This window comes from Castor canadensis, chromosome 17 (genome assembly GCF_047511655.1).
Source record: "Castor canadensis chromosome 17, mCasCan1.hap1v2, whole genome shotgun sequence".
NCBI classification, from domain to species: domain Eukaryota; kingdom Metazoa; phylum Chordata; class Mammalia; order Rodentia; family Castoridae; genus Castor; species Castor canadensis.
In genome coordinates this window covers 15,474,568-15,546,656 of record NC_133402.1, presented here as the reverse complement: position 1 = coordinate 15,546,656, position 72,089 = coordinate 15,474,568, and the positions used below count along the sequence as shown (strand labels likewise).

The window sequence follows — 72,089 nt, the reverse complement described above, 5'->3', positions numbered from 1 at the left end:
TAGTCATATGTATTTAAAAACTAGGCCTCCCAAGCCAGGAGATGCTAGGGTGATTACTCACTGAGCAAAAGAAGGAGAATGGGGAGATTATGAAATGCCCAATGAACTTTCTAGGCTAACATTTTTGGTTGGAAGGATTGAGGCCAGGTGTGAACCCAGCTTTATCACCTGGAATCTTGGGTGCGTGGTTACTATCTAGCAAGGCATTCCCAGGGACAGTGTGCTAAAGAGTGTGGTGGGTCTGTGTGCAGCTTTCCACATAGTCTCAGCAGGCAGGTGGGTAGAATATCAGTAGACCTTGGGGAAGAGCGCCTCCCCAAGTCAGTATTGTGCAGAGTGGAATAGCTCAGACCCCAGGAGCAGCCAAAGTGGAAGCCTCGTCCAGTTCTTGACACACTGCTTCAGACATGTTCAAAAAGCCTGTAGCTTTTCAGAGAGCATACCAAAGCTGACACAAGATTGACCATGAGAGGTGACAAAGGACATCCAATCAAATTTAGTCCCCTGTAAAAAGCTACAGACTCCTGCAATGTGTCTACAGGTTTGGGTACGGTTTTGTGTATGTGTTTGTGCAAAATTTATCTTGGCAATTTTCACTTCACTCTAGGGCAAATCTTTTTGCCTTTTGCTACTGCTTGTGTATTTGATCTTTGTCTCATTATTCCCCATGCAGATTGGTAGTGAATCAGCCTCCTTGCTGGATGAGCCCTATATAGAGCAGACCCAAAAAGCAGGCACCCTGAAGAATTTAGTGGCTGAAGTCTTGAATTCTGTGCTGTGTGGGGACACCATCTCTGTTCACAACTTCTTAGGAAGCCACAGATCCTTCACTACTTCTAGCAGGTGCTGAACATGCTATTCTCATGGTGAGCACTACTTCAATACCAGAGGACGCCCAACTCCTGGCTGTGACTTGCTATTGCCCTACCTTGCTCTTGTCCCAGTTTGAGGTACCTGGGAAGGAGTCAGGTGGGCTCATTCCTTGCAAAAGTATACATGAGAGGCCTACTGTGTGGGTTATGCTTACAGGATTTCACAGAATTCAGCCAAATCACTGAAGTCCTAACTCCATTCCCTTGGAAAGTCATCTACAAACAATAGGTGTCAAGCACTTACAAAAGAATTGTCAATTTCTGCACCCCTCTAGGTATGACTCCAATGAGGATGACAGACGAGTGGATGAGCTCAGAAGGTAAGCAGCTGTTGGATAAAGAGGATGGGCACTTGTCTCAACAGTAGGGACATTTGAGTGCTGGATTTGGTAGGGGTTGCAAACACTCAATCCTGATAATTGTGATTCCACCTAGTGGGCTGAAGTCTAGGGATTCACATTGATCCACAAGGAACCCAAGAGAACCATGAGCGTGGTCCTGAGCACCTGAGGGTCCGACTGGCTCCTACGCCATCTGAGAAGGACCCTGAGAGTCTCCATCATCCACAGCACAGCCTATGCCTGCCAGGCTTCCCACACTGTTGCCCCTCAGGGCCACAGGAAAGGTTTCAGGTCCTCAAACCTCAGTCGTGGGAACTCAGCTGATCCCTAGTGGCCCAGTGAATGCTCACAATGTAGGTTTTCTGCATCAGAAGAGAAGTGTTATGGGCATCCAGACCACACAAACAGTGCTCATGGAAGTGAGGCAGCTAGAACCACACTCTGAACCTGCCAGTGCTCTATGATTGCCAGGGAGGAGGACATGCCAAAGAGGAGGTGACATTTCAGAGGAAAGGTGCCCAGGGAACACAGTAGGCAGTGTGTGGAGAGTCCTTGGACAAGGAAAATGTCTTCAAACCATTAAGCTTGGGCTTTCTCCCTTGGAGGATCCCTGCAGTTCCTTCTGTTTATCTTGCCTCCCACTGCTGGACAGAAAAAGGGCTTGGTCTGTGTTGTGCAGTTTTCTGGATACACAGGGTCAGGCACAGAAACCCAGCACAGGCCAGGCCTGTGATTCTTCTACCCTTTCTCCTGCCTTTAGTGCCCTCTCTTCGATCCTTGACACCTGGCTGGAACAATATTCAGAGGATTTTTGTCAACCACCTTTCTTTCCCTGCCTCAAGCTACTACTAAGTTACCTGGTGGTCTACATGCCCGGGTCAGAATATGAGCACAGAGTGCTCTTTCTCCTGGACCAGTGGCAGCACCTGGAGCCACGTGTTACAGATGGAAAATGTGAGGAGACTGGGGAGTGTGGGGAGGGTTAACATAGAGTAGGAGAGGAGGGGAATATGCACAGTCCAACCTTGTAGACATTCTTACTCTAGCTGGGGCAGGAGTAAGGAACAGCCTTGACCCTCCACGGGGGTGGTGCTACAATCAGGGAAGGTATCTTGCGTGTTTAGGGCTGTGACCTCTCAGGCAGGCTGAGAGTGGTCATCCCTGAATTTCCAAAGGGTCAGGACAAGGCAGTCATGTGGGACTCTTGCCTCTGCTGGCAGCTCTTTCAACAGCTCGAGTGCTGGCCCTAGAACCACATTCAGAGCCTGAGCCAGCTCCCTCTGAGGCCCCATTGTTTGAAACAGCTCCTAAGCCACATTCTTCACTTTTTGCCAAGTTCTCGACTTTTGAAAGCATCAGGGCAAGGTGGTCATGTGGGTGTCTTGTCTCCACCTGCAGCTCTGTCAACAGGTTAAGTGCTGCCCTATGTCCAAAAACAGAGCATGAGCAAGCTCTGGACACAGCATTGGCACATCCTGCAGAACTGCACAGCTGTAGCCGCCTCCTGCAGAGCTGCAGAGCAGAGGCCCCAGCATTCGAGATTTCTCCTACGCCAAGTCCAGTGGAGTTGCCTTTCTGGTCTTCATCTGTGGACAAGTAGAAAGAACTGATTAAGGAGAAGCCTCACCTCCTTTATTCTTTGTTTTATCATTTTTAATTTTCTTTTTGTGGTTTTTTAATACAAAATGTGATTCCGTTATAAATTACTTCCCTACCCCTCATGTTTACTTAATAATACATTGTTATAATTGCATTAAATAAAATAGTTACATAGTTTTTGGGATTAAATAACAAAAATTGGCATAAAGATTCATAATTGACTTTCCTCTTTCATTGACTTTCGAAGCCTTAACACATGGCATTCCTTCTAGACCTGGTAGCATCACACTTCACTGTTTCGGGTTCTGTGTGTGGCTATGTAGTGCAGGGCAGTTTTGTGGTAGGTTTATTCCTGACCTTTTCTGCCCGGACCTGAGGAGCCCCCCTTAAGTCAGCCCTTGTTATTCTCCTAGGGGAGAAAAAGTTAACATGTGTGTCCTGGGGACCACTCAGCAACTCCTCTTCTGGCAGACCTACAAAGTGTCATAGCACAGGGCAACCTACCTATGGCTATCTGTGACTACTATCCTCCAGCATGAGACTCTCACCCAAGACACGGTGCTGACATTGGAATTTCACCTTCCACCCTTACTCTGCCTTAGGGCTGTCACCTTCTTGGTGAAGGCAACAGCGTTGGTCACCCACAGAGGGCAAACTCAAGCATCCCATCTGCAAGCGCAGCTTCCTGGTCTGAATGCAGGCTCTGGACCATTCTGCTGCTGCTTGCAGTTCATGCTTCTATGTGGCTCTGGAAACATGAATGTCCCTCCCCCGAGCTAAAGTCCACTCTCCATTGTAGATCTGTGTTTGTAATTTTATTTGGATGGGGGCAAATAGATGGCTGTCCTTTGTGGAATTAGCCATCATGAGTGCTCTCGAAACTCTTTTAGGATTCTTTGAGCAAGGGAGAGATTTATCAGAGTAGGAAATGCTCTATGTGTGAATCTGGGACCAAAAGATGACAGCAAGCGCTCCTTGTATTAACTGTGTAAATCTGAAGCTGGAGATCAACAGCCCTTTTCAGTAGCAAGATTTATTTCTGCCAGTGCTTCAAACTTTCCATTCCTTGCCTCATCACATATTACCAAGAGAAAGTCATAAGCTATGGTCTTTGTCTCCACTTCCCCCGTGGAGAGATGCTTTTGACTCTACATGGGTTCATAAGCATCCAAAAGCCAAAAGGCAAGTCCACGATGGTGGAAGCAGTAAGTTTACTCAAATTCTGTTTTAATATTTCTTTGCTGTGTATAAGGAAGTCATGCAACTACTATGATACATCTTCAATGTATTGTTGAATTGCTTTACATCTTTCCCTTCATTGTTTTACAGTGCTGTAGGTTTGAACCCAGGGCTACACCCCAGCTAATGTTACATATTTCTAAACATCCAACCATCCCTTAATGCACGTCATGCATAGAGTATTATTCTTTCATTTTGTAATCACTTTCTTAGGGATTTAATTTAGTTCTTTATGATACACCTGTGTTGATCTATCATAACCATGGAATTCTCCCCCATATCTTTAGGTCCTGTTGAATTTCTTATACCACCATTTTAAGTTTTTCCACATATTGATCTTTTGCAGAATTTCTTACATTTATATGTGGATTTTCATATTTTTAAAGTGATTGTTAATAGCATTATGTTTTTCATTTTAGTTTCTACATATTTGTTATTAATAGTAGCCATATGGTTAATGTTTGTGTATTGATCTTAGATCTTACAAAACCTTCTTCAGTGTTTTTTTTTCACTCTAGAACTTTTCTGGAGATTCATCAGGATTTTCTAGATAGACAATCATGTTCTCCATCATTTTGTGGGCAAAACTCACATGAGGAGAGTTTTGGTAGGAGAAACCTGGTTGGGTGGAATAATTTCTTTCTGCTTTGAGAGCACTTTGTTCTAGTCAATTGGCTGGGCTCAATGACTGCCAAGGTTGAGTTGATTGTTTTTCTCATTCTTTCAAATTCTGTGTGAGGGGATGAGAGGTCTGCTTTATAACACACTAGGCCAAGTGTCCCACCTTTGGGTGTGAATTGGGCTTTGGCTCTTTCTTCATCTACAGAGATCATTCTGTGAAATTCAATTCTTCAAGACCTTCTTGCAATGGTGGGAATATTATGTTCTCATGTATGGAAATGGAAAAATGAGACCTGTTGAAACTTCTAAGAATTGGGGGAGGAGGAGTTGAAGAAAAAGATGGAGGAGGGGAAATTAACTAAGATTTATTGCAAGCACTTTTGTAAATGTGACGATGAACCTTCAATACAACAATCATATGACAAAAATGAAGTTTAAAAAAGAAATAAATGCTGAACAAAGAAAAAGTAAAATGCAAACAAAAAGGAAATGAATGAAAATTATTTAATATTTTTCCTTATTGTGGTATTAGCACTTGAGTTAAGGTCTATCATGTCTTGTTACAACATAATATTAAATGGCAGTTTGATCTCCTTCTACTCTTTCTATTAGAGCTACCCTATCAATTCATTTGGTTTCAAATGCTCTATTGGGACACATGACTCCCTTTTATTGTAAATGAGGCTTGAAATGTATTATTATTGTTAGCATTAACTATTATTTACTTTACCATTCTCAGGAAAACTAAGTTCTTGTCAGTAAGAAGGGACCAATATGTCCTAGGCAGTTACTATCCATGTGTAAGATGTTCTTGTTACTTCACAATGTCTACTGTTGTCCTATTTCTGGAGGGCTTCAATATCCATGGAGTAGAGACTTCACTCTACTTCACTGAATTTCTTTCCTCCAATGATCATCTTCTATTCCATCTCAACTACTAAATTTAAAAGAAGAATGCTTAATAATAGCCATTACCAATGACTGATCCATAATTTGAATCTCAGTCATCCTTATCTCTGTCCACCATCCCCTAGGTTTCCTACTGACTCTGTCAAATATTATGACTCCAGAAATTCTTTGATTTCTTTTGGAACCTACAATCCATTGTTTCTACAGTCAAATCCTCCTTTTATGTTCTCACCCAACCTAGATTGTGTGGTCCACTGCTGTTTCTATCCCTCCATTGCAATTGTACTTAACTCTCTTTACCTGCCTTGTCTCTTTTATTGTTCTCACTTGGTTATACTGATAACCTGGTGAAAACAATCTTCATCTTTATCTGTTTTTGTACGTCCTGAAATGTGATTGGAAATGCTTTATATTGCACTTAGTAACTCTAGTCCATTCATTTCCTCTCTCCTAGATGATTATTTTAGTTTTTTCCCTGTTAGTATGATGAGTATGTTGTTCAGAGAACATCGTCTTTGTGGAGAACTACTCTACGAGAATCTTAACTGGATATAAGCATTTAAGGTTTGTTAATCATGGATCAATTCCTTTATTTAGAAATCACTATTGTAGCAGAAATGATTTACACATCCATTGAGATGAGTTCATCTATGACTACTTATTTTTCCTCAGCTTCCTATTGTGCAGTTTGTGAGTATGAGACACTACACCTTTTGGCAAGTATACTGATATTCAAAAGTTGTAGTTCACATTCGTTTCTTCCTTTCTTTTTTGTTACACTGGATATTGACCCAGGTCCTCAAGCATGTAGGAGATTTTGCTACATTCACAATCTTACATTCACTATCTGACACAAAGTTTTAACTATCCACACAGTGTATATATAGTGTATAATGTGTGTACAAGGACTTCTCACTGGATAGAAGTCATTAGCAGAACACCCCAAAGATTGTTCTTTTTTCCACATTTTCTTTCTGGCAGAATTTGCTAGCAAGACTATTCTGTTTTCCACATATTCTTTTTGGCAGAATTTGCTAGCAAGCATTTGACATGTGACTTTTTACCTTACATGTTGAAAGTGCATACATGACACAAAAAGTTGAAATTCTATAACAAAGTAGTTAAATATGCCAAGAAATAGACCAAAATACAAATGGGTTCTGAAATATAAGAAACTGGTTTTTTTATTCTTTTTGAGAGGTTTGGGATGATATAATATATGTATATGCCAAAGATGCACTAAGTTATTATGAAATAGCCAACTACTTGATTTCTGTCAACTTTTCTAAAATTACCACCATCAGTCTCCATTTACATAGACTCAACCTCTTTCTTCCTCTATCATTCTCATGTGTCAAAACATCTATGTTGTCTTTTATATTATTTTTTCTTATTTTCTGGTCAAACACTTCTATGTGGTTTTCACTCATTTTTGTGTTATGGACATTACTTTGTTTTCCAGTTTTTATTCTCTAGTAATTCAAAAATATAAATTTTTAAAAAAATCATTATTTTAAATGTGAACTACTCACTATACTAAAAGGAAACACTACAAAAATGTATAAGAAAAATGAAAGTCCCTTTCTTTCCTTACTCTTTCTCTCCCAAGTCATTTTTGCTCAGTTGGCATTATTAATAATGGAGTATGTGACCTGTTAGTGAGTGTTCTGTGCATATCAAAATTCCATGTATATACAACTTTTTCTTCACCCATTTCATATGTCCATGGAGATTTGGGTTCTTTCACCTCCTGGATATTGTGAATAGCATTGGGATGAACATGGCTATGAAAATATTTCTTAAATATCCTGCTTTGAAGAGGTGGTGAATTTGATCAAAGTAAACCATATATATGTTTGAAAATATCACAATGAAACCCTAAGATCAATTAATACATATAATAATCAAAGAAAAATTCCTTCCAAGATCTTTTAGGTATACACTCAGATGTAGGATTGCTGAATCATTTGCTAATTTCAAGATCCTGCATAATGACTACATCATTTTTGCATTCCTGTCAACAGTGCTCCTAGGTCCAAATGATTCCACATCCACATTCTCAATGACACTTGTCTTTTTTGTTGTATTGAGAGAAGCAATTTTGATGAACAGAAGGTGATGTCTCATGATGCATTTGCTCTTAATTTCCCTCATGAAGAGCTATATTGAACATCTTTCCTATGCTTATTGGCCATTTGTATGTCTTACTTAGAGAAAGGTACATTCAATAGTTTTGTTCATTTTTAAATATTTTGCTATTACTATATTGAAATTCCTTGTATATTTTGCATATCAACCCCTCACCAGATGTAGGAATAGCAATTATTTCTCCCATTCTGTAAATTTCCTTTTCTCTCTCAGTTGTTTCTTTTGACTTTCAGAGATTTTAATTATGATGCAGTTACATTTGTCTGTTTCTGTCTGTTCTTTGGGGTCACATCCAAGAAGCCATTGCTAAATTAAATGTCCTGAACATTTTGAGTTACCTTTTCTTCTAGATGTTTAATACATTTAGGTCTTGTGTTTAGGTTTTTGGCCTTTTGCATGTGCATTTCCAGTCTTCCCATCTCCATTGTTGGGGAGACTTTCCTTGTGTCACCAATCTTGGCTGCCTGTCAAAGTCGCTTGGCCATATAGGTTGGTGTTTATTTCTCAGCTCTTCATTCTGATCCACTGGCCTATCGATCTGCCTTTATTCCAATATCACACCACGATAATTACTGTTGTTTGGCAGCATGCTTTGAGTCCAAAAGTGTAGGGTCTCCAACGTGCTGCTCTGGTTATTTTTGAGATAAGGTCTTGGTTTTTTTCCCAAGCTGCTTGAACTTCCTATTTATATTTCCCATGCTAGCTGGGATGATAGGCACATGCCACCACATCCAGGAGATGGGGACAATCAACTTTTTTCTTCCTGTAGGTCCTAGAATCACAAACTTCCACATGTCAGCTTCATGAGTAGCTGGAGATGACAGTCTTGCCCCACTGTGCCCAACAATTGGTTAAGATAAAATCTTGTGAACTTTTTCCCAGGGCTGGCTTCCAACTGTGATCCTCCCCATCTCAGTCTCCCAGGTATTAGCCACTGGTGCAAGCTGCCATTGCTATTTTGTTAGAAATTGCAATGAATCTATACATAATTTTACATGGCGTGATATTTTACCAATATTATGATTCCTAATCCATAAGCATGAAGTGTCTTTACCTTCACTTAGATCAATGATTTTTGATCATTTCCTTTGCACAAGACTCACTTCTTTGATAAATTTTATTCCTAAGTTTTTTTAATTTTATTAATGCTATACGGTAAATAGTAATCTCTTTTAAATTTTCTTCTCAGACTTGGCTATTACTGTATAAAATGCAACTGATTGTGATTGCTGATTTTGTATCTTCCAATTTTACTGAACTCTTTTATAATTTCTAACAGTTTTTATGTGAATACAATGTTCTCTACATATAAGGTATAACAGAAATTATTTTACTGGTTTTTTAATTTATATGCCTACATGTCTTTTTCTTACCTAATTGTTCTAGGTAGTACTTTCAGTACTAGTAGTTTTAAGAGGGTTCATTCTTACCTTATTCTTGAGCTTAGAGTCAAAATTATCCATTGTATCTATCAAAAGTTTGTCAATCTTTTAATATATATTGATTTTTAGCTAGAGAAATATTTAATTAATTTTACACTGTAAAGAAATTCACTTGTGATGTCTTTTCATATTTCTGTATTTCCTATTCTCATATTTGGGATACTCATGCATAAAGAGCTTTGCCTTGTCTTTGATGTGATGTATGGATCTCATTTCCCTTATTCCAAATGGCTTTCCTGCTCTTCCAACACTATTTGCTTCAAAGACAGTTTGCCCCAGTGATTCCATCATTATCATGATCTGGAGTTCTATATTCCTCTGGGTCTATTCCAGGCATCGCAAAAAGAATAAACTACAATCATGAGTGAATGAATAGCACTGTCACATGTTAAATCCATGCTTGTGACACAAAAGTACACACTGTAGAGATCCAAGTCAGTGTTGTAGAAATCACCAGAACTACAGACGAAAAATGAGTACAGACCCAGAGCCATCCAGTCTGACTCAGAAAATGTCAGAAAATTCCAAGTTCCCTATGCCCATGTCCTCACCCAAAAGAGTAGGCCTAGATTTATAATTACCAATATGTTCAAGGATGCCATGTTGGTAAAAACTGAGTCTGAGAATGTGACTGTGACACCTCATAATCCATTACTGCCATCTTAGGTCTCAATTCTGGGATCTTCCATAGGCCAATTAGGAAACCCATTTAGGATCACAGTTGTCATGGTAACACCCAATGTCTCCGGATCCCCAAGTCAAAAGGTAACCATGATATCTTAGCCATCTCAGAGATTTGGGGCTGGAATTAGTGAAGAAAATTGGGGAATTACTGTTCCTTTTTATTCCTCAGATACAGCCAATACTGTGGGCTGTTGAGAAGCTTCAGTGGAATATGAGAGGAGAGGGGCACACCATCCCATTACCTCAGGACACCCAGCCATAGATGTTTCCATGGTCCTCAGTAGTAACTGCACCAGGAAAGTCACAATCATAGGACTGAATTCACTCACTATCCTCCGACTGGCACACACATTTCCCCAGAAATAGTGGATAACCCCAATCTCTCATGGGGAGAATATGGAGGAGGAGTAGCATGGAGAACAGAAACTCACCTCTTCAATTACCCACCACCCCCAAACCAAGGCTATTGTATTCACTGAAAAGTGAATTTCAAACAGATTCATGAGTGACACACACAAGGTAAAGTTCAAATAAAGACGTTTTAATAATGCAGACACAATCTTCTTCCAAGCTGGAAAATTATAAATATATCACAACTAAGAAAGTGTGTCTTTCCTTCGTTGAACAATGAAAGAATACTTATGGTTAAGGCATGTATTGTCAGAGTTCTACTCTATCTGTGACTTTAACAATTACTTTTCTTAACTTGTTAAGCACAGGTTCCATCTCATCTTCATCCTTCAGTTCTATAATCATAGAATTTTAGTAGAAAAGGTAAATCGTACTGACTGCTTAGATGACTGAGAAATAATCAACCAAAGCTATGGTCAATTTTTTCATGCCTGAAACATGATGTGCCTTCCTAAATATTTGTGGAAGTAGTCAAGCTGACCAGGCAGCAGATAATGTCTTTTTAAGATTCACTATCATTCCAGAGCCATTTATATTCCAAAAAGGCTTTGACATTGACACAAGCAAAGCAGATAGGAATGGACATCATGAAATGATTTAATATATTATTTATCATGCTCCAAATGTGAAAGCAGTCTACCCCAAAATTAAAATGTTAATAAAATTGCACCATATTCTCATTAGCTTAGTAGAAATGTGAATTGTTGAAGAAAGCAATAGGATACATGCTGAGTGCTAAAAAGGAAAGGTTCTGATTTCAGGCTAGGGTTCTGGATGTTACTGCACTTGGCTTTTCACAATGAGATTTAAAACTCTAGTAGGAAATGGCCATTTAAAATTATTTTCAGGGTTCTAAAAAAATTAACTTGTATTCTAAATACAAGGATGCCCACTATCTCCACTCCTATTCAACATAGTACTGGAATTCCTAGCCAGAACAATTAGGCAAGAAGAAGGAATAAAAGGAATACAAATAGGTAAAGAAACTGTCAAAATATCCCTATTTGCAGACGATATGATCCTAGTAAAAATGTCTATACTCCCAAAAGTAATTTACATGTTTAACGCAATTCCCACCAAAATTCCAATGAAATTCAAAAATCTACTGTTAAATTTATATGGAAACACAAGAGGCCACAAATAGCCAAGATAATACTCAAAAGAACAATGCTGGATGTACCACAATACCTGACTTCAAACTATATTACAAAGCAATAACAGAAAAACAGCATGGTACTGGCACAAAAACAGACATGAAGACCATTGGAACAGAATAGAGGACTCAGATATGAAGCCACACAACTATAACCAACTTATCTTTGACAAAGGCACTAAAAATATACGGTGGAGAAAAGACAGCCTCTTCAACAAAAACTGCTGAGAAAACTGGTTAGCAGTCTGCAAAAAACTGAAACTAGATCCATGTATATCACCTTATACCAATATTAACTCAAAATGGACCAAGGATTTTAATATCAGACCACAAACTCAAAAGTTGGTACAGGAAAGAGTAGGAAATATTCTGGAATGAATAGGAATAGGCAAGAACTTTCTCAATGGAACCCCAGCAGCACAGCAACTAAGAGATAGCATAGATAAATGGGACCTCATAAAACTAAAAACTTCTGCTCAACAAAAGAAATAGTCTCTAAACTGAAGAGAACACCCACAGTGTGGGAGAAAATATTTGCCAGCTACACATCAGACAAAGGACTGATAACCAGAACATATAGGGAACTTAAAAACTAAATTCTCCCAATATTAAAGAACCAATAAAGAAATGGGCAAGTGAACTAAACAGAACTTTCTCAAAAGAAGAAATTCAAATGGCCAAAAAACACATGAAAATATACTCACATCTCTAGCAATAAAGGAAATGCAAATTAAAACCACACTAAGATTCCACCTCACTCCTGTTAGAATAGCCATCATTAACAACACCACTAACAACAGGTGTTGTTGAGGATGCAGGGAAAAGGAACCCTCTTACACTGTTGGTGGGAATGTAGACTAGTACAAGCACTCTGGAAAAAAATGTGGAGGCTACTTAAAAAGCTAAACATTGATCTACCATATGATCCAGCAATACCACTCTTGGGGATATACCCAAAAGAATGTGACACAGGGTACTCCGGATGCAACTTCACATCCATGTTTATTGCAACACTATTCACAATAGCCAAGTTATGGAAACAACCAAGATACCCCACTACTGAAAAATGGACTAAGAAAATGTGGTATTTATACACAATGGAATTTTATGCAACCATGAAGAAGAACGAAATGTTATCATTCACAGGTAAATGGATGCAACTGGAGAATTTCATTCTGAGTGAGGTTAGCCTGACTAAAAAGACCAAAAGTCATATGTTCTCCCTCATATGTGGACATTAGATCAAGGGCAAACACAACAAGGGGATTGGACTTTGATCACATGATAACATGAGAGCACACAAGGGAGGTATGAGGATAGGTAAGACACCTAAAAAACTAGGTAGCATTGTTGCCCTCAACATAGATAAACTAAAGCAGCTACTTTAAAGCAACTGAGGCCAATAGGAGAAGGGGACCAGCTCAATTCTTCTAGCTCAATTCTTCTAGCTCAAGAAGAATTAACTTAGAAGGTAACACACATGCACAGGAAATCAATGCGTCTCAACTCCCTGTATAGCTATCCTTATCTCAACTAGCAAAACCCTTGGTACTTCCTATTATTGCTTATACTCTCCCTTCAACAAAATTAGAGATAAGGGCAAAATAATTTCTGCTGAGTAGCTAGATGTGGGGGAGAAGGAGGGGTATAGGGGCATAAGGTAGGGGGTGGAGGAAGGGTGGAGAAATGACCCAAACATTGTATGTACATATTAATAAAATAAAAAAATTTTTTTTAAATACGGAAAGATCTCAAATCAATGACATAATGATACATCTCAAACTCCTAGAAAAACAAGAATAAGCAAATAAAAAGAAATAATAAAGATAAGAGCTGAAATCAATGAAATAGAAACCAAAAAAAACATACAAAGAATTAATGAAACAAAAAATTGGTTCTTTGAAAAAATAAGCAAGATCAATAGACCACTGGCAAACCTAACTAAAATGAAGAGAGAAAAAACCCAAATTAGTAGAATCAGGAATGCAAAAGGGGAGATAACCACAAACACCATGGAAGTCCAGGAAATCATCAGAGACTACTTTGAGAACCTATATTCAAATAAATTTGAAAATCTTAAAGAAATAGACAGATTTCTAGATACATATGACCATCCAAAACTGAACCAAGAGGAAATTAATCACCTGAATAGATCTATAACACAAAATGAAATTGAAGCAGCAATCAAGAGTCTCCCCAAAAAGAAAAGTCCAGGACCTGATGGATTCTCTGCTGAATTCTATCAGACCTTTAAAGAAGAACTGATACCAACCCTCCTTAAACTGTTCCACGAAATAGAAAGGGAAGGAAAACTGCCAAACACATTTTATGAAGCCAGTATTACACTTATCCCAAAACCAGGCAAAGACACCTCCAAAAAGGAGAACTACAGGCCAATCTCCTTAATGAACATTGACGCAAAAATCCTCAACAAAATAATGGCAAACCAAATTCCACAACACATCAAAAAGATTATTCACCATGACCAAGTAGGCTTCATCCCAGGGATGCTGGGGTGGTTCAACATATGAAAATCAATAAACATAATAAACCACATTAACAGAAGCAAAGACAAAAACCACTTGATCATCTCAATAGATGCAGAAAAAGCCTTTGATAAGATCCAACACCATTTCATGATAAAAGCTCTAAGAAAACTAGGAATAGAAGGAAAGTACCTCAACATTATAAAAGCTATATATGACAAACCTACAGCCAGCATTATACTTAACTGAGAAAAATTGAAACATTCCCTCTAAAATCAGGAACCAGACAAGGATGCCCACTATCTCCACTCCTATTCAACATAGTACTGGAATTCCTAGCCGGAGCAATTAGGCAAGAAAAAGGAATAAAAGGAATACAAATAGGTAAAGAAACTGTCAAAATATCCCTATTTGCAGACGATATGATCCTATACCTTAAAGACCAAAAAAAACTACTCAAAAGCTTCTACACACCATAGTAGCTATAGCAAGGTAGCAGGATATAAAAATCAATATAAAAAAATCACTAGCATTTCTATACACTAACAATGAGCAAACTGAAAAAGAATGTGTGCAAACAATTCCATTTACAATAGCTTCAAAAAAATCAAATACCTAGGTGTAAACCTAACAAAGGATGTGAGTGACCTCTACAAGGAAACTATAAACTTCTGAAGAAAGAGACTGAGAAGACTGTAGAAAGTGGAGAGGTCTCCCATGCTCATGGATTGGTAGAATCAACATAGTAAAAATGGCTATACTCCCAAAAGTAATTTACATGTTTAATGCAATTCCCATCAAAATTCCAATGACATTCATTAAAGAGATTGAAAAATCTACTGTTAAATTTATATGGAAACACAAGAGGCCACAAATTCCCAAAGCAAGACTCAGTCAAAAGAACAATGCTGGAGGTACCACGATACCTGACTTCAAACTATATTACAAAGCAATAACAATAAAAGCAGCATGGTACTGGCACAAATACAGACATGAAGACCAGTGGAACAGAATAGAGGACCCAGATATGAAGCCACATAACTATAACCAACTTGTCTTTGACAAAGGAGCTAAAAATATACGATGGAGAAATAGCAGCCTCTTCAACAAAAACTGCTGGGAAAACTGGTTAGCAGTCTGCAAAAAACTGAAACTAGATCCATGTATATCACCCTATACCAATACTAACTCAAAATGGATCAAGGATCTTAATATCAGACCACAAACTCTAAAGTTGATACAGGAAAGAGTATGAAATACTCTGGAGTTAGTAGGTATAGGTAAGAACTTTCTCAATGGAACCCCAGCAGCACAGCAACTAAGAGATAGCATAGATAAATGGGACCTCAAAAAACTAAAAAGCTTCTGTTCATCAAAAGAAATGGTCTCTAAACTGAAGAGAACACCCACAGAGTGGGAGAAAATATTTGCCAGCTACACATCAGACAAAGGACTGATAACCAGAATATATAGGGAACTTAAAAAACTAAATTCTCCCAATATTAATGAAACAATAAAGAAATGGGCAAGTGAACTAAACAGAACTTTCTCAAAAGAAGAAATTCAAATGGCCAAAAAAACACATGAAAATGCTCACATCTCTAGCAATAAAGGAAATGCAAATTAAAACCACACTAAGATTCCACCTCACCCCTGTTAGAATAGCCATCATTAGCAACACCACTAACAACAGGTGTTGGCGAGGAGGTAGGGAAAAAGGAACCCTCTTATACTGTTGGTGGGAATGTAAACTAGTACAACCACTCTGGAAAAATATGTGGAGGCTACTTAAAAAGCTAGACATTGATCTACCATTTGATCCAGCAATACCACTCTTGGGGATATACCCAAAAGACTGTGACACAGGTTACTCCAGAGGCACCTGCACACCCATGTTTATTGCAGAACTATTCACAATAGCCAAGTTATGGAAACAGCCAAGATGACCCACTACTGACGAATGAATTAAGAAAATGTGGTATTTATACACAATGGAATTTTATGCAGCCATGAAGAAGAACAAAATGTTATCATTCGCTGGTAAATGGATGGAATTGGAGAACATCATTCTGAGTGAGGTTAGCCTGGCCCAAAAGACCAAAAATCATATGTTCTCCCTCATATGTGGACATTAGATCAAGGGCAAACACACAACAAGGGGATTGGACTTTGAACACATGATAAAGCAAGAGCACACAAGGGAGGTATGAGGATAGGTAAGACAACTAAAAAACTAGATAGCATTTGTTGCCCTCAATGCAGAGAAAATAAGCAGCTACTTTAAAGCAACTGAGGCCAATAGGAGAAGGGGACCAGGAACTAGAGAAAATGTTAGTTCAAGAAGAATTAACTTAGAAGGTAACACACATGCACAGGAAATCAATGCATCTCAACTCCCTGTATAGCTATCCTTATCTCAGCTAGCAAAACCCTTGGTCCTTCCTATTATTGCTTATACTCTCTCTTCAACAAAATTAGAGATAAGGGCAAAAGAGTTTCTGCTGGGTAGCGAGGGGTTAGAGGGGGAGAGGAAGGGGGCGGGGGTAAAGGATGGAGTAGGGGAAGGGGGAAGAAATGACCCAAACATTGTATGCACATATGAATAAAATGAAATTTTTTTAAAAAAAAGAGCCCCACTGTAACCTCAGCATCAGCTTCTGCCTTTCATTAGTTCCTGGGATCCACACACATGATCTCATTTGCCTCCTGTGCCAGGATCTCAGAATCAAAGTGATGCATGAGTTGGCTGACCACAGTCTTTCGTAAGTGGGACAAGGAGGATTCTGACCAGGGATTTTTGTAGAGAGTTTGGAGAAGGATACAGGTATTCCCAGGCAAAGGAGGCTGAGACTATGACCAGTAACTGGGAAGCTCCCTTAGAGGGAAAGGAGGAGTTGGTGTCACCTTGGGGAGGCCCTGAAGTCAGCAGGAATATGTGAGCATGTGGTTTTGCTTCAGTGTGCATTTGTGTGTGAGCATAATCACACATTTGTGCATGAACTTGTGTGACTGTATGTGTACTTAAATGCATCTGCATGCATATATGTAAGTCTCTGTGTACACATTAATTTGTGTGTTAATATAAGCCCTTGTGTGTATGTATTTGTCTCCATGTACACATTTGTGATTTTCTCTAATTACAGCTGTGGAACTCAAGTTTAGGTTGAGTTGTGGTTCTCTGGTTTTGTTTTGAGTCAGTGTATGGCTATGTAGCCCAGCCTAGTTGTGAAATTTGATCCTCTGGCCTCATCCTCCCTGGTTTTGAAATTACAGTTGTGCAACACCACCTCAAATCTATATTACATTCTTACTGCTTCCCTTTAAATTTCCCATCACTCAGTTAGTGCATTAGCCACATGAGGCAAGTGCTAAATTGTCTTTGGCCATGAAAAACTAATGACTTCCTAGGAATCAGATGCCAGGATGACTCCCCAGGGGGCAATCAGGGAGACTGTGGAGGTCCTGAGATGCTTAATGATCTGTCTAAGGTCACACACCTGGTTTGATGAAGGTTCACAGGGCTCTGAACCCAGCTCTGTGTCCTCAGTGTTGGAGCAGTGATTGCATCCAGGCCTGTCCAAGACACTGGGGTGTGTATGGGAGAAATGTGTCAACCTGTCCTTATGGCCTAGACTGGAGGGGGTCTAACATCCTAGTATACTATGGGGAGGTCTTATCTTAGGAATATTTTCAGTTGAGGTACCTCCAGAGATGCCCTCACTTCCTAGATGATAGACCATAGTATGTTGAACCCTGATCAGGTGCCCACCATTCCAAACCAACTGTAGCCTTATCCTTTGTCTGGAGACCCTGTAGAAAGAAGGATGTTCTCTCGCTGTCTCCCGATTTGTGGAGGTTCAGGTCTCAAGAGAGTCCAGAGTGGAGATGTAGACCAAGTCAAGACACACTGGGTCAACCCTCACCAAAGACACTTCTGGAGATTTTATCAGAGGACCTCAAAGGGGACACAGAGCTGGCCAGTGTAGGCAATGGCAGGCCACCCCAACTACTCTGATCCTTAACACCAGGTGTGTGTGTGTGAAGCTAAATTCTTTTAAGCTGTTTTTTCTTAACTCTAGGCTAATGAGTCCTTTTCCAGTTTGTTTCAGTTTCCATGTTTAAACTGTCCTTTCTTGGTCACAACCCAGGATGAAAATGAGTTAGCCACCATCCTAGAGGAGCCCTACAGAGTAGGGACACTCAAGGCAGACACCCCAAAGAAGCTAGTGGGCCACCTGGTACCTTCCCTTCTGCTTGGAGACCCACTCTTTGTCCCCATCTTCCTGTGTACTTACTGACAGTTTGCTGCCACTCAGCAGGTGCTGGACCTGCTGTTCACAATGTGAGCACCGCCTCCAAGCCCAGAGAACTCCCCCAGTCCTGCCTGTGCCTAGGGAATGCTCTGTGTGATGGTGGGGGTTGGGTGCTCAGAAGACCACACTCAGGGTGTTGCTAGGACGACGTGGGATGAGCCCTGGGAGTGCTTGTCCTGGACCTGTCTCTGCAGGATCCACTGTCCATGGCTATGGACTCTTCTGCGTGACTCCCCACCCAGCTTGAAGACTTTCTGGTCCTTGTTCCTCACTTACCTGAGTCCTCTAGCAAACCAATCTCCTCATTTGTAATGGAGCTTCCTCATCCACAGACATGTCCCTGACCTAGCTGTATCCAGATCAGGGAGCTCTAGGGGTGGGCCTGCATCTCTGTATCCCCTGAAGTATCTGGGAAGGAACTGCTTGTTCTAAAGTACATGAGGCACATGATGTGTGGCAGGGGATTGCCAGGCATATGCCATCATTTGATCAAAGAGCAGTTAAAGTTAAATCCCTGTCATCCTCAGCTCCATTCATAGCATGGAGCCAACCATTAAAAATAGACATCTTAAGCAGGTACAGTGGATGTGACATCCTCAGAATTCCTCTAGATATGGCTGCATCCTCCCCTGCTCCAGTGAGGATTGTGGACCAAAGGATCAATTCAAAAAGTAAGTGAGCTTCTGGCCATCAGGGGGGCACCTGTTGGCACAAAAGGAACATTGGTGGGACTTGGGATGAGGAAGACTGGGCAAAGCCTGTTTCCCAAACATCTTGTGATTTCCACTTGAGGACTCAGATCTAGGGCTTTGCCTAGTAGAGGCAGAAGACAAGAGCTGCATATGAGTTCCCAAGCACCTGGGGACCACAGGATAGGATAGAATATCAGAGGCAGGTCCTTTGAGAATGCACCATCCCACCACAGCCCATCCCAGCCAGGATTCCCCAACTTATTGCATATCATGGTTGACACAGAATGTATGAGGGCATCAATCCTCAATAATGGGCACTCAACTGGTTCCCAGGGATCTCAGTGAGTGCTCAGGAATTAGTCTCTGCTCTTTGGGAGAGGAGTGTGTAGGAAGACCACCCATACAGCAGGATCCAAAATTTGAGAGCCATCAGATTCAGGTAGATGCCAGGCAGGAGGACATGCCCTAGGTGAGTTGACATTCCTGGGAGAAGGGGCCCCAGAGAGACAAAGTGCACTATGTGGAGAGTCTCTGAGCAGGAAAGATGCACGCAAGCCATTTTGCTGGGCTCCCTCCCATAGAGGTTGCCTGCAGCTCCTCCCTGTTTACCTTTCCTGACACTGCCTGGACATAAAAACGTCTTGGTCTGGGGTGTGCTGTCCTCCGGATAGACAGGAGCATTCACAGGAACCCAGTACCCACAAGTACACTGTGGCAAGGCAGGGAAAGGCAAGACCAGGGCTCTGATTCTGCTGCCTATTCTTCCACCTCCCAGGCCATCTTTTCCATCCTTGATACCTGTCTGGACCAGTATTCAGATGACTTCTGTCAGCCTCTGGAATTTCCCTACCTCAAGATACTGATGGCTTACTTGCAACTTAACATGCCGGGCTCAAACATGAACAGACATGTCTAATTTCTTCTGGCCCAGTGGGAGCACTTGTAACCCAGTGATGCAGAGCAATATAGTGAAGAGCCTGGGGCTGTAAACATAGAGCACATGAGTAGGGGTCATTGTTGGACCTCGCCCAGAGGAGCCCCTAATGCTGAACCAGGAGAAAGACAATCCCAGGACTCTACAGAGGGTGGACCTGAGTCTCAAAAATTGTCCTTTTCTGGGGACAGACACTATGGCTTCTCAAGCAATCTGGGGTCATCTGTGCCTTGGAAAGGCTCAGGCAAGGCAGTTATGTGGGGTTCCTGTGTTCTGCAGCTCTATAATCGGCTCTAGCTCTGGTTATAAAGCTAACTCCAGAGACTGAGCCAAGTCCCTCAGAGGTCAATATCTGTGGCCAAACACGGGCTTCAGTCCCATCACAAGAGTCTTCCTGGCCTTCTGTTGTGACCACCAAGAATGGGCTGTGCAAGAAACCACCTCTTGCCCTTCCCTCCAGACCTGGTGGCAGGACAACTTACAATGATGGATGCTGTGAGTGTCTGAGGAGAGCACAGTTGTGGGAGGTGTCCCTCTGGCCTCTTCTGCCCAGACCTGGCATTCTCTGGCCCAGATTTAATGTTCTTATTGAACCCCGAGCTCTACCTTTGCTATTCCCATGAACAAGGCAAGTTTCTTAAACCCCAAATCTCAGTTCCCTTTGGACAATGGAGATTGGAATGCCTACAGTTACTGTGAAGATTCAGGGATTGGGACAGAGGTGTAATCACGCCAATGTGTCACCTTGATCTTCATAGGAAGCCTCTCAAGTTATAGAACTCATTAGGAATCTGATGTGTCCGTGATAGCATACATAGGATAAGCTTGTGGCTATAGCAAATATGTATGAGGACATGGATTTAGATTGATATAGTGCTCGGTGGGAGTGGGGGTGAAAGAAGTTACCACATGTGTTGTGCAGGCATGAGACACTTTCTGGCAGCCCACTACTGAGTTTCAGTAGGAAAAATGCTCTTCACCCTCTCCCACTGTCATTCCTTTGGGCCACTCATATGTTGGGTGCTCTTGGTGCTCAGGTAACAAATCCAGAGATTTTACAAGGCTTTATGCACATCTTCACTTTCTTGAGCTCCAGCATCTACCAGTGAACTCCAGTCATGGTCTGGACACTGTGGTCTGTAGAAAGGTCAGGAGACATGGATCCCTGCCCCAGGATCTGTTCAAGAAGGTGGTGCCATACCACCATGTGGACTCCATCTGATCTAAGCAGGACATGAAAGGTAAGAAGTATCTCGCCCCCACCATCCGCAATGCCATCACTCAGTTTGAAAACATGGTCTCCTCTGTTATCACCACCTGCTTGGGAGACCAGAGCATGAAGGCCTCAGACAGAGCCCAGGTGGTGGAACACTGGATTGAGGTGGCTATGGTATGCTGCAGGAGGAACTGAGGGACACCCCTTCACATTCCTTAGACATTCACAGTCTATACTAGGGGAACATGGTGGGAAGGTCACACTCTCCTGACACTCTACCTGTGTGGTTAGCTAAATTCATGCTGTAGTGACACCTGGTCCCCTCTGTCCCTGGAGCTCTCCACCAAAAGTGTTATCATGAGGACACATCACTGTAGTAAGTGAAAGTAGAAGCAGGCAGAAGCTCCATTCATGGCTCACACAGTCCTCATCTCCAGGAGTGTGGTGTCCTGAAAAACTTCTATGTCACCCTCTCTGCTCTGCAGAGCAATGCCATCCACCACCTGAAGAGGACTTAGGAAGAGGTCTCCAGGTGGGTGCACTCCCCTCCACAGGATCTGTGTACAGGAGCTAATATAGCTAGATTTTCAGTGAGCCCAGACATAAGCCCTGTGTATAGGGACCACTGGTGGCACAACTCAGTCCAAATGAACCCTGTTCAGACAAGGATCCTTGTCTGCCATTCACTAGGCACAGTCACATGGTAGATTTTTTGGCACCACAGAACTCCATGAAGTTGAAATTCAAACAGAACCCCTCAGTGGAAATGGGATTTCAACCCCATGTTGTGCCATCACAAAGGTTCTAGAAACTCATGTATGCTTACGAATCATTTCCAAAGCACTTGTCTGTCAGTTTTGAGTCTTGTTTCTGAGAGAGATGAATTGACACTTTTGCCCCTCATCACCCTTCCCACTGTCAATTCTCTCTGCCCTTCTTTCAGGTACAGCTTCCGAAAATTCAAGAAGCTGTCAAAGACTTTCTCTCATGAGCATACTCATGGCCTAAGGAGAGAGCAGCTCAGCAAGGTAGGGGACAGTTTGGGGGAAGATGGGGGTAGGCTAGAGTTGATGTTAGTTCTATACTGAAAGGTTTGTTGAAAATGTCTGGTCTTTGCTCCCTGGATAAGGTTAAGAGAGATATATTGGCCATTGCACTGATGGGGGCCAGTTTGATGAAAAAGAGTCCTGGTAATGGGATATTGTGGAAGCAGTTGGTGTGACCCAGGAGGGTGGATGAGCCAGCAGAATTAGGAGGGTCTCTGGTGTCCTGGTCAGACAATGGCCCTTGGAATCCTCTTAGACCCTAGTAAGCAAAGTAAGAGTTTTGTGACAAGGATCACCCAGTTGTCTCTGTGGAGACCTGAAACATTGAACAAGGCATCAGACCCACTTGGGGACAGAGATTCCACTGGGGGCTGGAGAAAGCAGGAGTATGAGACACCTTTTCCCTCCTCTCCCTTGCGGCTTAGCTCAACAGTAACTGGCACACACTGAGGGGCCTGATAACAGAATCCTGATCAGTGGCCACATGGGGGTTAACAACCTGCTTCTCTTAAGAACCTATAAGGCCCTGCCCATGTTGCTTCCTCTCTATGGGGCTCAGTTTTGTCATCTGGTTATTGATGAGTGATGAGCATGCAGGCTAACCACCCTGGAAGCAATGAGGTCCAATGGGAAGAAATGCATGTGCAGGAGCTCTGAGCAGGACATACCCAGAGGCTTGAGTCAGACAACAACAATGATAGAAGGAGACATTGAGATCTTCCTGTTCTCATGAGACAGGTGTATGCTCCTGCTCAATTTGCAGATGATGAAATAGGAAGAGTGAGGGCATGCCCTACATGAGGTTCCCAAGAGTTAGTGCTTAATTAGGGGCCTGATCTAGCTCTAATATGGTGGCAGGAGCATTAGGACCAGTGAGAGGTCCTCTAGGCCTAAGGATAGAGCACTGGGTCTGCAGTGGGTTAGAGTAGAGAGGAACATTACCAATACAAAAGGCTCAGGTAGTGGTATAAATGGTAGAGCACCTGCCTAGCAAGCATGAGACCAAGAGATCAAACCCAGTTACACAGAAAAACACAGAGAGAGACATAGACATAGACAAAGACATAGGTAGAGGAGAAAGGATTCACTGATTCCATCCTTAATCCCACCAGGACCATGGGAGGACTTCCAAATTTGCAGGCACAGGGAAGAAGCTCAAGAGATCCCATAGGTAGTAGAAGGAGGTGGTAAGTGACTGAGCCTGAAGACAAAGTAACTTCCTGGAAGCAATGAGTGGAGGGGACTCCACAGCCCACCCTGCCTGTTGCCCCACTGCCCAAAATGTCCATCAAACCTGGCCCCTGTACTCTGTTAGGTCCATGCCCTGACTGGGTGGTACCTTATGATGAGGAGTTTCAGCGACCACACGTAGGACCTGGAACAGCCCACCAGGAGGGCAGTGCGCAGGGGTGTCACACCTCAAGGGTAAGCAAAATACAAGTTTGGGGGATAACCATAAGCAAGGCAAGTATGCAGCTGCCATGAGGGGGTTTCTAGAGAGAGGTGACCAAAGGTCTCCAGGATACTCCAAGTGGGAGGCCTTGGTGGAAGTGGGGTCAGGCTGAAATATTTTCAGAGGGGAGACCCTGGAACTTGCTGATCACTCCCCACCTGATGCCTCAGGAAGTCATCAAGGGAATCATCCCCTACCTTGGCACCTTCCTCACTGACCTGAAGATGCTGAACAGTTCCATGGAAGACTATCTGTATATGAGTGAGCCTGGGCCAGAGGTGGAGGAGTGGTCTGTGGGGAGAAATCACCTGCATGATCCCTGACCTCTAGCTCTCCTGACATCTCCATAACCACTTAGCTCTTCTCAACAACACATCCATCCCACCTGGTGACACCAGACCAGAAATCTTTACAACAGAACTGCAGGCAGGTTTGGCAGGAGAGCGAAACCAGGTCCTCCAAGGTCAGGCAGTTCATGGGACAAGCAGGACCTTCTCATCCAAAGCCTCAGTCTCTAAGATGTTCTCCTAGATGATTGAGCAAAAGTGTTCCCAACCTGTGTCCCCAGGTCCCCATGCCCTGGAATGAAAACCAGCCCTAGACCAGTCTTGGGTGCTTCCTGCCCTCTTGTGGGCTCTCATGGTAGTGCAGTGTTAAGCTTGGTTTAATTGTGGAGAGGCCACTTGGTAACCTCATTGCCTATCTACCTTCTAGGAGGGAGCCATCAACTTTGAGAAGATGAGGAAGGTGAGCAGATGCTACCCTCACTTGTGAGGTGGATAGTGAGAAGAGGTTGACTAGTAGACTCAGCTCTGTCCAACAATTTTCATTTATGGGGTCATTTGATACAGAGAGACACTCTCCACAGAATGTTGGGCATCTGAGCTGTGGTCTAGGACAGTGTGGCGGGAGTGACTGTTTGAACTCAGCCATGATAACAAAGAGGAGCCTGAGTGGGACTGAGGGAAATTGAAAACCAGAGGAAGGACAGAGATTGGTCCTTGTCTCACCTGGCACCTGCTCAGGCTGTCACTGTCTTGACCTTTCCCTGGCCCAGGAATTTAATGTCATTTCTGAGATCAAGCTGCTGCAGTCAGCCTGCAACAACTATGATATTGACCCCCACGAGCACTTTGGGACCTGGTTCCATGGCATGGAGAGGCTCAGTGAGGCTCAGAGGTGAGGTGGGGCAGGAACTGTGGGCAGTGAGAATAACTCTGGCCCCTGAGAGCCTGTTCTGTATCCAGATTCAGTGACACACTGTAACCTGGTGAATGATGGACACCTGGGCTTCAGCTTTCAAGCAGGGCTTGGGAAGGAGGCAGATTAGGCTCCTGAGAGCCTCACAGCTGCCCCCTTCCTTAGCTACCAACTGTCATGTGAGCTGGAGTCCCCATTGCAGTTAACCAACAAGGTCCCCAAGATCAATAAGCACACAGGCACTGGGAAGTGCTGGAGAAAGTAAGTGACTTTTCACTGGTGGGCAGGGGACAAAGAAGCTTCTGGGCTATAGGCTAGGGGATCCAGGCCTATACTGCAGGGATCCTGCCCCACCTAAACCAGCCTTGAGACTTGGGTGAGTGGCCTCAGCTCTCTTGGCCTCAGTTTCCCCTCTGTGAAATGGAGAAATACCTCACATGGTGTGGAAAAGTGGAGTATAGGTTAGTGATCAAGAACCAAGAATGGAGCATCAAGCCAGAGCGTGGTGGGGAGGCAAGGTGTGGAATCTGTCCTTGTGGATGTCCCTCAAGTAAGCTGTCCCCTCCATCCAGCCACAAGGCCTCCGTAACAGAGCCTAGTCGCAGTACCTCCCACTCCAAGTCCTGTGATAAGCTTAGGTGTTGCTCTGATTTCAGCAGTGGGGACGTTAATGACCAACTCTGTGAGAACCCACCTTGTTCTACCAGCTCACACATAGAGGAAATCAACATGAATTGTGTCCTGTGTACCCTAATGGCCGGGATGAGAAGGCACTCTCAAGACCTTCCACATCCTCCCATACTGTGCCAGACTTCTCCACTGTCTCTTCTCAACAAGCCCAGAAGCTCCAGGCCAGCTCAACACTCCCTCCTATGAAGAAGAAATGACTTACATCACCAAGGTCAGATTCAAAGGTCATCTCCACTCAAGGTTTTGTGGGTCAGGACAAGTGTGTGAATGGGGTGAAGGTAGAATATTTGGATTAAAAATGTTTACTGATATTACTGGGCAGTATTTGTCCAAATAGAAATATGCTAGCTTGAAATTTTCAGTAAAGTACTGTTTCTACTATAACATAATCATTGTAGTTGTATTCTTAAATTTCATGTAAAAATGCAACATTAGGGTAAAGAAAATATAACAGGAAGCCCTAGACATTCTAATTACTAAGGAAAATGAATACTAAAAATACAAAAAACATGTGAGGAATCTTAAAGCCAGTAGAAAGTTCTCACACTACTGTTAAGCATTAATTCAACCACATCACAGTCTGGTGGAAGAATCTGGAACATTCTTCTCTCCTACTAAGGAGAGATCCATACCCTGCAAAAAGCACTGGTTCTAAGAGAACTTCATGAGAGACTAGGTTAGCTACCATCGTGATGATAAACTTACAAAGTGAGATGACAGAGAAAAGAAATTAAAATCAGTTAAATAATACATGAACAAAATGAGAATATTGACAAAGTGTTGGAAACTATGGCAAAATACAGATAGAAAATCTGGAAATTAAGAATATCATAACTGAATTAAAAACTCTGCTAGAGGGACACCACATCTGTCTTGTCTAAACAGAAATTCTGGAATTAAAAAATACACTAACTGAATTGAAAATTGTACCAGAGTGACACAAAAGCCCAGGGAGATGTAGTTTACCCCATTGTCTATTTTCTTGATCTTCCCATGATTGGCAGGACTGTCTATCACCCAGTGCATGGGAGTGTTACAGTGTGCCTTTGTCTGGTTTTATGAATCTGCATGTGTACATTTGTGTATCTGCATTTCAATGTCTCTGAGTATAGTGTTGGGCGATTGGGTTTTCAGGTGTGGGGCCATCAGTGGGTGACTCTCTGTGTCTTTGAATGCATTTGGGCATTGAGGTCCCTAAAAGAGTGTCAAATCTCTGTGCATATGTGTCTCTTTAATAACAGTATGTGTGTCTCTCTGAGAATGTCTGTGTTTTGCATATGTGTTGGTGTATGGGTGAACTTGAGACTCCTTTTCGTGTTTCTGATTGTATCTCTTTGGGTTCCTGGTTTTTGTGTTCATGTCTGTGTCTTTGTCTGTAGGTCTGCACTATTGTGTGTGCATGTGTGTGTGTGTGTGTGTGTGTGTGTGTGTATGTATTTCTATATGTATGTGTTTGATTTCTGTGCTTCTATGTGTGCATGCCTGTCCAGTGTGCATCTGCTTTTGCCACAGGGCAATCACACCCTATGTTGTGTGTGCATGTGTTCCCCTTGCTGTGCCTGAAACATGGGACTGCACAAGCCTGTCCAGAAGGTGTGTGTCTGAGTGCTCAGTTGAGGCTGGGGCTGGTTCTATGCCTGCACTTGTGCATGCCTGAGTGTCTATATATCTCCCTGTGAGTGCAGGTATCTATGCATCCCAAACCAAGCTGATGTTGATAGTACCACTTCTATGGAAAACTCCTGAGGCAGGGTAGAGAAGCTAGGATGTGCTCTTCCCACCCCACTTCTCAGCAGCTGGTCTCCCCCTGGTGGTCCAACCTCAGAACTCAAGGATATAGGGTGATGGGTCAATTTTTATGACCCATGCCTGTGGGTTGGGAGGTTCTGGGTCCACAGGGCAGTTATACTGCGGATTAGGGGAGGACTCTCAGCTAAGGGACACCTGGGCTCTGGATGAGTATGTGAGTGGGATTCGCCAGCCAGGCTGATGGATAGAGCTCCTGTGTCCTGGGAGAGCACTGAATGTGAGAAATTGGTGGAGGAAACCTTAGAATTAGAGCTTCTCAGTCCTTAGACATGCCTAGAAAAGATTTGCAGTGCCCTGGTCCATAGAGTCTGGGTCTATCAATCACTGAGGCTGGTTTTAGGTTGGGACACCACAGCAGTAGCGATATTATGGGAAGACAAAGTGTCCAAGGACATATTGAAGTATGGGTATAGGGGATGATCTGGCAGTTAAGTGTTGTCACCAAGCCAGAGCTGACCTCCTTTATCACCATCTGCAGCCTCACCATTGTGTAGGATATGGGTGGAGCACAGCAGAGGCACGTGCCTGAAGGCACACAGTCTCCATCTTGCTTCTCAGGGTCTTGGCTATTGAATGGATGCTTGGGGCTACCCCAGGACTCTAGTGCCATAAGGGAGACCTGGATCTGATTGAGGATTAGAGATAATTATATTGGGAAAGAATTTAACAAAGGTTCAGAAACAGAATAAATGTACCACACAGAGGTGATGTTGCTATGGATGTCACCATTTTATTACCTGCAGTCTCAATCCATGAGTTCACCATGGCCATCTAAAATAAGAGAGGACTTCGCAGAACAGTTGGAACTAAACTTAACTTGAATGAACAAAAATCTGGGGGACTTGGATGTCCACATAGCCTTCCAAATCAACCCTCCCCACGCAATGTCCTCAACCCACTATATTGGGAAACTGAGGCAGCCATGGATGTGTCCAAGGTCACAAAGTAGGTCCTGAATTAACTGAAGACTACATCTGACCAAACTCCTTTTTCCGAAGTTCCTTCCGTTTAATTTTACCAGTGATCGTTTTGGGCAACTCTGTGACAAACTCCACCTGGTGTAGAAGAAAGCAAACCCATACTGATTCAGTCCTGCTGTGGTTTCACACCTATTCCCCTTCCCCTTATGGCCACTGCTCAAGCTCCTATACAGGCTAACACCCTGTAGTGACCTGAATGGCTCTTCTGAGTATTTTGGAGGGATCTCCTCCTACCCCCCTGATTAAATGTATCCATGTGACTTGCTTTGATCAATGAAGTATGAGAGAAAGTGAACTGTGTCCCCTCCATGGAGAAGTTTGCATTCCCTTGTACTTGGCATCATCTCCTCCAACACTTATAGCAACTGACAGGAGTCTAGATGGTGGATGCTCATGTATTCTGGACCCAGGATGAGGGGATGTGGAAGAGCCATGGTGAATATGCAACCTGAGCAAGAAGCCTTCATTGTTATAAACCCTCTGTGTCTGGGGCTCTGTGTTAGCCACAGTGATATCTCACCCATTCTAGCAGGCGATATCATCTCTTCTATTCTTTATTAGCCAGCCTTGTCAGATATCAGCAGCATGGTCTATGTTGTTACTTACACATATCTTTGAGTTCCAGCTCTGTGTCTTACTGACTTAACCTCAGGAAATTTGCTTTCAGTGTTGTACTTTTGTCTCTATAAAATGAGGTGGTTATTCTATATCAGGTGTCGGACAGGATTAAATGAAATAGCACCACCTGTAGAGCACTGAATCCAGGACCTGGCACACATAGTACATGTACAACAAGTGTTACCAAGCAGTTTGATAATTTGTACATTTGAATGTAAACTTTCAGACAGTGTCATAAAGTAGTATAGAGAAAGAAGTATTAAATTTGATATGTGTCTCTTAGTATGCATATTCTTTCGTACCTGGCTTTTTTTCTAATATATGGATATAAGAGTTTTATGTCATATATAATAAATCTGGAGCTGGGAGTGGTGGCACAGGCTGTGATCCCAGACCTCAGGAGGCTGACACAGGAGGACATGAGTTTGAGGCGAACCTGGGCCAAATGGTGAGCTCCAGCCCAGCCTAAGATACCTAGCCAGACACTGAGTCAAAAATTTGAACAAAACCAAAGAAAATATGTACCAACAGATTAAACTAGAGGACACTATTCATTGTGTAAATAATTCAGTCATTTCTCTATTGTTGGACAATTTTAGCTTGTACACAGCCTTTAAAACGAATGAAGTAAAATACACAGATCAAAATATATTGTATTTCTTAAACATAAATAACATGTGTTTTGTTATCTGTATTTATGTGTGATTTGGGCTACAAAGAAGAATGTATTTCTTATGAATCATGTTTGAAAGGTAAGAGTTTGGATTTCTTTTAAACTTTTGCAGAATAATAAATAACTTTTAAAATTATCTTGGGCCACTAGTCAGATTTTTTTCTTTAGGTTAATATGCCAGCAGTGCGTTCTTTTTGGGTTTCTGGCACAGAATAGGCATTCCTATATGAATGGCCCCCTCCCATTCCTAAGCTAAATTTCTTCTTTGACAGAGGAAAAACATGTTGACTGTTAAGCTTCCTCTCTATGGCCTCCTTGTGAGATGTGGAACAGCTGAGCACTGGGAACTGCTTAAGAACCTGACCCATCCTTATGCCTTGCTCACCTTCCTTGGGTACTTGTATGGTGCTGTCACTGACTTCACATGCTGCTGCAGCTCCTTGATGAGCTGCTCCTTGTCATGGGACAAGAACTGAGAATTCAGGACAATAAATGCTTTCACCACCTGTGGAAGCAGAACAGAGTTTCAGGTGAGTGCCAGCCTACAAGGCACAATGCTTAGGAAGGGATGTTTAGCAAGAGGATAGAAAGGTGGGTTGATGCTTGAGATTAAGTGGTTCAGAGCATGGGCTTTGGAAATGGGTGACCAGGTTTCAATCCTTGTCCTCCCATTCCCAGTCCATGCCTTGGAAAATGACCTGGCCTCTCTTAGCCTCAGTTTCATTCTCTGTGAGATAGGGATGATAAAGGCTCCTTGTTCATGTGGTTTCTGTAAATATTCCTTGAGGTAATCGACATCAAACACCAGGCCTGCTCTCCTGTGTTATTCCTCCCTTCACCATCATTGTCAGCATCATGTTCACCATTTGTTTTGCACATTGTTCCATGCCTGGAACATGGTTGGCATAGAAGACCTCGCAATAATTTATTTCTGCATTATTAATTATATCCTCATTTTTTACACAAGTCCATGCACATGGAATTGTTCAGTGGACTCTTATTGAATCAAGGGATGCAAGCTCTGCAGCTGCATTTTTAACAGTCCTATTTGGATCCACACTTCATTAGCTCCATGATGTGGAAAGTTACTTAACCTCCTTTTCTTCCCTTCCCTTAACTGTAAGGAGAGTTAGGGTGAAAGTTAATGGGTTTGTGAGAGTCAAAGGATTTGTCACTTACCAAGTGTGCACAGCGCCCCTGGTGGGCATACTGTGTAACTGCATGTGCATGCCAGCAGTCTTCCCTACAACCTGGACCCCAGGCTGGGGTGACACCCTGGAAATTTCCAACACAAGCACACAAACACTGGACTTCTCACCTCCCCTCGCGTGGAGTCTGGGCTGCTCACCACCGCAGACTCTGCCACAGCAGGGTGCTCTGCCAAGGCGTTCTCCACCTCTACTGGCCCAATGCGGTACCTGGAAGATCAATGGTTCTGGGGTAGATGTCAGGTTTCCGGCAAACCACTTCTTAAATCTTGTACTTTGGAGAGCCACACTTCCCCTTGATGCATAGGGTGATTGTCAAAAGGAGTCAGACTCGACACCTGCCTGTGTTTGGGGCCCAAATTTTCAAGACTTGGACATTCTATGCTGAAACTACAGCTTCAGCTGTTCCTCGGGCTGTTACAGCTTGAAGTGAGGAGGAGGATGCTTTGTCCTCACAGACTTTTGAGTAGTTGGCAAAACATCTTCCTCCAGTGCCAGGCTCTGGGAGCCTCAAAATTTGTCTTAAACATTCTGGCAAATTCTCCACCTTAGCCCCCATTGCTCTGCAAGCTGTATTTTATCTTATGTTTTGGCTTTTAGCATATATTTAGATTATACAACGTTATGTTCTGCACATCCACAGTGAAAAGATCACTATAGGAAAACAAGTTAATCTATCCATTACCTCACAGAGCATAGAGGGGTTGGTTACACAACATACTAGTATATAGGAAGAGCACTCAAAAGCTGCTCTCAGCAAATTTCCAGTGCACATACAGTCAGCATTATTTCAAAAATTCCCATGGCAATAGCAGGAATACATTGTGATCCATTTCAGAGAAGGACCACTATAGTTAATAATGATGCATTACATATTCCAAAAGAGCTAGATAACTTTTCTTAATTCTGTCAACACAAAGAAGAGAGAAATGTAGGAGGAGAAGGATAGGCTACTTATTCTGATTTGATAATTACAGGATGTATATATATATATATATATGAAATCATCACATTTTACCCCATAAAATTGCTCAACTGTGCTGTAGCCATTAAAAACTGAAATTAATTAACCTCAATTTCTCTGAAATATGGAAGAGAAATTTTGTAAAGTGTATTGTAAATATCACATAGTGGTTAGGAATGAGATGCACACTACCTCAGCTCATATCTGAATTTCATTCTGTATTATTTTTCAGACTTAATAGAAATTTTCTCAGCGGTCAATGACTTAGTTTCTACACCACTGAAGTGGGGTAAAATAATAAGCTCATCTCACTGCCTGCATTGAGAAGTGAATGTAGAAAGCCTTCCAGAGAGTGATTTCACTTAGTCAGTGCTCCAGAAAGGCAATATATTATTATTGTTCTCCTGTGATATTGTGTGCCACATGAAAGTGACAGAAACATAACATAATCTTACACTACACATGGGGACCAACACAAGGTCTTACTTCCCAGTCCTATCCCTCCTTTAATTGTGTAATATCTTCTTCCTTTTCTAGACCCTCTTGAAGCTCATCTTGATTGGTTCTTCTGGACACAGGTTATGAGATGTCCACTGGTACCAGGGAGCAGTGCATGCATGTGACTGTTTAGAGAGAGGTTAAGGGCCCATCACCAAGCCATGGAGGAATGTCAGGCAGGAAAATGTCAGTGTCAGGATCCAGACCAGGGTCAGCCCCACCTACCCAGAGGCATTGATGACGTCATCTCCCCTCCCCAGGAACCAGATGTAGCCCTCTTCATCCATGGTCGCTCTGTCTCCAGTGTTGTAAAAGTCTCCACATTCCACTTCAGCAGTCTTCTCAGGGTTATTCTGCAAAGAGGACAGACCCCATTTTGAAGGCAGTGAGTATAGAGATGAGGAGATACAAGTGCAGTGTAATATCTCCGTCTGCATTCTGCCTGACTCCACTGGGGACCTGGGCAAGTTTTATAATCCTTGGAGACTCCTGTCTTTCCATGAAAGTACTCAATGTGTGCCACTGCTCAATAAATGCATATCAAAATGCTAACTTTAAATGACAGTTTTAAAAATTAACAACTCACTTTTGTCTGAAACTCCACAAAAATATAGCTCTCATTATAAGGTGAGCCCTGTTTGTTTCATACACAGCTATAAACTCATCATTCACGTGGTGCATGGACAGAGGTGAGGGGTAATAAACATTCACACAATGAATTTTCTTCCCCATGTGCTATCTCACTTGATCCTCACAGAAGCCTATGAGGTTGGTATTTTTAAAACTAAGCTCTTCATTTTATGATTATTTTACATTTGCATACAGTTTTAACAAATTGTACAGAGAAATCTCTTAAAGTCTTACCCTAGCTTCCCCAGTGGTAACATTTTGCAAAACTATTGTTTGATGTTATATCAGCATATCAATGTTGATCAATCCACCAATCTCATTCAGATTTCCTCTGGTTTACCTGTGCTGTGCCGTGTGTGTGTGTGTGTGTGTGTGTGTGTGTGTGTGTGTGTGTGTATGTGTGTGTGCGTTATGTGTGTGTTTCTCAAAGCTGTGTACATAGTTGAATCTAGGGATTTATAAAAAACATGTGCAGACAGCACCCCCTTGAGTCCATAGTGTGAGGATAGTCGGGACACCAGGAGAATTGCAATTAAATTTCTTTGGGAAAAGAGATGGAGTCTGGATCACTTTCATTATCTGGTCACTTAAGGTACCAATTTTGAAATCTAATTTCCCTTTGTGGCCACGATCAACCTGGATTGGCTAGGGTTTGTTTGACAAGAGTTTTAGCAGCTCTTCTTATATCTAACCCAGTTTTCTACAGTCCCTGGATTTCTTATTTAGGATTTGACACTGAAAGAATGGGGTTTGGATCCTACACCTGCCATTAATTGGCACAAAGAAAACACTTAACATTTCTAGTCTTTAGTTTTTCCCCTCTGCAAGAAACAGATAACAGAGCTTCCTGGAGACTCAGCCAGAATGAATGACTTGCCACACCCTGATTTTGATAAGAGGGATGGTGTTTTTTGAACTCAGCCAAACCTGTGTTTGGCTAACTATGGGAGATAATGGAAACCCATTCTGGTGGTTCTGAAGCCAACCTTCTGTCTACCCAGTCAGCACTTAAGTCCCAGGATAGGAAGGGATGTGGCAAGGCACTGGGAAATTTGGTTATAATTAAAACAGGCTTCATTGAGCATGGATGAACAGAAGATTACCTGAGGAAGTCTCAGCATGCTCACTGCAAGGACTTTTGGAGCAAGGACAGGAACAAATGGGAAACCATTACCTCATAGTACATGAAGAGACCTGTGGGTCTGGAGGGCTTGATCCTGATGCCAATGTATCCCTCAGTGTTGGGAGGAAGGATGTGACCCTTGTCATCAATGATCTGGAAAAGAAGCCTGTGAAACCTTCTGTGCAGAGCTCCCCCAACACTTCTGTCCACCTGAACACTGGATGGCTTATCCATGGGGCACCAGTGGAGACAAGTGATGAGAGTGATAGAGTGACTGTGTCAGAAAATTGAATGAAACTATTACATTTCTTTGAAATCAGCAAATGAGAAGCCCAAGTCAAATATCTACTTGTTTCATGGGTATGTAGACATCACCAATGTGTCTTCAAACTGGAGAATATTGATCAAGTAGAACAAAAGGAACAAATACAATTGGAACACAAAATTACTTATGCCACCTCCAGATAGTCTTCATTCCCATGCACTGGGTGTTATATCTCTGGCTGACAGGGGAGCTACATTAGTGCCCAAAATAATGTGGTTCTCATTTGAAGCGCCAAAGGAAATTGGAGAAAAACAGCAATAAAGGCAACATTGGTACAGAAGGATCGCTGTCCAGCCACCTGGTGTCACACAGTGGTTCAAGCCCATCTGAACCCTAACTACACTTTGCCAGTGCCCTCAGAAACAAACCTGGATGTCAAAGGGAGAGATAGTCTTCCCCATGGAACCCAGCTTGAGCTTCATACCCCGGAGGACTCCACAGGTTATGCCCTGTTCACAAAGGAGAGAGGATTGGGGTTGGCCAAAGGGTCTGGGTAAATCACAAAGCAGCAGGAACTAAGCACATCCTCCACCAGCAGATCACATTGGATGCGGCACAAAGAGCCCTAGAGAGGAAATTGGAAGGCTGGGATTCTCGTCTCAGGGCATTGACCCAGCTCTATTAAGCAGACATTTGTCATACCCAGTTATGCTGGGTGAGGTTCACAGTGTCTAGTGATGGAGGCAAAGAGGGAAGCAAAGAAGCTAAGCCCAAGGCTATGGCATGTCATGTGGAAAGGGGAGTGTTATTATGCCAGGCATGTATCAGTTTGCCAGGAGAAAGCCATGAGACCACTAGACAAACATTTATACCTGACTGTTGACTGATGACAGGAATCTTTCCTCAGTTCCTTCTCAGGGTTGTGTTTGGACTGTTGAGATTGTTCACACTGTTCCCGCTGCTAGTCCTACCAGCCTTAGTTGTCTTCCCAATGAACCCAAATCCTCTTTACACTTCTCTCATTATCATTCTTTCTACAGCTGAGTGTTTTACAGTCAGAGAAATCACCACTCACTACCCATGTGCCAATTAATACCTCCTGATCTCCTCCCCCATTAAAGAAGATGATTACAACATTGACTTTCCACAGTGCTTCCTAGTGTAGGGGATGTCTTTGCATCACATGACACACACCCCCAAATGTTTAGTGAATGACTAGTAGTAGCCATTGCTCAGGCCCCAAGAAAAGTCAGTTGGATATTCTCTTGCAGAATTTTCTCCATTGTGTACTATTGTAACCAGAAGAGCATCATAATAACTTTTGATTGACTGTGTCCCTCAGTAGATATCAAGCCTCCAGGAATAGATGCTTCTGTGCTCAGAGCATCTACCACAATACCTTCAATAAAACACTGACGACCACAGAAACTACAATGTAAGCATGTGCTGTAGGTTGGACATTGTGGTCAGAAATTGACATACATCATCTACCTATCACAGTCCAGCAAGACTGGCAATATCATTTCCATTTTAGAGTTGGGAATTCTGTTGCTAAAGGTTAAAGAATAGCCTGTGATTTTGAAGTCTGCAATAGATACAGCTGACACTTGGACCCAGGTCTGAGCTTATAGGAAAGGAGGCTCTTTCATTGCTGCCATGCCAGCACTCACAGTGCAAGTGTGTGAAAAATGTTGCAGAGATGAGTGAACAGGTGTGAAAGCACTTTCACAAAGAAATCACCTTGCAGAGAGGCAGGCGTCATGGGTCAGATCTGCTCTTCTCATGAACCCTCTTCCTTGTCCAAATTGAAACTGAGTCATTCAAAAACAGGTCCAGAGTCTTAACAGTTCGTAAAAAAGTCAGACAAGTTTGTGACTTAGAACTAAAATAGTCCATTTGTAACAGGGTCTAGGATGGAAGACATCCCTCTGCTAGCTACAGTGGTCCTGTGAAGGTTGGGGAAACTTGCTCTGGCCAGCATTGGAAGTGGATCAAGTATTGTTAGAAGAGAGGTTCCTACTTATTCTGTCATTGATGAAGTTATTGAGGTTCAAGACAGGCATGATATTCTAAATGCTCTGCCCACCTGGTGGCTCACTGATACTCTGGGTTCCCACTGAGAGTTTGAGTGCATGTGTGTGTGTGTGTGTGTGTGTGTGTATGCCCATGTGTGCACATTTGTGTGTGTATGTGTGTTTGGTTTGCACAGAAAATCCCTTCTACTTCAGCAACCCTTGTTAGTATCTCTTGCTAGTATGCCAGCACTGCAAGCGTTTTTGTGTCACTGCCATAAAAAGGGATGGTAGACTTGGCAAGAACTTCTGTCCACCATTTCCATGTTGCTGCAGAAGGCTCCTTTTCCCACCATCTCTCTGAGCATTCCTGAGCTGACCATAATGGGCACTGTGGTACTATATCCTTAGACCTATGTTTGGATTTTGTCCAACCACTATCAGTTCATTGGTCTCTTCATGACTTGTAAAATGTGATTCTGCAAGTTGAATTGGGGACAAATTAGCCTCAAATCCTGTTGCCTTCTGTTGGCTTGGAGCAATGCTGCACAAACAGTGTACACACACACTCATAGCAAGACTTGCCCCATCTGCTGCACATAGTAGCTGACCACATCTGAATGGTCCAGAAGGAGGCTGCTACCTACCGTTTCTGACTGTCCATAGACCTCATGAAGCAGAAGGCCCGTGTGTTTTCTCCACTGCTCAAGCTCCTCAGGCAGGAGGGCCTCTCCACCAGTAGAGCAGTGCTCCAGGGTTGGGAACCTGAGACTTTAGGGGAAGTACAGGTGTCAGACTTTGGATTAACTTCCCCAAACCCAGTGCGTTAAGGTGTCATAGGTTTGTCATCTGGATCATTCATCCTTCTCTCTTTCTTATTCACCTTCTGGTCATTTTACTAATGGCCAAGGCAAAGTGAGTGTGTTGCTGCTACCTCTTCTGGCAGGACATGGGTGAGTGGTGGAGAGGCTGTTGGGTTACATAGGAAAGTTTGGTAAATTTGAATGTTGATGGAACAAGAGAGAGGAAATTAGATTCATCAGAACTAATCTTAGGGAAGAATTCTATGTGGCTAAGAGGGATATTTTTATAAACAATAAAGGGGTGCAGGACAAGACCCCAAGAGACATGCTAGGGAGATGATACTATACTTTCTTTTAAGAGAGTTAGTTTTATGCCTAGTGAAGGACTTTTGTATTTCTGAGCACAGAATGAAAGTTGGAGTTGGAAATAATTTGTTAGGGACTTTAGTGCAGGTTGGACCAAATGTAGGCAAAGGCAGAGGGTGCTGGGAAACAGAATTGCAGAAAGAACAGAAATTCAGAGTAAAGGAATTTGAGAGAGAGAAGAAAAGCCTCATGCAAGCCTTTGTAGGGGTTTATTAGGTACATCATGAGATATATTCCATATTCCACATGAAGTTCAGAAAAACAATCACAAAATAATGATGGAATTCCCTGAAGAAAATGGGGTGGGGAGTGACTAAGGTCTAACCCAGCAGACTTGAACTAGAGAATAGCCAGCTCATGGAGTGTGGTGGGGAGGAAGCCACTTCAGGAGCACTGTTCGTCCTCATTCATTCTTTGGGTGCAAATACATTCCAGAGAGATGAACAGGAGGGCTCTTCACTGAGATCATTTTTATCATTCTTCTAGAACCTCCCTGACGTATATAAGGTGGGCAGAGTCTCATGTGGAATCTCAATTTTGCCCTGATGACATATTACTGGGTTTAGACAAACAAAATCACACAAGGAGTGTTGGAAAAGTCAGCTATTCTATGAGCTTTGAAATACAGATGGGAACAGAAGCTAGCCAGACTGAGACTTCATGAATTAAACCAAGTTGTAATTCAGTTTGCAGCATAAGGGTCGTCACAAAACAGATTGATATTTTAACACTTACAATTTGAATTAACAATTTCAATTGCAGCATCTCTAAAGAATACATAAATGACCATAACTTTCAAATACCAGACTTCAAGTTCCCTAAAAATTAACTCTCAAACACAGAGAAATGAAAAAGTAAAACATCAGATAATGCTATCCATCCATCAGATTAACCTTGACAATAACAATTATTAGAAAGAATGCGGGACAGTGGAAATTATCCAATCTTGCTAGGGGAAGCATAAATTGGTTTAATACTCTAAGAAACAGTGTGAGAATCTGTAGTGTTATTGTGACTTACACATTCTTCCCCTAGAAAATTCTTCAGAAATGCATCATTGTATGTGCCAGAGTACAAGTAAGACAGTTCAGTACATCATTAACCACCAAGAACTCTCAAATTAAAACTACACATATCTTCATTAATGGTAGTATGGATAAAAATTGGGGTATTTTTAAAATGGGATATTAGACACCAATTAAATAAACTATGGTAATATGCAATAGCATGGATGTATCTTAGACACATAATGTTCAGATAAAAAGCCATATGCCACAAAATACTGTATATATATATATATATACTGCCTTTGAACATAAAGTTCAAAGGCATATAAAGTAGTCTTTTTTCACTGGTATTTCCTTAGGATAGAAACTAAGGAAACAGATTCAGTGATTTCCTTAGAGGAGATGAGAAGGCAGGCAGAAGTGTCTAAGGGCCTGGCCATGCTCCATCTTTGTAACTTGGGTAGGATGTTGCACAAGTATTTTCTTTTAAAGAGTTCAATAATCTGTAAGTTTCCATTTTTCTGCATGTTGTTATTTCATAAGGAAAACATTGACGTAATCCTATAGGATGCAAAGCTCACTGAGTGTCTCTCCCAGGTCTCTGGGTCATGCTTTGATTTAGCTAATTAGACTGCTAGTTATCAACACCAACACACACACACACACACACACACACGCACACACACAGAGCTTGCAAAGACCAAAGAAAAACAAACCATAGCACACCAGATTCCTTTAAAACTCCACCAATTACTGTTACAGGCAATTCTACATACTTAGTGAATTTCTGCTGCAGAATCATTCGATATACACCTGGTGCAGCAATGGTTTGAGTGATGGGGTATTTGAATAACACCTGGAAAATGAGGAAAGAATTTTATTTTTATACTTGAAGTTGAAAATATTATCAATTATTTCTATTTTATTTCTGATCTCCCCTCTAGGTGAGCCTGGTTACTCCTTTGTTAATTGTTTTCAATCTATGTATATTGGGCATGAATTTCATACATGGTGCATGTCAACATTTTGGGGAAATGCAAAAAGAATGAGATCGTGTTCCAGGTCATCCAGAGAATAGACAAGAACATGGGAAAATAAAACAGTGCTAAATGATAAGGCAGATGTTGGTAAACATCGTAGATTTGAAAAAATTCTGTAAGAAATTAATAAAGGGAACAGTTCTCGTGTTTTGGGGATCCAAGGTTCTTATGGAGGAGGTGGCATTTAGTAAGCACATTAGCAAATGAACTTAAAGTCTACAGGCAGAGACGTGGGTGAGGGGGCTCATGAAGACTGATGACTCTCAGGACTCTCAGGAGGTAAAGAAGCATTTCAACCAAATGGAATGATTTCACTGACTTAGACACAGAAGATAGGAGTAAGAATTAAGTTCAGGAAGATTCAGGTTAGTTGGAGCCAGATTTCTTGTGGTCTAAAATGTCTGGCATATACCATTATTCAGCAGAGATGGGAATCATCAGAGTCAGGTTGGGAATGGAGGAAGGCTAAGAAATTGAGGAAACAGCAGAGGGGAGAGAATATGGTCTTGAGTCCACCTGATCTGAATCTACACTGTGTTGCCTAATTTCTCTTTCTTTATATATATAAAGATATAGATAGATAGATATAGATATAGATATAGATATAGATTTCTGTTTCTTTATATAAAATGGGATTATCCACATATTCCATGCAGAACTACACTGAGCTATGGTTCATGAGGTACAATCTGGCTCCACTCCCAGTGCTTTTCATCCTAGACCTAATCAACTTTGTTTGAATCTCTGGCTTCTACCTCACATTCATACCTTCATTATAAATTCTAGTTTGACCCTCACCCCCCACTACTCCCACCCCAAAGGTGCAATTCCATATCCCCACACCCTCCTCGCACCAGCTAGGCATGGGTCTTAACCTGGTCCCAGGCCTATGGGGATATATCTCTGACCAGATGACAAATAATTGCCTTAGGTTGGGACACTCAGCATCTAATCCACCATGCCTGCTTATCTAAAAAGGGGTAATCAACCAAGGGATTCTATAGTTACTCTCCTCAGTTTTATGCATGGGAAGACACAAAAGTAGGTCTCCAAGTAGAAAGAAGGGTGGGAGGATACACATGGAGAAAAGTGGACACACTCAAAAGCTTTCCAGATTCCTGAGGGTTTTCTGATTGCTACTGCAGACTCTTACCAAGCTCAGCTGCTGTCTTTTCCCCCATTATCATGAGATGTCCCAGTGTCCCTCTCCCATACACAGACACTCCCTGACTTATGGTGGTTTGATCTAATGATTCTTCAACTTCTTGATGGCGAGAAAGCAATATGAATTAAGTAGAAAATGCAGATGAATTTTATATTTTGATCATTTCTTCAACAAGCCAGATGTATAAGGTTTTCTCTTGCACTGCTGGTAATGGAAGTGAGTCAGGGTTCATTGTCACCAGGTGACCAAAAGTGGAAACCAGAGATGCTGCACAGTTGCTAAGGTGGGATGTCAGTAGGTTCAGTGTGTATTAACTGCACTTTCAGTGCTTTAACTTAAGATATTTTCAATTTATGATGAGCTTATCAAGACATAATCTCATTATTACTCAAGGAGCCCCTGTATTCCCTTTTCCATTAGGTGCTTCTAAGTGGGTTTCTGTTGCTGCCAGCCATGGGGCTGCTATTTAGAAGGACAAGGTTAGAGGTCACTGTATCAGGGCTGTACCAGGGCTGGGTACTTAGTAGATGCTCACCACATATGGGTGCTGATTTTTTGTAATCTAAGACTCATTTTCTTGATTTGCAGGTTTTAGTTGGGGGACAGAGCAGGGATCCGGAGTGTCTTTCAACAGATCTGGCAAGAAGGGCTGAGTTGAATGGGATGGACAGAAAGGAAATGGAGAAAGTACTCTGTTTTGTGAATTTGAAGCATAAATTATTTTTAATCCAACCTTCAATAATAGGGACTAAAAATATTTAAATTTTTCTTACTAAAAATTCACAAAAGTAGTAAGTGGACAATAAAATAAACTCAAATATTGATGCATTGGTAAATTTGTAGATAGGAATACTTTTAAAAATATCCAAACTTAAAATACATGAAGACATTGAGGATGTTCCTGATACTACAGGAAGGACTAGGCCTTCTGTGGTCAGGGCTGTTGGTGCAGTGGTAAGCCATAGATGTGAGATATGAGGTCCTAGATAAGGATGGAGAGGTCGTTGGAGACACTGGTTGGAGGCAGGGAGTGAGAATCAAAAAGTGCAGCTAGAAGTGCTGGAAGGGTGATCTGATGGAATTGATCAACCAGCAGGGACACCTGGGAGGCTGAGGCTGGAGAGTGAAAAACAGAGACTAGGGGTCACCTGTTCTGCCATGCTTGCTGAAGAAATGGAAATAAAGGGGTGTTGCTTAGCAAAGAGAGGAACAGGAACATAGGGCAAAAGCTTAGCTGACTGCAGTGCCCAGGGGCAAGATGAGTGGTGCAGAGGTGACTGTAGCAAGCGGAGAGTGTCCTAAGGAGAAGTTGGTATTAACAGGAATTATGGGGCTGATTCAATGTGTAGCTGAGTGGAGAGAAGAGGGGAGAGACATGGAATATGCTTGTGGACTGAGGTTGTACAGCTACTGGAAAGTGTGAAATTGAAAACACAGGAGAAAAGGGCAACTAGATGAAAATTAATAGACAGGGACAAGAACAGGATCCACAGCAGGAGTGAGAGAACATGTGACTTTGAAAGGTAGAGGGGCAGGTCTGGCCCTGAGGTGGAATAAAGGGTGAGTGAAGCATAAAGAGAATTTTCACATGAAGGGATCATCTTGGGGGAGCTCATTGAAGCAGGTGTAGCTTCAATTGCCACCACGAGGTACTCATACTCACATCAGTGGCTGTCACTTATGGAGTGTTTCCTGTATGTTGGGTTCAGGGCCAAGCCCATTTTACTCTTTATCTACCTAAGCTCTTTAATATTTCTAATGATTTTATGTAGCTGTAATGATTAAAAATCCCATTTTACAGCTAAGGAAATTGAGGTTGTGGCTGGTAATTAACTTTCTAATTCATTTCAAAACTGGGATAATATGTTAGATCTCTCCTATTCCCAGAGCTTGTTTTAAATGCCTTATAATGACTAATCTCACACACACACACACACACACACACACACACACTAGCTATCTGGCTCCAGGATCTTAGAGCCTCGGACTTGTTGTGGCTGCTTTAATTTCTCACAATGCATATTCTGTGTCTCTCATCTCAAAGTCTGAACTGCAGATCTGGGGAACAGCCCAGAAATGTGAATTTTCTTCCAAGTTACATTTTTATGTGACTCTGATACTATAACTCTCATTCAGGATTCTACACTGTAGGGATTGTACACCAGGGCTATGTTATGCACATGGACTTCTTGGCTAAATAAAATATTGTTCATCAGGGCCTGTGAACGTGGGTTTTCTTCTGGGAGATTTTGATGCTGTGAGGTTGGTCTTCTTACCTGTACAATGACCTTGGGGTCAAACTGTGTCAGGCGGTGGACGAACAGTGTACACCCTGATGCCCATGGTTCAAGCAGGCACCCCACGATAGCCAGAATCCATCCTGGGTCTGACAGGCACCAGAGGACATCGGATGTCTTCAGCTGCAGTAATTTCCTGCTAACTCCAAGATACAGTGTCTTCAGCTGTGCCACCATGGATGGATGTGGGCAAGGAATGGGGAAACTGCTTTTCAGCTCAAGAATCACCCCTCACTCACAGTTCATGTGATGTGTGGGTGTAGAATGCCCTACCCCGGGTCCTAAAGATGTACTGCCACATCCTTTTTCTTGATCACATGCGATTGGCACTCATTTGGTGCTAATAACCCTTAAGGCCTTTGCTAGGAAAGCTGGGACAGAGACTGTGACTGTTTCTCTGGATGTGAAGATGTTACTGATATAGTCCCAGGTGATGGTGGCAGACATTTTGAACAATAAGGAATGAGCCATTCTCAGAGCAGTATCGATACAGCTGAGAGATGGAGTGTTAAAAACTCAATGTGAAGGCTAGACAGTGACATCTAAAGCCAAATCCCACACTGCTCTTTTTCACCATACAATCAATTTCTTCATTTGTTTTTTGATTTATGCGGGTTTGGACTGGGATTTCTGTCATTTGCAATGGGAGTGTTAGAATCAGAGAGAAAGAGAGAATGAAGAGACATGATTAATATTCCATCTTGGCAAGGACCAAAGGGCAATAACTAGGAGATGGAGTAGGGAAGGTTTCTCAAGTCTGTGTCTCCTTTTGCTCCTGAGCAACCGTGGTGTACACAGCTCTTTGAGAAAGGACAGCACCCCCTTTAGCTTTGACTTAGGATTGGTAAGCCACCTACTCATTTTCATTCCATCTCAGAATTGTGGCACACCTGTGGGAAATTACTAGCTAGGTTTCCACTCTTATGAGCTGCAGAAACAACTATGCACTAAACACTACTTCCAGGTTGACTATCAGGCACCCCAAGCCCAGAGATCCTAATTTCTCTTGAACCAAATGTCCTCCAGGGTCCCCTGTATTTCAGTGAGTGTCACCACTATCCAATCATTTACAATATGTGAGTTTTGGAATATCCTAGCAGAACCATGGATTCCTGCCCTTTTCTCACTTCCAGAGCTGTTGCTACTCAGGTGTTATTATTAGCAGTCATAACCCTGCCCACAAGAACACACACCTTTGGCCCCTTTTAGGGTTAATAACTTAGAAATCAGATAGAAAAACTTGGTCTGTTCTGAATATCACTAATTTGAGGTCAGGGTGTAGGGGGAATATTGGTTTAGGGTTGATTAAATGATTAACCCAAGACTGAGTTTTAGCCTCCATGTATTCTTTGATCAAGGTCAGGGGAAGTGATTTGATGTGACTCAGTTCCAGGTATTTTCTTCCCTAGCATTTCATGATTAGGAACTCTAAATCTGATTTCCCATAATAAATGATATGGGCCCTCTCACTTCAGGCTACACTGCTAGAATATTCTTCCTTTCCACACAAAACTAGAGAGCTACTGTCAGGGTCAATGACTTGTCATTTATGTGGCTTATAGAATGTCTGCTGCCCTCTTGTGAATGTACTCAGGTACCATCCAAAGGAACCTCCTTTGTTTTCCTGAGGTGTCTATCAGCAAACATGCAGGATTCCTAACCTTCACTTCTCAGACCCTCTGAGGTGGAACCAAAGAGCAGAAGATGGAAACAAGATGGAGGGCACTTCCATTTAGAGTTCCATTTCCCCCACCACCCACACACACACACCTCATACCAGACCTGAACCCAGCCTCTACGCTGGGACCTCTTCCTACCATGAAAGAAGGCAGGACCGTAAGGCAAGTCCATGGCTGTGTTTTGCCATCTTGGGATAACCTGTGGTCCCACTGGTGAAGAAGATGACCATGGGATCCTCCGTCTTTGACTTAATACAAGTGTGGTCTGGGGATGCTGATCTGTGAAGATTGAAGACAACATGGGAAAAGTCATGCTCACTGTTTTTCTATCCTCAGGGGAAGTAAAAGAAGAAACATGAAGTAGGGGGTCAGGAAACTTGGGTTCAACAAGGCTGGAGGAAGGACTGGCTCTGCCAGTGTCAGGCATTAAGCTGACTGTGTTGGTGATTCACACAAGTGGACTGGCATATCTTTCTTTAAAAACAGGAAAAATATAATGGGTTTTAAAAATAAAGTACACTTAAATAGCCACATGCCAGTGGCTCAAGCCTATAATCCTAGCTACTTGGGACACTGAGATTGAGAGAATCATGGTTCCAGGCCAGCCCAGGCAAAACATTTGTGAAACACCCATTTCAACCAATAGCTGGGTACAGTGATGCATGCCTATCATCCCAGCTATGTGGGAGGCTGAGATCAGGAGGAACACAGTTGTGGGCCAGCCTGGGCAAGTTTAATGAGACCCTATCTCAACAGAAAAAAAAAGCTGGGCGTGGGCTGGGCATGGTGATGTGCACCTGTCATTCTAGCAACAGTAGGAAGCTTAAAATAGGAGGATCAAGGTCCAGGCTGGCCAGGGCAAAAAAGTGAGACCCTATCTTCAAAATAACCAGAGCCAAAGGCTGGAGGTATGACTCAAGTGGTAGGGTGCCTACCTTACAAGGGTGAAGCCCCATGATCAAACCACAGTACAGCAGGAAGAAAAACTGCTTAAATAGCACTTGCTATGTTCCAGGCAATGTTCTAACTGATTTAGAAATAGAAAATCCTCCAATCCTCAGAGTAACCCCAGAGGGTAAGCATACTCTAATCTTGCCCATTTTTGCAGTTAAGGAATCTGGGGCTCAGAGAAGTTAGGTGACTTGCTTGAAGTCACAGAACAAACAAGTGGCAGAGCCAAGATTCAAACCCAGACAGTTTGTGTTTTGAACCACAATACTAAGCTTGCTTTTTACACAAACTAGATTTGTAGGAATTCAACTCCATAACCTTGGTGTTGAAGAATGGGGAAGAGAAAATGTGTGTGAGTGTGTGTGTGTGTGTGTGTGTGAGAGAGAGAGAGAGAGAGAGAAGAGGGGAAAAAGAAGGAATTATATTTAGATAGAAAAATACATAGAAGAGAGATAGATAGATAGATAGATAGATAGATAAATAGATAGAATCAGTGTTCTTGGACTTGAGCTGGCAGGGGCAATCTGTCATTCCTTTGGTATGCTTTCATTCTCAGGAGTTTCTCTTGGGCTGTGAGGCTCTTGGACCTTACTTTGATTATAAATTCAAGCTTTCCAGGCATATAAAGAAAACTACAAATAATCTCAACAATGGAAGAAAATTGGTTCTGCTGGTCTTGCTGAGAAATGGTACCACACTTACTGGGTAATTTGAGAAATTTGAGTGATTTCCCAAGGGTCCTTGCTTCTAAGTTGTTTTCTTTTAATTCTCTGATTTTAGCATAAGATGAACTTTCCTATAATATTCCCTTTTGGGGCTTTAGAAGCTGAGGTATTACTGCAATAACACAAACCCAGCATGATTTTTGTGTATGAAGTGAGCTATGCCTTAATGCTCACAGACTTGGGGTTTGAGAGGGAGAAGAAGTCTTCCTTACCTTCACCTCTTCCCTAACTTCATCTAAAAGGTGTCCCTAAAGACACCAAGCCCCTGGGAGAATCAAAGTCCTTAGTCTGAAAACTGCCATCCAACTACAACTGGCATTCAATTTGTTTTGAAGTTTCGTATTTCACCTTAGAAACTCATTTTTGCCTTTCATTAAACATCTTTTTATATGCATTTTTATATAAAAATGAGATTTTAGATTCCCTATCTATATAATTGTCCTGTGACTTTGCACTTCTCCTTTGCACAGTCCCAGGGCTGAGTACACTTTAATGAGGGGCATGAAAGACTAACTTCTTCGTTTTGCAAAGAAAACACCAAGACCCAGGGAAGGGAAGGTACAAGCCCAGGGTCACACAACAAAGCAGTGACATGGTTGGCATCTAACCTGGTGTGCTTTTCACACTGGCTGCTTTCTCCCACCATTAGAGATTGGTGGTCTTCTCCCACCATTCCACATTCAGAAACCCTGGCTTATCAGACCAGAAACTCACTTAATCAGTGATCGGAAGTCCAGCCACCCTTCATGGCTGTGATCAGACACCAGGAGCTTGGCTTTCAGAGCAGGGCACTCAGAAGCCACAGAGTCCACCTCTGGGGCAAGGGTATCCGTGGTCACGATGGCCTTGGCTCCAGACATTTGTAGTCGGTAAAGAATGTCCTTGGCTTTCAGCTGGCTAGTCCCAGGTATGAAGACGACTCCTGGGGATAAGAAAGGAACTCGGTTGTTTCAGTTTCTTTTACACACTCACAGGCTCAGGCCAGGCTCATCTGCAGAGAAATCCACTAGCCTCTTGCTATTCAAAGTAAGGTCCACAGACCATCAATATCCAAAGCACCAGGCTTCAGAATCTCACACCTTGTGCCAAACCTACTAAGTCAGAGTCTGTATTTCAACAAGATCTTCAAGTGATTCCTATGCATGTTAAAATTTGAAATCCCTAACTTTTTCTACTCTAGATGGATCCAGCCAGTGGATTGTGCTCTGCCCAAATTTACATTGGATCTGGCAATAGAGCTGTTGGAAGGACAGTGTCCCCAATGTCAGGACTAGCTACATCCTAGTTTCTCAACTTTCCACTGTTCATGTCCTTATCAGTCCTCTGGTGTCATATTGAATCTCTGGTCTTATTATCCCAAATTTAGCCACAAGGTCCTTTGAGCTTACCTACCTTCTTTTCAATCTCCATTACCAACAGTGAGTTCAAATCTTTGACTGCCTTCACCAGATTCTCATCCCTCCAATGGATGTCCTATTCTGCATCATCCTACTACCAAAGGTCCATAAAGCAGGGAGTTTCTTCCCAGCACATTCTCCTCTGCACTGACACCCATGCTTTCTCTCCAGAAAAACACCACACTTGCCATGCTGAAATTAAAAATGGCACACTCTCTTCAACTTTCTCTCACACAACTCAGTTCTGTATTTCAAAGTGACCATTCTTCATATAGGCTATTCCAGACTCTAAGCTTTGCTATGCCTGCAATACTTTTTCTTTGTTTCTAATCTTCATTAATTCTTCTACTCATCCCAGAGGACTCAGCCCAAATCTTGGGTTTCCCATGGACCATCTGTTAACTGTACAGGTAACATGACTTTTCTTTCCTATATTTCCTCTGTATTTGTTATTAATTCTTTATTTCACATGACCTTGTTGAATTAATCAACTATTTCATTTGTTAGAAAACATGTGTAGAGAGAGAGAATGTGAACAAGAGCATGACAAAGTATTGTAAGAGTATGCATGATGGCATGAGAGAGGTGACTACAAAACAGAAACTATGAATCCCATATGATTCTAAGTTATATAGATTAAAGATAGATAACTTAAAAAGGAAGGGAGATGCCTTCCTTTTTAAGTTATCTATTTTAGATATTAGAATTTTTCAGAATTCTAATGAATTCTGAAGGCATGATATACATAGAAAGTTCCCCATATAAACCACAATAGTAGCATTCAATTCAGTCAAAAATTGTCAATAGATACTCAGATCCTAATATGAAAGACTGTTGTGGAGTAGGGGATTCACACAGTCTCATCTCATACAGATTACGTATGAGAAGAAGTTTAGCAAACACTATCTCATTCAGTTGATGAAATATTTATCACCAATGATGGGACAAGCCACCATGAGGTGATATACTAAGAAAGACAACCCTGCCCTGGTAGTATTCCTGACAAAGTGTTTAACTTGATTATAATTATGAATAAAGAGTCATAAATGCAAAATTTGAAGTTCATTCAGCAAAACAATTGGCATAGACTCTTCAAAACTGTCATTGTCATACAGAAAAAGTCGGGACAATGCTGAATTAAAGGAGAATGAGAAGACCTGACAAATAAATGCAACACATGATACCTGATAGCAAAAACTGGCTACAAATAACATATCACTCCGTTGTGATTATGTGAACATGTATATATGTTCCTGTGTTTATACATGTTTACCTGGCATTTGTGTCACAATGTGAACAACTGATTCTTAAATAAGAGAGATAATCACCGAGCAACAGACTTCTTTGGTAATTTTGTGCTCCTAATGAAATGGAAAGACACAGAGGAAGCAGACACGGTTCTTGCTAACAAATCTAATGTGAAATATGCACAAATCATGATACCATTTTATGTAGAGAGGCTGACATAGCACACATATCCTGAAGGTGCAGGAAACAAAATGAAAGAAACCTCAAAGCGCTAAAGGAGGTAGTGGTCTTCCATTTCTCTATGTACATAATACATTCACTTTTTTGTTTAATCTCCCTTGTTTCCACCCCCTCCTGTCCTAAACACAGTGCTTATCACTGTGATCCACAGGTAAGAGAGAAAGAAAGAGAGACAGAAAGAGAGAGAGAGTTGTGATTTAGTGTGCATGGATGTAAGCAAATGATGGAAAGAGGAAAAAAGAGCAGAAGTATTTGGAAAGGAGTGTGAAGAAGAGAAAGACTTGAAGAAGAAGAAAAAGAAGGTGGAGGGAAGAAAAGGTGTTTGGTCTCCAACTAAACTGTCAATGCTCAGAGGGAACCTTGCTCTTGCCCTGTGGTCCCTCATCATAGGAGCCAATGCTTGAGCCTCAGAGATTTGTCTGTGCTAAGCTAATGGGAAGAAGAACCTAACAGCCCAGAATTTTCTAGCTCCTTTCCAGCCTTGAGATCCACTGGGGCCCCCTTGAGTCACTGACCTGTTCGGAGGCAGCCTATGGTCACCAGCCACCATTCAGGCACACGAGGCAGAATCAAGGCCAGATTATCTCCCTGCTGCAAACCACAGGTCTGTGTGAAGACGTTGGCTGCCCGGCGGGTTAAGTCTGTCAGATCACTGAAGCTCCACTTTACTTCATCTCCTTGGCTATTCACCCACCAGAAGGCTGGTTCTGGACCTTTCTTGCCTTCCTAGTCAAGATCATACACCATGTGTCACTTCCTGCTTCCAAGGAAAGCCACTTCTTTGGATGGTCCACCACCATGGTCACATCCCAATGTGAACTCCAATGTCAGCATGGCTCAAGGTTGAGATCTCATTTATTTATAATAGTGATAGAATCAAGAGAAGTTGGGAAATGAGGTGGGACCCAGCCAACTTCTAGGCAACTGTAGGCACCCCCCAAGGCATATATGGCCAAGAATAGCCTTCATGTCTCTAGGCAAGGTTTAAAACTCAGCTTCCCCATGTGTCTGTCTTAGATCCATATAAGCAGTGGGTTCCTCTCTGTGCTTAAATTTTCTTGTGTATGAAATGAAGACAATAATATTACCTAGCAGATACAAGAGCTTATTTAATAAGCAAAATTCATCTAACAGTGCGTGGCACTTGCTCAATAAATTGTTATTACTATTATCACAACAAAATAAAATAAAAGAGACTTGGTTAATTATTAAATATTTGGGCATTTTCTAAATATTAAGTACTTCTAACAATCAGCATGGAAATAAAGCAGAGTAGGAAGCTCCAGGTCCTTGTTTTCCCTCAAAATCAAAAAACTAACTAAAATAGCTTTGTAGGAGCTCTCATAAATGGATCTGCAGCAATGAATCAAATGCCCACAATAAGAAAGAGCCACACCCAAAATGAAGGGAATTTTGAAGTCTTTTTGTTTGCTGCAACCCCTGGTATAGTGCACTACAGTCAAGGGGATGTTACCCAATTCCTGGCTCCTCTCTTGGGACAGAAGGAAAAGAGTAGAACTTGTCTGCCATGTTCTGTCATGTGCAGGGACTGCCCAAGGAACTGGTTTCTGTCTTGTGTGATTTTGAAGTCATGTGGGAACATCAGTGTAGTTTCAATATGATGTTAGAGGTATCTGAGCAACAGCAGTTCCCAGGTGTGTGAAATCCACAGACATATATGTACCCAGGGATGAGAGACTATGGACAGGGGTACACCATATAATACCTAAGACCCTGAAAAGAAGCAAGGGTGAGACTTAGAGAAATTAAGATTTTTAACATCAGCCAAGTAAATGGGAAAGTTAGAGGAGAGGAGAAGTTACTATAGGATCATGGAAGGAAAATGCCAGGAAAGGCCAGAGATAATATTAAGCCTCCATGCTGGACAGCTTGGTGAGGGTCTTCTCCTGCCTGGAGTCAGTCTTCAACACTGGGAAAAGTGGCTGTTTTTTCAAATGCTTAACATTCAACCAAAGACTATAAAGCATAAAAAGGGAAAGGAAAACATGGCCTATTCAAGGGAATAAAATAAATCTCCATAAGCTGACTTGAAAGAAATATAGATTTCTATTATTACAGAAAGATTTTTAGACAATTGTATTAAATATGCTCAAAGAGCTGAAGAAAATCATGTATACTGTATATGAACAGAATAATAATCTCAAAAAAGGATAGAAATCTTTTTTCAAAAAAGTACTAAATTAAATTATGGAGCCAAAATATAGTCATTGAATTGAGATATCACTGCTAGATGGATTCACAGGAGATTCAAACAGGTAGAAGAAAATTATAAAGATGAAGACAGATCATTTAAAATGATTGAATCTGAAGAGAAGAAGAAAAACAAAGATTGAGGAAAAATGAACAGTGAGGAAGGGATAAGTTTATTTAAAGAAATAAGGGTCAAGCCCCAGTGTGCTGAGATGAATTCCAGTTGAACTTGTTCAAAGTGTTCATTAGTTCCATTCTAATGAGTTTAAGCTATTCCATTAGTTTAAAATGAGACCTTTGTGCTTAAATTTTTGCCCTTGCTCACAATTATGGGGCATTGATTGTGTATTAAGTACCTTTACCTATAATTTAGATGAGTTTTTTAAATTATTTTTATCCCTATCTCATAGATGAACCCACTGAAGTTCAGAAAAGTGAGGAAACAGCCAGGCTGGGAATAGAACCCTGAAGTATTAGCTTCTCCCGCTAAACTGCTAAGTGGAAGAAAATGCTGTCCTTGATTCTGTGCCTCTCAGCCTATTAAGAGCAAGACAAGGATAGCAATAACCCCTCTGCTCCCACCCCTGTCACAGATGCCATTTCACCTTCTCCATCTGGGTCCAATAGTCCAGTATATGGCTTGCAAAGTTAAATTCCTCGGGTCTGTCATGGTCATTCCATCTTGGGGCTTCAACTCCAGATAAAGCTTGGCAACGCAACTGCTGAGGGGCAGGGTAGAGGCCATGGAAGGCTTTGTGGATGCCCCATAGAGCCCGGAACCTCATCAGCCACTGCATAGTGGACAGTCCTCAGAAACTGGACACAGAATTCTCACGTCAGCACCTGCTTTGAGAACACATGGTTACAGGTTGATCATCCATCAGGAGCTTTCTCCACAACACAGATGCATACTCGTGGTTCATCAGGAGTTGCAGTTTTGTTTCAGCTTGCTGGAATCTGGAAGGCACAGCTTATCGGTTTAGATGAGGAATCTTACCTTCCTACCTAAGGTTCCACAAAGCACAAAATGCTAAGGAGGGGGTTGTTGCTCCTATATAAGGTGGCACACATTCTTGGGAGTCTTCTCCTTCAACCCTCTTGGATTTAAGGCCAGGATGGTAACCATGTGGCCATCCCCTTTGTAGCAAAATTTGACCATTTAGAGGTTACATGCTCCAGACTATCCTTATTCTGGAGACCTCTCTTCCTGCCAAGTCCAATCCGTGGTTTCAATGGAAGCTGCCTTCAGGTAATCCCACCTCTGCCAAAAGGTCCAGGGTGAGCATTCATTCCCATAATGTTTAAACCAAGTTGGGCCAGCCTTACTCCCTCCCTTTCTGGGGTGTGTGTGTGTGTGTGTGTGTGTGTGTGTGTGTGTGTGTGTGTTACCAAAGAGTAGATAAAAAGCAAATAAGAGTGTATGTCTATCACTGGAGGAAGCCAAAAAATACATATTTGTGGGAATGTCTGTGGTATGATTCCTATGATATGCTGAATTGCAAAGATATGGAGAGAAGGGGTTGAATTCTCACTTATTAGGGTCCTTTTATTAAGATGTTCTCCAATTTGACATGGTCCCCACCACTCCTTATTTTATAACACCTGCCTACTTCTTAAATTTCTGTTACTGTTCAGCCCCTGTTGACATGTGAGCATAAAATTCTTCATCAGTCAACATCCCAGAGGGGACAGGAACTTCCCTCAAGGATACATGACAAGCTTAACAACAATAGCAGAACCTGTTCTAGACTCTTACCTGCTCTGCTATTTTTCCCAATGCATATCTCCCTCCATAGCTATGAGCCAAGTTTGAGTGAGAACCCCAGGCTCAGTTGCTATTTTTGTGACCTCAGGATCTTCCTTAAATATTAACTCACTGTTTTCTCCAAAGGCAGTGCAAACAAGCCCTTAACAAGTGACTAAAATGGCTGGTTGGGAGAGCTCAGTTGTACAGCACTTGCATAGCATGTGCAAGGCCCTGGATTTGGTCAGAAACACTGATAAAGGTGACTAAAGACCAAAACAAAAGAGAGAGATGTAATGATGAGATCCACTAATGCTTTTTCATGGGCTGAGTTATGTTTCCCCAATATGTATGTTGAAGTCTTAACTTCTAGCACTTCTGGTTGTGATTGGTTTTGGAGATAGAGTCTTTTAAAAGGCAAAATTTTGTTTAAAATGAGATCATTGGGATTGGCCCTCACTAATGCAATATGACTGATCTCTTTATGCGAGGAGATTGGGATACAGAAACACATAGAGGTAGAATGCCATGGCAAGATGAAGACAGCCAAGGAGAAAAACCTCAGGATAAACCATCTTCATCCTGAACTGTGAGCAAATAAATTTCTGTCAAGTCACTCAGCCTGTAGTAATTTAAACATGGCAGCCCTAGTACCTTGTGATGAAATAAAGAAGAAATTACTTTGGTACCATTTTACAAATCTGTTTGCAGTGCTAATGTAATCTCTGTCACCATGAGAGAGCCAAACACAGTGCCCTGTGGAGGACTATGGTAGCTAAGAACAGGGTCTTTAGGAATCAAATATCACAGGTTCAAATTCTAGCCCCTTCACTCATCATCAACATAACATTGGGCCATTACTTACTTTCCTCTAAACACAGAAAAATGGGAGGCACCTACTGGCTAGACATGTGGTAACAGACAGATGAATGATATCCTGCATAAAGCATTAAACACCAACCCAACATAGAGAAGTACACTAGAAATATGAACTACTGATGACTAACTCTCTCCTTATGTGAAAATGCTTACTGAATAATAAGTCTGACAAAGAGAAATTGTTCTTTTACCTCTGGACCAGGGTCTAAAGAAAATAAATTGGGATAGGTTCCTGAACATAGATGCCACAGGGTTCAGTTTTTGCTCTGGTTGCATAGTATTAGGAGTACTAAAAGTCAGAGATGCCTATATCTATGTATCTGTGTCTCTTCGCATGTTACCTATCTTTATACCTATAACTATGTCAATATCTATAATTGTATCTATATATACCACAATCTATTAACTGTATTGCTATCTAAAGATCAACAATTACATCTGCACTACAAATCTACACTGTATCTGTATCTAATCCATAGCTACCTATTCCTCATCGTAAGTAGTCAACAAAAGGTTAGACTCTTCCCTTCCTTGTCACAATTCAGAAAACTGAAGGTTGAAAGCCTGGAGAGAGAAAAGACAGTGTGCCCACAGAATGTCTGAAGTAGTTAGAAATTTCATTTCTGAAACCTGTATTGTGGAACTGCTATGTAGACACTCTCAGAAATTAGATTGGAAAAGTTTCTACCCTCTTGGAGCATATGACATGGTTTTAAACCCTATGGCATGGTTTTAAAGCCCAATGTTTTAGAGTGTATTCTGAAGGCAATTTGTCCTTGTGGCTTTAAGAGTTTGCAGTGTTCAGAACTACATGTTCAGGTACATAGTACCTTGAAAATTTCCTGCAACCGAGTGTTGCTTTCATAAGTATTTGGGCCCAAAAAGCTATTTACTGGAACAACATGTTTAGTGTGTTATAGAGGTTCCTAGAATTACAGAATCAGAGTTTGATTTTTGTCCCTCACCACCTACCACCTGGGTGACCTTGGGCAGGGTTCATGTCTCTAAAATTTGAGGGCACAATGATAATTCCAACTTCTCAGCTTCCCATTAAGGATCAGTGAAACAATTCCCGTAAATCACTTTGCCAGCATCGAACCTGACACACAATAAGGGCTCAATAAATGTTGAGGTGCCCTTCAACTCCCAGCAATTCTGAAGCTAGCCCCCTTCTCCTGAGATTTTTTTAAATTTAATGAAAGGCATTCACTTTATAGAAAGTGAACTGACTTCTGCATAGTGAAGTTTTTTTACAATTATCCTCTACCTCTGCATTCTCCTCCCCGACCCTAGCACATTCAGAGTTACTTAACAGTTCATCAATCACCTATCTGCCAGCCACTCTGCTATACAGAGTACATGTACATTCCCAGATATTACCCTCACCCAAAATCACCATCCTTATTGTGTAGTTAAGAAAATGAAGTGCCAAAATTAAAGAACAGGTTCTGCCTGGAAGCGAGGGGGGAAGGGGGCAGAGGGTGGGGGTGGGGTAGGGGGAAGAAATGACCTAAACTATGTATGCACATGTGAATAAATGAATAAAAAAAGAAAAGATAATCAAGTATCAGAGAAGCTAAGTGATTTGCCCAAAGCCATCTAACTTGTAAGTGGCATTTCCAGAACTCGAAACTGTACTTTTCAGTTTAGAGCTTCTGTGGCAGACACACACACACACACACACACACACACACACACACACACACACACACACTGTTTATTTGCCTCCGTCTTACCTGGTACTACTCGGAGCACAGTTGGGCTAAGTGTTGGGTAGAGTTAGAAAAGGAGGCTATGCAGGGTCTGTTCTCTGAGCTCAGGTCCTTCCCAGGAGTATGAACACAACAAAGTTTGGCTCCTGGATAAGGAAGACTTTGGCCGGGAAACTTGTTAGGAATTGGATGATTCAGCAGGGGGAGGAGATGCTCAGTAGGACAGGTTAGAAATCAGTCACGAGCCTGCGAGGGAGACAGTCAGTTAGAAAAACAAACTATATGAAGTCACCTGTGGGAAAGAACAAAATCAAACAGAGCACTTTCACTAGTCGTCTGTGGTTAAGCTACTCACCTTTCCCAGCCTTCTACCCCCACATCTTCTACCCCCACGTCTTCATCTACAGGACAGCTAAAAGGGAGTGTAGACTGATAGTGAAGATCTGTGTTCTGCAGGCAGAAGGATCAGGCTTGAGCCTCAGATCTCGCACATCTTGCTTTACACCTCCCTTTCTTATATTTTTCCTTTCTTTCATTTTCCTTTTCTTTTTTTTCCTTTTCTTTACCTTTCCCTTCCTTTTCCTTCTTGAGACAGTGTCTTGCTATGAACATGGGCCTTAAAGTTGTGACTCTCAGCCTCACAAATGCTGGGATCATGTGCACTAGGCATCAGCATACTGTTGGGAATGACAACAGTGACACCTAGCCTCCAAGGTTCTTGTTTGTTTGTTTGTTAGAAGTAGATATTCATAAAAACTGCATAGCACAATACAAGGCATAATTGCTGTTGGGTGTTTCATTAATTTTTGATTCTAAGAGAAACAATTTGATGTACTGGCAAATTCAGGGTCTTTGAAATCCCAAAGCCTTGACATTAAATTGTGGCTCAGCCACTTACTAGAAGGGCAAGGCACTTACCTCTTTGAGTCTTGGTCTTCTCATCTATAAATGATGAGGAAGTTAGCAACAAGGTTTGTTCCATACAACTGTTGAAAGGATTACGTGACACAAAGTCTGTAGGGCATCTGGCATAGGAATTTAGACACAGGTAGTGGCCTGTACTAGTAGATTTCTCCTGGACCCATTTTGGGGTTATTAGAAAATGGGGGACCCCTGAGGTTCTAGCCCAGCTTTCCCAATTTTTTTCATCCTTACCATCCCAAACTCCATTAGATAATGGAGAAAATTACCTCTGCTCAAAGTCACCATTAGAGATAGCTGGAGATAGGGCTGAGGGCAAGCATGGCTTCTGAGAAGTTCAGCTTCTGCTTCATTTACAATCAGCTTTTTAGCATCAGGCAGGCTTTGCTATGGAGGAGAAGAGAGGGTGAGACAGCAGGGCAAGGCAGTTGGCCACACCACGCTACACAAAGGCCCAAGGTATCAAAGTACAAAAAAACTGCTAATGAAGCAGAAGGGGCAGCCACTATTGAGAAGAGAATGTAACAGGAGGAAGAGCCCATGAGATGCACTCTGTGTCTCAGTAGGTGTTCCCCATAGAAGGATAGGGCCAAGAAGACAGGCCCTGTAGCCAGGAAGCCTGGATTTGAGTCTAGCTTTTATCAGTTGCCAGCTCTGTGACATGGAGCAGGTTTTTGATCCCTCTGTGCCTCATCCATAACAACAGGTCTATAGTAAAAATGGTAAAACTCTCTGAAGACTTCATGCATGCTCCTCTTTCATTCCCGGCTTCTCTTCTATAGTTAGCCTGAAGCCACTGTACTACAGTCTAGACAATGAACTCTAGAATAACCGTAAGTTCCTTCTGGTCTAGGGCATTTAAGAGGGTATCAAAGGCTCTATAGCCTCTTCCCCTGATTCAGTGCAGTTGGAAACTATGTGTGGGAGACAGGAACATCATAAAATGGCAGAGACTCTATCAACCCACTTCTCTTAGTAGCTTCATGTAGCTGAATCTCCTGTCAACCTGAGCCCTTTACATTCACCATCTTCCTAATCTTACGGCAAACTTTGGTACCATTAATTTATTCAATAGATACGCATTGAGCATCTTCTAGGTACATATATGACTGTAAACATATCAGAGAAGGTTGCTGCTCTCCAGAATTTTATGTTTCTATGATGGAAAGGCAAAAGACAACAAGCAAAAGCTTAATTAAATAGATAACAGACTTCCAAATGGTGATATATGCCAAGAAGAAAATTTAACAGGGCAATGTGGTGGAATGCCTTAGGATGATATGTTGAGATCTAAAGAAAGAGAAGCCAGTTTTTGGAAATAAATTGCAGTCAAAAGCAAAGGTAAGTGCAAAGGCTCCAGGTAGACATTTTCAAGGAATAGGTGAGAGGCTGAGTAAGAAGTGTGATAAAGAGTGCGGTCAGAAACATAGGCGGGAGACAGATCATGAAGGACCTTTATGGCAATAATAACAAGATTGGATTCTAACCAAATAGCAATTGGAAGTCTTAAGAGGATTTTAAGAGGAAAGAGAGACATGATAAAATTTAGTAATCTCAACAGTTATTAATTTTGAAATTAAATAATATGGAAAAGTAAAATATTCAGAAAAGAAATGGTTAGATTTGCATTTTGAAAGGGGCAAGAAAGGATGTGGGGATGCCAGCCAGGAAGCTACTGCAATCTTCCAAGCAAGTAACATTGGTGGCTCAGGCGAGAGCAATGGCACTGGAGGTGGAGAGAATTGGAAGAATGTTGGAAAAATTTTTGTGTTACCATCAAGAGGACTTACTGTTGGTTTTGAAAGAGAATAATAAACAAGAAAAAGGGATGAATCTTAGACTTTTGGCATCTCCAACAATACTCATGGCAGGTTATGATCTAATATATAAAGCAAATGCTGCTAAAGAGACTATAATGTCTCCAAAGTCACAAAGGCTATGTAAGGCAGAGAAGAAATTCAATCCTGGTTTTGTTTGCTACTTTCCCCTGATTAACTCTCCTAACAGTATTCTGCCTCTGACCTTCTTGCCACACTTCTCCATTTTAGAGAAGTGATCCTGGCTTCTTCCACCAAAAGAATTGATATGGGTGCGCAACAGAGGTCTTTTGTGTTCTGAGGAACTGGGTAATGGATGGAAGGAACTCTCATTGTCATTCCATTATGTGGATGACCATATCACTCAGCTCTGAGAGAAAAATAATAATAATTTTATCTCTGGAATTGACATCTTTATTGTGGCCAAGCCATAAGAATTCATCAGTGGCTTCTCTGTTCATGTCAGATTTAGTGTTGCATTTATTTAGCTCCCCATGGTGGGGGAACTATTGGAAATGATGTTTGGAAAACAGTGCCAGTGTCTACCACACAGCAAGTGTTCAGATGGCAGTCACTGTTTTTAAAAAGAGCCAGATGGACACAGCTGGAATCCTTGTTCTATGTGTTAGTAGGTCACATAGATCCTGACAAAGTTATCACAATGCTCTGCTTCTATTTCCTCATTAGAATTTGAGGATAACAGTACCTATTTCATGAATGCTGTGATAGTTAAAGCAGATAACCTGAGCAGATTGCTTAGAACACTGCCTGGCATGTAGTAAGGGCATTAACACTATTACTTATTCGCACAAGGAATAGAAAGACAAAGGAAATCATTACTTTTTTAGGGTATTCAAATGACACATTCAGATAGTTGATATAAATTTCAGTAAATATTATCAATAGTTTTCATATTGGAGATGCAGAAATCAAGACTGAGAAAGTATCTATGAATAAATAATATGAAGTCAAATAAAAGTTTATTATGCCTCAAGCCTTTTGTATACATCAAGTTATAAGTATAAAACCCTACATGGAAAATACTATTGTTTCCACCATCTTACTACTGACAATATTGACACTCAAGAATTGAAACCACTTGTCTAACCCCAACGATGTCAGGAAATGATGGGAAAAGCATTTGAGTCTGGATTCACCTGGCTCTAAATTCTTAGCTGTTAGTCACCGCGTTCAATAGTAGCACAAGTACATCATGGGAATAACTCCCAGGTGAAACAAAGCACAGCTCTTTGCAAGTAACCATTTTGTCTTGATTTCTATAGTCACTATGTTCCTCATTCACAAGCAGGAGTATAATTACAGAGCTTTCACTTAAAGTAATCAAATATTTTCCATAAGACCAAACTTCTAACAGATATCAGTTATTAAAACTTCCCAACTCACGTTGAACAAAGATTGCAATACCCTAACAAAGTCCCAAGATGTCACCAGATGATTTTGAGTATCCCCCTCATAAGGTGAGAGGGATAACAACCGCGTATGACAACAGTTCCTGTAGCAACAGATATTTACTTAAAAAATACTCAAAAGCCAGGCACCAGTGGCTCATGACTGTAATCCTTGCTATTCAAGAGGCAGAGGTCAGGAGGATTGTGCTTTGAAGCCAGCCCAGGCAAATAGTTCATGAGACCCTTTCTCCAAAACTCCTTCACAAAAATAGGGCTGATGGAGTGGCTCAAGGTGATGGTTCTCAGTTCAAGCCCCAGTACCACCAAAAAGAAAGAAACAAACAAAAAATGCTCAAGTCCGTAAACCATATCCCAAATGATGGGGAGGACAGAAAATCTTCTGTACATTTTAATTATATAAAGTAACACTATCTTTGTTCCACTCTCAGCAGAATTTTCATTTAAGGGTGTAATGGAGGATTGTTGTTCTGTAAATTATGGATAGTTTAAATTTAGTAGGAAATTTTCATGGTCTATGGATTTGTCATCTGAACTTTGATACATGTTTGCTTATTGTGTTTTTTGCCAGTACTTGGAATGTTCTAATTTACTACATTTGACCTTTTAGCATCAAAGAGCTTCTGTGTAAACTGTCACATGCCCTGTACTGATGACTTCTGGTGTTGTTTTTCCTACTCGTTTCTTCACGTTATTTAAAATTAGACCTCCCTCTTTCTCTCACACCCCAACTCACCCCTCCTGCCCTGCCTGTCGTCCTTCTTTTGCTGTTTCATTGTTCTATATAACTGGTGTTCTGCTTTTCATTTGAAGCCCACTTGCTCATCATAAATTTAGCAAAATGAAAAAAAATCTATAAAGAAATTATAAGAAAGCAACAATAGCAAGCAGAAATTGTAAGTAGCCTACACATAGAAGAAATAAATAGCACTGGGTATGATTCCCATTTTAATGGAGAAATCCAAGAAAGAGAGAAAAGAAACCCTAATTCCATGAGTAAATCCTGCCCGGCTTTAGGCAGAAAAACCTGAACAGAGTTTTCAATTGCTGGGCACTTCAGAGAGTAAAGTGTTTGGAGAGTCAGTGTGGAGAGAGAGAGAGAGAGAGAGAGAGAGAGAGAGAGAGAGAGAGAGAGAGAGAGAGAGAGAGAGAGCAATACCTTGATAAAGCAAAATGAAATCCAGAATCTTTGCAACATATTAATGACAGGATTCAACATAAAATCCAAAATCACTACAACTGGGTGTGTAGCTCAGCTCTAGGGTATGTACAGCACTTTTCTAGAATGCACAAGGTCCTGGGTATGATCATCAGCACCACAAAAAAATTACTATAGACATAAAGAAACAGGAATAGATGAGCCTTTCTCAAGATAAGTGGGACGTTGATGGAGAAAACTAATGGCCCAGATGTTAGAATTTGTAGATGAGAATTTTAATGTAGCTCTAATGATTATGTTTAAGGGCTAAAGAAAAATTTGCTCAAATGGGAAAATAAAAACATTTAACAGAGAAATAGGAAGAATTAATTGAGAATTACTAATTACTAGCAAGGTGGCAGATTAGGTAGGTCCCTACTCCTGTCTACCCATGGCATTTTTCAGCCATTCACAGACAAAAGTGGTTTTTGTCTATGGGATTCAAGCCTTGGGATTCAGCTAGGAGTTTGTGAAATCAGAGAGGTTCCAAGACCTAGAAGACTTGTTTTGAGAGGACACACTTGCACCCAGAAGGCAGACTCCTTGACTGTGGTCCAGGCTACAGACACAGAAACAGCCATATCCTTTTTCAGGGTTGCCTAACATCCTGTTTGGCCCTAATCCCTCTACTAAAACCATCTTCCTATGAGACTGAGCTATTACCACATCAGTGCATCAGGAGTCAGGCCCACCCCATTTGGTCTCAGTCATGAATCCTGGAATGACTGTCTAGGCCATCTCAGCTGTAGTGCGACACCAATAATCACTGCACACAGACCTGGAGGGAGGCTGCCTATATCAACCTCTAGGGCAAGTTCACCTATCTCAGCACCACACTAGATTCTGAAAGACCCCAAATCTTGTTTCCAGATAAGAACAATCCTTCCTGCACAGGAAACTCACAGGAGACTTGCCTATCTGTGACTCTGGGACACATTTACCAAACTCAGTTGCACAGCAGATTCTAAAGGGCCCTGAATCTCAACCCCTAAAAGGTAGACTGAGAGTAATTCTTCCCCAACAGGTACAAGCTAAGAGACATACATATCTGAGTCTCTAGGACAGACTTGCTAACCTTGATCCCACAACAGATCCTAAAGTATCTCTGAATCTCAGCCCTACTTTCTCCCAGCTGCAAATTGCAAGCAGGCTGCATTGCTAGGGGCCTACTGGAAGACATGTGCATCTGAGGTACCAGAGGTACTTAAAGACTTTGGCCTCTGCCTTAGGCCCTGATGCAGCCCTGTGACTTCGTTTCAGTTCCTGTCAGTCTCAGACTGGATGAACGCTACCTGGCCAAGGACCCAACCAGTGATCTATGACAAATTTTCCCAGGAACCTAGAGGATGTCATCTGCAAACCAGTTAACAGACCTGCTGTCTGTGTACCTGAAATCGACCTTAACTCCAGGACCAGACCACATAGAGATCACACAGGATTCATGCCTGCTAGACCCTCTGGTAACAGGTCTACTAACTGTGGACCCCATATAAACTCAGAAGCACCAATATGACCTGGTTCCAAAAGCATTTGTCCATGATCCCAAAGGCAATCCCAGCATTCCATGGACCTAACACAAGATCTTAATTAGCCAAAACCACTGTGTAAGGATTAGAAGAAGTATTTGTTCTTTCAATTTCTTGAACACTAATCCAAGGCTACACTAATCAGGTAAACTGGGCACCATCAAAGGAAAATAATAAAGCTCCAGTAACCTCCCACCAATAATTATAAACCTATGAATTACCTGAGGAAAACTCAAAATAACTGTCAATGAGCTGGCAGAACACATACATAGACAACTAAGTGAAATTAAGAAAGCAATGCATGAAAGCTTCTCCTCTAAGATCAAGACAAGCATAACTACTCTCACCACTTCTATTCAACATACTAACAGAAATCCTAACCAAAACAATTAGGCAAGAGAAAAAAATTAAAAGACATCCAAACCAGAAATGAGAACGTAAAATTATCTTGGTCTGTAGATGACATGATTGTCTACATAGAAGATCCTACAGACCATACACACACACACACACACAGAGAGAGAGAGAGAGAGAGAGAGAGAGAAAGAGATTCAATGTAATATCCTCCAGTGACATTTTCATAAAATAGGAAAAGCAATTCTAAAACTCATATGACCCTGAATAGCTAAAATAACCTTGAGTAGAAAGAACAAAGTTAGAGGTATTGTACTATTTGACTTCAAATTATACCCAAAGCTATAGTAATTAACCAGATTGATACTGACTTTAAAACAAAGATATACATCATTGGAACAGAACAGAGAGCCTAGAAATAAATACACATTCACAGTCAGTTCATTTTAGATAAAGACCCCCAGAACACCCAATGGGGAAATTATAATCAATAGTATTGGTACAACTGGATATCCACATGCAAAAAAATGAAATCATATTCTTTAAATCACAACATATAAAAGAATCAACTAAAATTTACTAAGACTTAAGTGTAAGACTTGAAACTATCAAACTGCTAGAAGGGAAACAAAGGAGTCTCCATGACATTGGTCTATGCAATGATGTTTTTATACACCTTCAATGCAAAAATAGACAAGTTAATTACATCAGACTAAAACACTTGTGCACAGCTCAGGACACAATCAACAGAGTGAAGAGACAACCTACGGAATGGAAAAAATATTTGCAAACATAAGGGGTTAATATCTAAAAGGCATAGGATCTTAAACTACTCAATATTAAGGAAATGATCTGATTCAAAAAATGACGCAAGGTTCTGTACTCATTTCACAAAAGAATATATGTAAAATGGCCAATAGGAGCAGGAAAAAAGATTCTAAGTCACTAGTAATCATAGAAATGCAAACTGAAACCACAATGAGCTATCACCTCACACCTGTAAGAAAGACTATTATCAAAAGACAAGAGATAGCAAATCTTTTCTGCAGTGATGTAAAGAGAGCCCTTATACATAAATGGTACAAATGTAAATTAGTAAGCCATTATAGAAAACACCATGCTTATTCCTCAAAACATTAATGATAAATACTGTACAATACCACTGTTGGGTATGAGGCCAAAGAAGGTAAAAAAGAAGGGAATCTTGTCAATTGTGATAGTCAGTTGTGATAGTGATTGAACGGATGAGCCTGAGGACATTATGTTAAATGCAATAAGATAGGCACAGAAAGACAGTAGATGATCTCATTTGTAAGTGAAATCTAAAAAAGTTGAACTTACAGAAATGGAGAGCAGACATGTTGTCACCAAGGCTGTGAGTGAAAGTGGGCTCAGCAAGGGAGACTTTGGTCAAAGGACTGAAATTTTCAGCTAGGTAAGAGGAATAAGTTCAAGATGTCTATTGTATAACAGGCTGACTATAGTTAATAAGACTCTGTTGTCTTCTTGATAATTGCTGAAAGAGTGGATTTTAAGTGTTCTAACTACAAAAAAAAGACACATACATGAGGTGAGGTGATTCATATGCTCATTAGTTCTATTTAACCATTGTACTTTGTGTGTCTATTTCAAAACAGCATTCTGTACATGATAAATACACGTAATTTTAGTCATCTGTTAATTAAAATAAATCAATAAAATTAAAAGATAACACAATAGGAAAATAGTCCAAGTAAAAATGAAAAAAAGAAAAAATGAAAGTCAATCTGAGAAAAACATGTTTCAAAAGAAGACATACACAAATAGCCAAAAGGCGGGACAGGTTCTGCCTGGAAGCGGGGTTTGGGAGGAGCTGGGGGGTTGAGGGGAAGGTGGCACAAATAATGTATATACATGTAAGTAAATATAAGAACAATAAAATAAAAGGAGAAAGAAAAAAAACCAAATCTCCAAAAGGCATATGAAAAATGTTCATCACTAACGATCAGACACATGCATCTTAAAAACCACGATGAAATAGCACCTTACACTTGTTAGTATGGCTGTCATCAAAAAGACAAAAGAGAATTGGTTTTGGTGATGTTGTAGAGAAAAGAGAACCCTGTACACTGTTGGTGAAAATGTAAATTAAATTAGTACAGTATTTATAGAAAATATCATGGAATTTCCACCAAAAGTTAAAAACAGGACTGTCATGTGACTCTGTAATCCTGTCTCTGCAAATACACACCCAGGAAATAACAGCAGTGTGTTGAGGAGATATTTGCACTCCCGTGTTTATTACAACAGTATTCAGGCATAGAAAGACAAGCACTGCATGATCTCACTTACATGTATGAAGAATATAGTTGGGGAAAAAAGTTTATCTTGTGTCTTAGTCATTCTAGGTCCAGCTACCCTTTGTCCTGACCACAAGGACAACAGTTCAGCCCTTTGGAATGGGCAGCTGGTAAACTAGAGAAGCAGGAGAGAGGACAGGCCTTGCTTCTTTGGAAATGTGGCCCAAATGTTGCTCAAAGTTGAGCAACATTTAGAGGTCTCACCTTCAGTAACAGAGGCAAAATAGAAGACAAAGGTCCAGACAAGCCCGGTGCAACCCAGGCCTGTGAGAGCAAATAGTTCTTGTTGAAAACCCAGTTGATCAAGTAAACATTAGGGTAAGCCAGAAAAGTTTACCCTGGAGTGGGAAGGAAGGAAAACCAAAATCAGCATTTGAGTCCCTCCTGTGATAATAACCACAAGAAGAACTTGTTCAGCCTCTCACTGCCAACTAGGAACTTGTCACAATATTAGCACAAGTCACTTTTAAGGCCCAGTAATCCTTCTTGTTAGAGTTTTCCTGTGTTCCATAGGTTCCTTGGTCTCTACCCACTGGTACAAGTAGCCCTGGCCCGCACTTGTGACAAGAAGTTATCTCCAGACATTGCCAATGTTACCTCAGGGACAATTTATACCCAAGTGAAATCCACTGAATTAGATGATATCTTTAATTCTGAGACTTATTAGTTTCCCTTTCCGAAACTATACAAAGAAGAATTTTTAAAAAGGCAACCCTGATGGTTGACCTTGCAAAACAACGTAGAGAATTGAATGAAGGAACGTTTTAGACAGGTGCAATTATAACCACAGTGGCCCTTGAGAGGACCCTAGATTTGAATTCTATTCTACTATTTGCTGCCTCTTGGGATCCAGGACAAAGTTCCATCAGCTATCTGAGTTTCAAGATGCACATACTGCTAACTGGGATGGCAATGCAATGAGGCTGAGGATGAAAAAGGCTTGGCACATAATAAAGGCTCGGTAAATAATAGTCCTGTTCTCTTCTTGGAAAGAAAATCTGATGTTAGGATTGTCTGAAAACCCTGCAAACAACCTGCAGTTGTTCTTTGTACTCTACTATAGATTTCTTTAAAGTCAGAGTCTCATCTTGGGATCCAGAAGGCAGAGCCTAAGGCAGAGGTTTAGGTGGCATCATTTTCTTAAGGAACCTGATCCTGGGGAACAAGACTGAGGCACAAGACAGCAGAACAGGATAAAAATAAGGCCAATATGAGGAATTATCATGACACTGGTCCCTGCCACATGTGACCCATTGTTTAACTGCATAAAACCATCCTCCAAGAAGCTGTATCCATGGCATGTCTGTCAGAGAAAGGAGGAGGGATTTATTCACTGGCTTTTGTTTCCCATTAGACAAATCTTGCCCCGTGGAGCAATCCTCCTCTGTGGTTCCAGGTTGCACATGCATGGTATAAGTAAGACTGTGCAGCATCCTGTGCCTCAGTTTCCATAGAGAGACCATTGAGTGGGTGCAAAGAGGCATGTGGTACAAGCATCAGAGCTGGTCAAACATATTTGGGCTGGTTGCTATGGCATCCTTACAACAGGATCTCTCCACTTTGGCACTACCAACTTTTAGGCTGGATAATTCTGTATTGTGGGTGACTGTGCTGTGGTTGTAAAATAGTTAGCAGCATCTCAAGCCTCTACCAAGTATTATCAGGCATCTCACATCACTCTCAGTCATGGCAAAAATGTCTCCAGACATTGCCACATGACATGAAACACAGGGTAGGGTTGATATGCAACAGCTCCCAGCTGAGAACTGCTGGTCTAGAACAATCTGCAGGATGCATAAGAGGTATCTGGTACAGGTAGGGCAGCCTCTTACTCTCCTTGGTTCCCCTCCACTCAGTGGAGTGATGGGTGCTTACTCAGCTCCCCTTGTGTGTTGAGTGAATGCATGCTATTTCCAAGAGATTCTCCTCAGTTCTCTGATTTCATTCACTCAACAATTTCCCCCATAAAATTAGTTTGTTACTGACTATAATGACTATCTCATGGGCTTTGTAGATGTAGGAAAGTGTGCCTTGTCTGAGGACTCATCCAAGCAAAAACTATACAAGATGAACCAAGTTGTGAATGCTCTGAATTCAGCGACTGGCTCTCCAGCATACCAGCCAGTGGCCAAGTTAAATTCCACCCTTAGCAGGGGGCTAGAGATATGGCTAAGTCGTTAGAGCACATGCCTAGCATGGACAAGGCTCTGAGTTCAATCCCCAGCACCACAAAAGAAAAAAGTTCAAGTACACAGCAACACTGCTTCATTAACATTTGGGCTGGGGATATAGATCAGAGAGGGACAATGCTTTCCTAGCAAGCATGAAATCCTGGGTTCAGTCCCCAATACTGCAAAAAAAAAATCTCACAATCAAGATCACTGCTAGCCCTGATGGTGACTTTGTGAGCAAAATGCAACTTCTGGAACATCAACTTCTGTATGGCATGACCTGCACAACACTGAGCAGCAGCTTTAATGAGAAATACTGTGAGTAGAAAAGTAGGTCTCTTCTGGATCATTGCCAGGGGTCTGAAGAGGTGTGCCTAAAAGAAGCATCTCTTCCCCAGAGTCAGTATGGGTAGAATAAGGAAGGAGCCAATTTCCGTGTCTGTCGTTGTTGCGGGAAATTATGACCTGAGATAGGAGTCTCTGAGGCAGTTTAGCAGGAAGCAACATTTATTGTGCTGGCACAGACCCAGCAGGCTCAGGGCTAAGCCCTGAAAACACAGGGGTCTCACCTTATATACCCTTGCAAGCAGGTTACAGAAGCAAAAAGCAAAGCTCAACCCACATATGGCTGCATGTGACTTCATCGGCTATTTCATTTCCCTAGTGCTGTGTGACCTTCATGTTTCAATTCTTCAAGTTTTATCTCTGCTTTGCCATCCCCTCCCCCTATCTCATTGTCAGAACACAGCCTGTCTGTTTCTTTTCTGGCCTCCCCTTTCTTGCTATATTATTCCCCTCTTTGATGCTTGGACCCACCCAGGGTCAAAGAGCATCACCTTGATCTAGGAGTTTATATTTCCATAGCATCATTACATGTGCAACCGTTTTTCTTTCTATAATGGCCTCCATAATAGTCTTGATAGGCCATAGCACCAGGGGAGCCAGACAAGGCAATATGAAGCATGCTCCTAGGATTAGGCCTATCAGATTATTATTATATTTATATATTATTATTATTATTATTATCATATTAGCTCCTATTAGAGTTTTGAATCCCCCTAAGGCAGAAAACCACCCTCCAAACAGGTCATTGGGATCCCATCCTCTCTGAGTCTGTACAGGGACATGGGCAAGTTTTCTCATCTTGTCTGTGATCTCTTTTATGACCTTTTCTTTATCATCAATCTGTAAGCAGCAGTTGCTTAGGTTAAATTTTTTACAAACTCCTCCCTCAGAGGCCAACAAATAGTCTAAAGCCAAGCAGTTCTGATAGATGGTTTTGTGCGTCTTTGTTTTGCCAGCAAATTGAGGACTCTTATAGTTTCATTAGTTATAATTTCAACAACAGCCTGAAGCCTGATAATGTGGTTGAGCACATATATAGGGGTACGATAGCTCCAGGACCTGTCTTCTGCCCAGGTGGCAGGACCATAATATTGGATAATTTGCTCAGGAGGTCATTTGTTATCTTTTTAATTGCCAATTTGTAAGACACCCCATTTTTGTCTACTTAATCTTTTTTTTACATATGGGGAATCCCAGTTTTTTACCTTGTCTGAGGGAAAGCAAGAAGAAAGATGGTCTGATTGAGTCTAGCATACACAATCCAAACCAGCTGCTAGGTAGCACCATATAAGCTTGCTTCTCACAGATCCAATATAGTCACTGGGTACCTGCCAATCTATGTTTGTGATAAAATTGTTCCATGCTCTCTGGAGATTAAAAAAAATGGCCAGTGGGTGGGGCTGGGGTTTTGTATGGTTTGGAGCTCCCCACCATTGGGTCTCTTGGGCAGTGTTATTGTAAAACTTCGGTCCTAAACAATTTAAATCCCCCACTGACTTGGATAATTGGCCTTCTGGATGGGAGAAACAATAATTTCCGATGATGGAAGTTTTTAGAAGCCAGATGCCTTTCCTATGCTTTGGAAAAGCAATCTCATTAAAAGTTCCCATGGGTTTAACTCTCTTGCTTCTCAAGGCCAGTGGTCTCCCATGTTGCCCCCCACCATAAACATAGCATGAAGTGACATTCGGTGTCTGGGCTATAGACTCAGCCAGTGAGAGGAACAAGCTTTTAGCTTTGGCAGAGATGGAAAATTCATTCCTCATTTCCTCATAAAAGGAGTGCAAAACTTGGTAGGAGGAACTCTCATGGGTAACAATTACTAATTTGAGGTGCATCAGACTTTCAGGGTCAAGGCCTTTTTCATCTATCCTTATGCCAATTATCTGTCCCCGTGTCCAATCCGATGGCTTAAGTACAGTGAAATTTACAGGGTTACAGGTGCCAGGGGCGCAGTCAGGGGCAGCTTTCTCCCTGTGAAGGAGAGCTGTGTGCTTAGCCCTCTGCCATGTGGCCCATGAAACACAACCCCGATAAAGGCAGTAGTAAGAACCCTCATCATCACATGGCCAAGAGTTGTCTCCCCAGCACATATGCTTCTCATTAGAGTATAGGCTCTTTCCAAAGCTAGGCCCTCACAGCCACAGGCTCCACCTCCACATCCACCCTTGGCTATGGCTGCACGTGCATACAGCAACAGATACAAACAAGGGGTGACAATGCATCACAGTGAGATAACTGGTGTAAAAACACTCCAGCTGTCCCCCTGGAGAGTCGATTCCTCAAGCTTTTGCCATGCGTAGACCAGTCAGCTTCCAAAGTGTGACTAGAGCAGGGCTGTTGTCCTGCTGTTTTTGTCCCCTGTTGTTTCCTGGGAAGTGGAGTCCTGCCCGGGGAGGGTACTCAGATTCCTGAGGGTGATCTTACACAGCGAAGCTGTATCAGGGATGCACTCCCATTTGAGAGAAGCTGGTTTGACTCAGCTGTGGTGGATCCAAGGAGCAATCTTTGCTACTTTAACTCCAGTGGGAGGAGACAAAATGACAACAAAAGGGCATCTCCAATGGGGTGGACATTTTATATATATTTTTTTAATCTAGACAATGTCTTATTTAACTGAGTAGAATTACCATAGCAACAATATATTATCAGTATATATGTCCAAGAAAACACATTTTTTAAAAAAGTTAAAACCACCATCTTTAAGTATCAAAGGACATGTTTAGAGTCAGTAAAAATATTTTTTCTCTATTTAAGTAGAAGACCCTGTCTAAAAATATGAATTTGTGTCTAGAAGGGCTTCAATGCCAGATAGCCACACATGCGTAAGAACCATTTCTTTAATCCTCTCGGCCTTGGTTATTTTTGAGAGGTCTGGCACCAGTGACTCCATTGGAACTTTGATGGCATCTCCCCCTTGTCTCCAATTGCTCATCTCTGACCAGTCTCTTCTGAAGATCTGTCTTCCATCCAAGTACTAACCAGGCCTGACCCTGATTAACTTTCGAGACCAGGCGAGATTGGGTGTGTTCAGGGTGATATGGCCATAGACTGAAGATCTTTCTTGATTGGTCATTCTTTCCTGGATTTTGTTTGTTTGGTTGGTTTTGGTCCCATGTTGGTGGGGCAGGGGGCGGTGAATAACTAACAGATTAGGTGGGAGTTGGTGCCAAGTAGACCCTTTTGGCCAAATTTAAGCAACACAGGCTTAGAAGGAGTGGCTCTTAAGCAGCAGACTTCTAGATTAGGACAATATAAAACAATATCTAACAAAAGCAGATGTCTAAAAAGCTAATCTGGTTGACACATAGGTAGTTATTAGAGTTATTTTTTTATGGACTTGATTGTAAATGCCCCAGAAGGATCAGAACTGTAATGACAAAACCTTAAGAGTCATGGTTAAAATTTTGATGGACAATTTAGCAACTAATAGAACAGTATATCAGTACCACTAACTTTTTGTTATCTAAATTTGTTTATCTAAATTTTGAATTTTAGAAGTCTTGATACACTTAAAAAACATAAATATAGGAACCAGCAACAACATCACAACTTTATAGAGGTGGTGTATATAGGCAGGAGCACTGTGGAGGGAGAACTAGAGCCCATTGCCATACACAGGCTTGGGCTAGATATAGGGGGCTATGGAAAAGTACCAGGAAGGTCACTAACTGTCCTTGGCATCTATCCAGGAAGATAAAGGTAAGCCATCTGCAAGGGGGAGGGAGTCTAGTCCTAACATGGCTGTCCTCATTGTTAACCCCAACATAAACCAACTCTTAAATGAACATGACTCAGTTTCCTTAGTAGTTAAAACCCTGACAAAAATCACCAGAGAACACAGGTAAATATTTATGTGGACTAAGTATGGAGTTAGGAAACATAGTGGCCAAGAATCATGGCTCAGATGTTGATAAGGGATCACATCCCAGATTGTTGACATTTACATATGGCTCATGAACTACAGCAGGATCTCACCAACTTGTAGTCAATGGAGCCCCCCTAAAATAACAGACCCAATCTGGCTATCCTAAGGCAAAAATCCCCTCCATTCAACATGTGGAAGGATTATGACTAACACCGCCATTCTGTTGAGTCCAATAAAAATTGGAGGTCTTCAAAAATCGTATGTTCTCCCTCATATGTGGACATTAGATCAAGGGCAAACACAACAATGGGATTGGACTATGAGCACATGATAAAAGCGAGAGCACACAAGGAAGAGGTGAGGATAGGTAAAACACCTAAAAAATTAGCTAGCATTTGTTGCCCTTAACACAGAGAAACTAAAGCAGATA

General features: G+C 41.7%; 1 protein-coding gene across 3 annotated transcripts; it reads right to left on the bottom strand.

Moving 5' to 3' along the window:
- Positions 1 to 27,963: 27,963 nt before the first annotated feature.
- Acsm1 (acyl-CoA synthetase medium chain family member 1) lies at positions 27,964 to 57,041 on the bottom strand. 3 transcript variants are annotated; one of them, XM_074059700.1, is made up of 15 exons: positions 56,884 to 57,041; positions 55,718 to 55,939; positions 51,964 to 52,204; positions 49,663 to 49,873; positions 46,977 to 47,184; positions 44,725 to 44,865; positions 42,887 to 43,046; positions 39,182 to 39,261; positions 36,877 to 37,000; positions 34,646 to 34,726; positions 34,004 to 34,105; positions 32,425 to 32,552; positions 30,848 to 30,947; positions 29,915 to 30,034; positions 27,964 to 28,313 (listed from the first exon to the last, which is right to left on the bottom strand). In XM_074059700.1, exons 3-15 carry the CDS (start codon positions 52,153 to 52,155, stop codon positions 28,227 to 28,229), a joined length of 1,734 nt encoding a protein of 577 aa, XP_073915801.1. In that variant the 5' UTR covers positions 52,156 to 52,204; positions 55,718 to 55,939; positions 56,884 to 57,041; the 3' UTR covers positions 27,964 to 28,226. The 3 variants fall into 3 exon arrangements, with proteins under 3 accessions (XP_073915801.1, XP_020035640.2, XP_073915802.1); XM_020180051.2 differs by having other exon boundaries at positions 51,964 to 52,201; XM_074059701.1 differs by having other exon boundaries at positions 42,887 to 43,043; positions 51,964 to 52,201.
- Positions 57,042 to 72,089: the final 15,048 nt, after the last annotated feature.

Coding starts and splice junctions, on each gene's coding strand:
- Acsm1 (XM_074059700.1), bottom strand. CDS start 52,155: ATGCAGTGGCTGATGAGGTTCCGGGCTCTATGGGGCATCCACAAAGCC. Junction 44,866..46,976: donor GACTTCCGATCACTGATTAA/GTGAGTTTCTGG, acceptor CAATCTTCACAG/ATCAGCATCCCCAGACCACA. Junction 34,106..34,645: donor TCTCTCCCTTTGACATCCAG/GTTTGTTTCTGA, acceptor CTTCTTTTCCAG/ATCATTGATGACAAGGGTCA.